Below are 71,886 nucleotides of genomic sequence, written 5' to 3'. Positions count from 1 at the left end.
AGTACATCAACTCTAGTACCTTTCTCAACCAAAGGTTTAATCTCATGCAAAAAAAGAGAAGTTTTTATGGCAGGCGCTCTTTTCCATAAGCCCATGCTGGTTGGCGCTCGTTGTATCACCTTCCTAACTGCCTCTAGATCAGCTGCTCCAGTCTTCTTTTCTGCTTTGTGATCCCAATCCCGCAGTAGCCGCTAAGGCCGTCAGTCCATCCTAACTGTTTTCTTATGAGCAAGACTCACCCTAGAAGAGGGAGCAGCCAAGTGGCAACTGCACTCGTGTGAAACGAGAGACCTGTGTTCAAATTCCTGCCTGGCCTGATGCGGAGTGTGGGCCTAAGCTTGGGCCTCCCCCTCCTGGGGTGGAATGCTCTCCCTCTGCAGGTGGCCCACCTGGTGTGAACAATGAACTCTCCATTGAATTTGTGGCTCCCATGCCCCAGGGACCCCCCCCCCCCCGGATGTCCCTGCTACCAGACTCTAAGGGGAATCTCTGCCGAAGACTCACCCTTGTGAGCTTGGGAAAGTCACAGACTCTCTTTGTGCCTCGATTCCCCATCAGTAAATTAGTGCTAACACCACTGCCCCCACCACATGGCGTTGTCTCGCCTCCCGGTGCCAGGTGCAAGCTCCGTGGGTGTGGAATCCGTGAGTCCGTACAGCCCCACCTGAGGGAACGCACCTGACTTTGTAGGAGCTTTCAGACGTGCCTGCAATACGAATACGCTCTAAAAACTGAAGCGCGCTAGCCCCCCGGGCGCTGTGTTACTGGACTTTTGGCTGGTTTTAGAATACCTCTTCCGTAAACTACCACTTGTTTTGATATCTGGTTCTGCATGAGTCTGACAGCTCTGGGAAATGACTTACTCCAACAACGATCAAGATTGATATATTACTCAACCTCGAACCACCTCACACCAAACAGAGAACGTTGATGTTAATTCACTGATAGGCTCTCAACTTGGAGTTCTTCAGCATATATAATTAAACATGTTCCTTCGTGAAATGTATACATATGGTATCAAGTTGCTAGCAGAGAGTCTTAAATTCTATTAACATTCATTCCATCTCTTTGGGGTCTCTTTAAACAAGCAGTTAACGTTATAATCATCACTCAAAGATATTAATAAAATGCAATGCTAATAGAATATGTGGAACAGGTATTAAACTGGAGGTGGGTGGAAAGAAGAAGAACAGTATGTCAGTGTAGTTAGTGGATTATTTAGAGGCTACGTACCTGAAATAAGTCAGTGTCTTCCCTTTCAACATGATTTAAAATGTCCCATCTTAAATATTTCTATCTTAAAACACCCTGTGAGTTTTAAAAGAATTTACTTCTGTTACCCACACATTTCTGATCCACTTGCTGGGACTTGTCTCTTGAGGAAACAAATGTCATTTACTCTTCTTACAGCCCCGCTTCCAAAGAGCCCCAGCCTGTCTGAGGTTCTAAGGCAGGGCTACTCAACTCATGGCCCCTGCGCTCAGGAATGGGCTAATGCAAGCGTCTGGCACGGCTAGGTATGCGCCACACAAGCGGAGAGTTCGCCGCCATCTCGAGAGCGGGACTTGTACTGTGAAGCTAATTCATTCGGTTACAAAGACACCTTTGAAGAATGGTCGGGCAAATAACCGCTCTGCAAACGCTCCTTGGGAGCTGGGCTCTGTGATGTGGCGGGTGCCTGTTAGGCCGGGCCCTCGGCTGGTGCAAAGCAGCGGTGATGGGCTGAGGAAACCCGCTGCAGGCAAGGGAAGGTTAGGGAGCCGCTGCGGGCTCAGCCCGGCCTGCCCCGCCCATCTGGGACAGACGGGGGAGTCGTGAAGGGGAGCACAGCCCCTGGCGGTGGGCTGAGCGGGGCAGGGACAGCTTGTCCCCCCCCCGGGGCCTGGCCCAGAGCCCAGTGGAGTGGCAGAGAGCCGACTCCTCCTCAAGCCGGCCTTGTCTGCGTGTCCAGGGTCTGAGCCCCGACTCCCCAGCCCACTGGCCGCCCCAGACGCCTTGTCGCTGAGCCGGGGGAAATACGAATTGCTCCCTCGGGCCCAGCTTGCCAGGCGACCCGGGATACAGTGTCACTGCCCCGCCCCCGTCCTCCCCATTATTCACGACTCCCCCCCACATCTCCGTGCTGCCTGCAGGCCCTGTCGGCGAGGCGGGCAGCCTCCTGCGACCGGGGCGGCGGCAAGGCCGGCGGATTAGAGCTAAAGTATTTGGAATTAGAGCAGGAGGCTAATACGTATTAACCAGCATCTACGAAACATGGGAGCAAGACGCAGCACGATGATCCCGCAGGGTTTGTTCCCTGGAGTCCGGGACGTGATTGTTTGGCCGTCAGTGTGCAAGGCCTTGGTCTTGGCTGCCATGACAACCACTGGGTTTCCCCCTGCTTAACCGAGTGACCCCCTCTCTCCTTAGAGCCCTGTGCTCTGAGTCCCTAGGCGAGGGCCCAGCCGGAGAGGGCTAAATCTCCATCAGCGGAAGGTCCCCTTTATGGAGGGTGTCGCAGTTCAGGGTAACGGTGCCGGTTTCTCCCCTGCTGGCCTCCAGCAGCACTCGGTCCCGCTTTCAGCCATCGCCTCTCGTCTCTCTCCCTCCTGACGGGGGTACTTCCAGCCTGCACAAGCCGGGCCAGGCTGGGTCAGGCCAATGGTTCTGACAGCGCCCTTTGCTGCAGAGGGAATGAGGAGAACAGGCCAATTAGCACGTGCTCCAGCTCCTCGAATCCAGCCCCAGCTTCTGGCATGCAGAGGTTTAGGGCCACATGGAGCGTGGATTGCACCCCTTCCCATCTTAGCCAATAGCCAGTGGTGGATGTATCCCCCATGAGCTTACCTTGCTCTTGTAACCCAGTTATGCTTTCGGAATTCACAGCATCCCCTGGCAAGGAGTTCCATAGATCATGTGGTGAGGGCAGAAATCCTTCCTCGTGTTTTGTCTTTAACGCGTGTGGCCTGCTAATTCCATCGAGTGGCCCCTCAGGCTTGTGTCCCGAGAGGAGTAAACATGACATGTGCATTGACTTGCTTCTCACCAGCGGTGGTTTCACAGACCACTCCCCGCTCCCCTCAGCTAGCTCTTTCCCAAGCAGAACTGGCCCCGCATGAGGAAGCCGTTCCTCCCTCCTCACTGCTTTTGTTTCCCTTCCCTTCTCTTTTTCCAGCCTGCCATTGACTCAGTCCCCTCTGGAGCCTTTTTGCTAAGGGGGTTACATCAGCTCTCCTCGGGGGAGGGGCGACAGACTTGGCACCAGGGTGGGGTGGCACGAAGGGGCTGTCTTGACCCTACCCCTTGTACCCGAGGCTTCGCCCCTTCGGGGAGCACAGAGCCACCCCCCAGACTTTGCCCAGGGGCCCGGCAAATCACTCGGCTTGCCTGGCTAATCAGCCAGTACCTCTCCTGCCATGCACGTTCTGATATTCTTAGCCTTGCCTGGCTCCAGCCCACGCTTCCCCCCGGCCCAAGAAACAGTCACTCCGTCAGCACCGCGTCCCCGAGGCGCTTCTGTTCCCTTTTCCCTGCTGTGTCTTGTTCCCCAGAAGGACTGTCCCAGCTGCAGCGTCCTCCGAAATCCATCTGACACAGTTAAGCTCAGACTCAGACTGAGGTCGGCACTCCCTTTTCCTATGGCTTCCCCGGGCAGGCCATGTATCAAATGCTGCCAGCGCAGATGGAACTGATGAGCTTTGCTATTATTTCGCATCTGCCCTTTTTCATGAATTGCATTTTTATAGGACTCCTCTCCATTCAGCGCAGAGCATTTCCCCTCCTTGTCACTGAGCTGGAGAAATGATCCAGGATCCCGGTCGTGCCGTAGCAAAGGAATAAAGATGCTTCATCTCCATTTTCCCAGGGTGTTTCCAAATTGATGTGAACTCCGTTCTCTGAGCATCTGCGAATGCCGAGAAAAACCTGATTTTTTGCTTGTCTCTGCTGGAAATTTCCCTTTGGCCTCTGTGTGTCTCGTCTTTGGGGCTTGGTTTGGAGACTCCCGGAGCCAGTGAGAGCGGAGACGGGAGATGGAATCCATGTGGCTGCCACTTTCCTAACAGCCTTTCATGTCAGACAAGGTGCGTCTCTACGTCAGCCTGTCCTGATAGCGGGGGAAGGAGACAGCAGGCAGACCTGTCCCGGCCCTTCTTTCTGAACTCAGGAGGTGCCACTCTCTCTCGCTCAAAGGCCCCCAGGCCTGCGCTGCTCCGAGATCTAAAGTCCCCCTGCCGTGACAGCAGGAAGGGGTTCCGTTCCCTCTACTGCGAGCAGTGGTACAGCTGCGCTGCTGTTTCTTTCGGGAGGAGCAGGATGCCCATAGGTGTCCCTGGCGCAAAGTGGGACCCGCCGAGTGTGGTGCGCTCCCTCGGCTGATGGGCCACGTAGATTTACCTCACGCGTCTGAGGAGAATCGTTTACTGAGGAGCCCACGAGCCGGAATTGCAGCTGAGCTGTTCGGAGCGTTTTCTTTCACTCACGCGCTGCCATCTCAGCTCAGAGGGGAGCCGTGTTCAGCTGCAGCTTCCTGGGGCACCTCAGAGACCAGCAAAGCTGTAGGATGCTGACAGCAGCATAGCCAGAGGGGGTGGGGGGACAGTTGCCCCCGGGCACCTCGCTAGGGGGGCGGCAATTTAGTCCCCTTCTGCTCCCCCGTCATCCCTCGGCTCACCTGTTCCTCCTCCATCCACCGCTGCCACCTCTCCGCCCCCAGCCCGACCCTCCTCCATCTCCGCCGGCGGGTCAGCGTGTGTGGGGGTGCCACAGGACTGCTCGTTGTTTTGGGGAGCTAACAGACACAAAAATCCAAGTGATGCCCCCAGCCTGAGGACCGATGCGTGAGCGTGTACGGAGCTGAAGGTGGCACTATGCCAGATTGCTGCCAATAGGCATAAACTGCAGCCATTGGTGTCCATAACGTTAGAACATGAGACCGGCCGGACGGGGTCAGACCAAAGGTCCGTCCAGCCCAGTGTCCTGTCTGCCGACTGTGGCCAGCGCCAGGTGCCCAGTGGGAGGGATCACAACAGGGAATCCTCACATGACCCCTCCCCTGTCGCCCATTCCCAGACAAGCGGAGGTGGGGACACCATCCCTCCCCACCCTGGCTAACAGCCGTAAATGGACCTAACCCCGATAGCCAGAGAACGACGCATTGAAATTTGCATAAGGTTTACCTTCCAGGCGGTGTCAGCCCCTCCCTTAGGGCAATGCCTAGGAGATAAAGACACTCGGGTAGTGAGCCAGGCACTCCACGGAACAGAGGAATAGCTGAAATCAGTCGGGGCCAGCCTGGTGAAACGAACCTGGCGCGTTAGCCTAGTGCTCAGGGCCGTGTGCTGCCTGAGCACGGCTGGGCCCAAAGGAGCAGGTGGCACAGGGGGAGCTGCCAGGAGGAGAAAAGCATTGAACCAGCGGGAGCCAGTGCAGGGAGTCGCCTGTGCAAGGCGCTGTACGAACCCACACAAGGGCCCACCCCAAGCGTGTTACCAAGGTGGGAGGACACTGGGGCAGCCACGATGGTGCACTTACACGCTAGCGCTGCTGATGCTGGTCCGATTGTGAGATGCTCTTTTCAGTTGCTTGTAACTAGCCCAGAATGTTTTCAAACAACTTTAGTTTTAGTTCGCTGGGACATCGTATTTCAGGTTCTCCCGGGTGGGCAGGCTGAGCCGTAACAGGCCCTGCCCCACGTGGCTAAAGTTCAGTTTTGCTGAGACGACATATTTGAGTTTATCCAGGGTGGGCGGTGTCGGACCCTGCCCCATGTGACTAGAAAGCCCTGGGGGTCGCAGAGAGAACCTGCCCCCCCACTAGCCCCACACCAGCAGCTGTGGTCCCACAGGGCTGGGCCCAGCCTCCCGCCACATCCCAGGCCAAATCTGAGCAGTGCTGTGACCCGGTGCTGGGGCCCAGCCCCGTGGGAAATGCAGCTGCTGCAGGGGAGGTTGCGTTTGTTTTTGCCCGTCCCCTTGGGCAGAACACGGGGGGCTCTGCTTACATCTTCCACCCCTGAGCAGGACGCCTCAGGCTGCCTGGCCTGGGGACATTTCAGAGAAGGGGGAGGAGAAGAGCTGAGGGCGGCAGAGCCTGTGACAAGAAGACGGGAGGCTGTGAGCTCCGAGGAGGAGGCTGGGGCAGGACTCTCTGGGAGCCAGGGCTCGGGGCCGTGTGAGACCCCAGTGGGGCGGCTGGGGCAGGGCAAGGGTCTGGGTAGGGCTGGGGGGAGGGACGAGGACCGGCGCTGCTCTCTAGCCCCCGTGCTTGTCCCTCTCCGGGAAGCAGACGGGACCCACTTCCCGCGTCTCTGCATCCTCCGCTGTCTGCAAACGTCTCTAACTCCCCCTGCCAGCGTGTCTCCTCCGCCCCGGGGAGGTGCTGAGACCTGGCAGTTCAGAGTGCAGGCTGGAGCTCCCTAGGACGGCGCCCAGGGCACTGGAGCGCGCCCGATCCAGGCGATTTGCCAGGCAGGGGGAGGTCCCTCCACACGTGGTCTGTGCTGAGCTCCTGCCTCCTGCTAGCGCTCCAGCCCAGCCCTGCTGCCGCCTGCCCGGCCAAGGCTTCCTGGCTGCTGCCGACCCCTGCCACCTCCCGGGCACAGGGGAGGGCTCTCCGCAGTGCCCTGCCCCTCCGCATCCCCCACCGCATGAGTCGCTGGCCCCACCCACACGCTCCGGCCCCACGGCCCGACCTCCCTATCTAGTGCAGGAGCATCCCTGGCCCTGCTGGAGGGAGGTACAACCTGGACTGCCTGTGATCCAGCATGTGGTGTGTCCCAAGCGTGCACACACATGCACAAACGCACACACACGCGCACACATGCACACACGCACAGAGCCAGGAGGGCGCCCAGGGGCAGACATGACATGATGTGACATGCGTGACCGCAGGGGCGTGGGCTCCGAGCCGTGCCAGCACAGCACAGCACAGCACAGGCACTGCCCAGGTTCCGGAGTCTACGTCCCCGCTTCAGGCACCTCTGTGATCCACAAAGCACGTTGCCAGCTGCCACCGTGCCTGGAGCCGCCACCGTGCTGGGTGCTGAGGGGTTTCCCGGCTGGACACGTTCCGTGCTGCCTTCACCTTCCACCCCAGGGCCTCGCTCCCACCTGACCGCCGGCTCAAACCTCCAACCCAGGCGTGGGGCGCCCCTCTTGCCAGCCGAGCCGGGTGTCTGCACACAGTGCTCAAACCACTGAGCTATCCCTTCCCCTCCCCCCGCTTGAGGCTCCCCTCCATGATTCCGGGGACTGAGGTGAGGCTGACTGGTCTGTAGTTCCCTGGATCGTCCTTCTTCCTTTTCTTAAAGATGGGCACTGCATTTGCCTTTGTCCAATCTTCAGGGATTTCTCCCGAGCTCCACGAGTTTTCAAAGATAATGGCCAAAGGCACCTCAATGACATTTGCCAAATCCCTCAGCACCCTCCGATACATTCAATCCCGTCCCATGGATTCGTGTACATTTAGCTTTATTAAATAGTTCCTAACCTGTTCTTTACCCACCAAGTACTGTCCACGTCCTTCCCATACTGTATTGCCTAGGGCATTTATCTGGGAGCCGACCTTGTCCGTGAATACAGAGGCAAAGGAAGCCTTGAGTACTTCAGCTTTCCCCACATCATCCCTCACTAGGTTACCTCCCTCATCCAGGAAGGGCCCCACACCCTCTCTGGTTAACCTCTTACTGCTAACATGCCTGTAGAAACCTTTCTTCTTGCCTTTCACATCCCTTGCCAGCTGCAATTCCAATTGCGCTTACACCTTCCTGATAAACCCGGCAATTCTCAAGCAATATATTTATACTCCTCCCTGGTCATCTGTCCAAGTTTCCACTTCTTGTCAGCTTCCTTTTTGTGTTTAAACTCACCAAGGATGTCCCTGGTAAGCCAATCTGGTCGCCTGCCATATTTGTTTTTCTTGCTGCGCATCAGGATGGTTTATTCCTGTGCCTTCAATAAGGCTTCTTTAAAATACTGCCAGCTCTCCTGGACTCCTTTCCCCTTCATGTTACATCCCAGGGGATCCTGCCCATCACTTCTCTGAGGGAGTCAAAGTCTGCTCTTCTGAAGTCCAAGGTGTGTATTTTGCTACTCTCCTTTCTTCCTTTGGTCAGGATCCTGAAATCTACCATCTCATGATCACTGCTTCCCAGGTTGTCACCCACCTCCACTTCCCCTATTAGCTCCTCCCTGTTTGTGAGCAGTAGGTCAAGATGCACACGGCCCCTGGTCGGTTCCTGCAGCACTCGTACCAGGACTTTGTCCCCAACATTCTCCAAAAACTTCCTGGATTGTCTGTGTACTGCTGTATTGGTCTCCCAAAAGATGTCAGGGTGATTAAAGCCCCCCATGAGAACCAGGGCCTGCGATCTGGAAGCTTCTCTCAGTTGTCTGAAGAAAGCCTCGTCTACATCATCCACCTGATCCGGTCTATAGCAGACACCAACCACAACATCACCTCTGGTGCTTCCACCTCTAAACTTAACCCATAGACTCTCAACAGGCTTTTCTCCCTCTGTAGACTGGAGCGCTGAGCAATCCTACTGCTCTTACATACAGCGCAACTCCTCCTCCTTTTCTTCCCGCCTGTCCTTCCTGAGCAGTCTATACCCTTCCATGCCAGCGCTCCAGTCATGCGAGTCATCCCACCAAGTCTCCGTTATCCCAATCAAATCATAGACCTTTGACTGGACCAGGGCTTCTAACTCTTCCTGTTTGTTGTCCAGGCTTCTCGCATTGTGTACAAACACCTCACACAGCCAGTTCTTTGCCCGACCTTCTTGGTAGTCTCTCTTCATGTTCAAATCCCTCCTCTCCGTCAGGCAGAGCTGGACAGGGGGCCTGGCTCTTGCCCATACCCAGTGAGCCCTCTATCCACTGGGCTGGCCTCCCGCCCACGTGACTCGCAATGTCTTGGGTGCCTGCTCTTGAGAGGGCTCTCGCCTTTGGATTCCTCCTCCCAGGGGGCAGTTTCGGACCCTCATCACCGTGGGACTCTGGCTGGCGTTGGGTTCTGGGATTCGCTAGGTGCTACCGCACGACGGCTCCTTCAGGGCGGGGCTGTGTGGGGGAGGCAGGCCTAGAATCCGGCCCCCGGGGCAGCATTTCAGCTCCATGAAACCCTCCTCCCTCGGCCAACAGTCCTCTGCCTCCTCCATTACCCCTCCCAGCTTCTGCCACAAAGGAGCAGGAGTCCAGGCAGACTCCATGTGGGCCACGTGCACTCCATATGGGCTACGCCAGTGGAAAGGCGGCTGCTGGCACCCAGTGGCTGACAGGGGCTCCGCAGGGCTGTTCTGTGGTGAGCGCCGGGCCTGTGATCAGAACAAGTCGCACACCGGAGCCTTCGCGACGATGGCACCACCTCCACGTCAGCACCCCCGTGCCAGCCCCTGTGCTCCCAGGGCCCTAGCGCCCACCCATGGAGCCGTTCCACTGCCCGTCTGTGGGCACGGGCCAGCCGCAGGGGTGAACTGCGGTGTAGGCAGCCGCCGTGGGGCAGGAGACCGCAGGAAATCGTGGCCAACAGCAGCACTGCAATGCGCATGGGAGCTGCGTTAGGGCTGCGTTCGGATGCCCGGCACAGAAATCCAGGGTGTCAACTGCCTGGCCGCAGCGGTAGGCTCCCCTCCCAGCTGTGCACCAGCCCAAATCATGTGACACTTGTGTTAACCGCTCTGCACCAATTGCCCGTCTGTGAGATGCGAAAACACCGGGGGGCTGTGACGATAAACTCCTGAGTGTTTCTGGTGCGCTAGCCCCGAGAGCCACAGCAGAGCCAAGAGGAGTATCACAGCAGGCCTGGATGTGAGCCGAAACGTGGAGTGGGGCTACACTCTGAAGAGGGAGGAACTGGAACTGCCCGTCCTGTGCACTGACGGATACAATAAAAATGATTCTGTGATCACGGAGTTCCAGATTGCACCATAATGCATATGCACAAGAGGACAAATAAAATTACTCCTGGCATTGCCTCACTTTTAAACAATTGGCTTTGCTACCTTAATGATTTATAATGAGTGTGTATGTGTGTGAGAGAACTACACATCCCAGAGACATTGGCTTTCTTTCTTCACTCTGCACACAGTCAACCTGTGGAACTCCTTGCCAGAGGATATTGTGAAGGCCAGGACTTTAACAGGGCTCAAAAAAGAACTAGATAAATTCGTGGACAAGTCCATTAGTAGCTATGAGCAAGAATGGGCAGGGAGGGTGTCCCTAGCCTCTGTTTGCCAGAGACTGGGAATGGGGGACGGGGGAGGTATCTCATGATGATTTCCTGTTCTGTTCACTCCCCCTGGGGCACTTGGAATTGGCCACTGTCAGCGGAAAGGACCCTGGGGTGGGTGGACCTTTGGTTTGACCCAGTCTGGCCGTTCTCATGTTCTAATGGCTTATTTAATATTAAACAAATTATGTGTTCTTTTAAATAGAGAGTTTATAGACTAGTACTGGTCAGGAATTTGCCACCAAAATATTTGGATGGAAGTTATATTTTTATCCAAAGTCAATTTGTGTGAGTAAAATACCGATGTCTGCCTGCATTCTTCGATTTCCCATCGGGAGAATGGCGACACTGGGTTTAGTTGGGGTTGGTGTGACACAAATCAGAACATTTTGATTTGCTGAACTGCAATAAAACATTTCCTTGGGAGTCAGTCTGGCGTTAAAACGCACCTGTTTGCCGTGCCATGGGGCCTCCAGAGACCTGCCAGGTATGTGCCCCCTGCTCTCCCGCGGACTGGGGATGTGGGTCAGATGAAATCTCCCTTTGTGCAGTGCAAAGTCCCATTTGACTGAGCCACCTGCTGCATGATGGGAGATATGAACCAGCCTCCCTGGATGGACTGTCAGGACATGAAACACCTGAATTATAATTTGCACTGTCGGCAGATGCCCTTGAATATCAGACTGACTCCAAAGAAGCTGATTTAGTTCAACACATTTCACTTAGTTTCACACGGAAACTTTTTGGAAATTTTCATTCCACCTTTGTGCTCTGATGTTTTATCCTGATTTGGGATAAAAACTTCTTTTGAGAGGTCAAAACAACCAGCAGCTTAACATTTCCAATGTTTTGCACAGCTCTACTAGAGATTCAGATTAATGAGAGCAGCACAGTTAGCAGGCTGGCCGTGATAAAGCAATGCTGGCCTTTCCCTGCATGTTTCATGATAAAAATATTCAACCTTCCACATCCCCATTTTGCAACTGGTACTCCGTGCAATGGGAATATTTTTATTCTGGCCTACCTGTTGTTTTTTGCATTCAAAGACCAGCAGAGTTCATGCTTTTTGGAAAACATCTGCTTGTTTAAGCATGCAAATTCAGCTCACAATGTCCATCATGGAATTTCAGTACAAGGTCTAGGGACCCACCTACTTTTCGAGCAGACAAAATGGGATTTTTTTTATGGCTCTCTTTTCTGAGAAAATTGTACAGCAGGATGGTAATTGCTCAGCGCTGTGTCTGTTCTCTGTGCAGTGGACAGAAATTGGCCATTGTATGCATAATTTACACTATGCTGCAAAAGTCAATATATCATTAAGATGAGGAAAAGATGAAGGAAATTTCTATATTATGAAAATTGAGCACATTAGACTATGCAGCATGAAACTCATTACACTGCACCTCGTGAACTGTACAGGGAACAAACTTGCTGACATCGATGTGTAGGTTTTATGTGCAAAAATATCGATAACACTGGTTTTAATTGCAACTTGAAATGTAAAGATGCATTTCCAGCAAGGGGAGCACAAGCAATTATCTGGTGGTCGTTGTTGCTAATGAACGTGGTAGCTAAAGACACCGGAGCGCTGCTTTCACTTCACCATCCGCACTGACGGCAGCAGCATCCAGCCTAGGGAAACGGACCGGCCCCCAGCTCGGCACACAGCCACTCCTGGAAGGGCCCCGCAGGGCTCTCTCTGGGCTGCCCCAGTGTGGACGTGAGCAGTTCCAGTCCCAGACAACCCGTCTCGACTCTTCAGCGCCCACTGCAGCAGCTCATGCGTCTAGCTCTGGAAATGTCCAGGCACCGGCGCGGTCTCTCCCTCCAGCCTGTCTGGGATGCGCTGCCTGTGGCAAGGCAGAGCGCAGGAGCCTCAGGATGATCTTTGGAAGAGCAGGCGTTGGGCTCAGCCAGGGCCAGGTTTGAGCCCAGGACCTCCCTGTATCCTGGCAGTGAGGGGGTGGGAGCGTTGGCCAGCCTGGGGTTGCTAAACAGACAGACGGACTGAGCGCCAGGCTCTGCAGAAGGCAAGCTGGCGCTTGATGCCCAGTGCCGTGCATGTGCAGGGCTAGGGGGATGCCGGGCGTCAGCCAGGCGAGGGGCAGGCATGTCATTGTTACTTCAAACCACTTCTCCTTGCTCTTGCTCCACGTGGACAAAACCAGTCCTATTCCGCTGGGGCCAGACAGTCTTGCTGCAGCAAATCTCTCTGGCTGCTCTCTTGCTTTTATCTGACGTTTCAAGCACCCAATGGTTAAAATAATCTGCAAATTATGCGACATCCATTTCAACCATGTTTACATGGTTGGCATCAAATTGTAAAATAAACGATGCTACATGGAGCAAATGTACCAATCCAAATGAAATAGTGTAATTCATATTTAATTCATGAAATGTGTTTAACCTAGAAAAAATTACCACATTGTAAATCTTTAAACCACTGAAAAATGACAGTGCTAATCAAGATTCAATGTTAAATCCAAGCTAATAAATGTTAAGTTTAGTGTTAAGGGACTCAGTCAATCATATTGCAACAAAGATAGGGTGATAATTCACAATGATCTGGACAGACTGCCGAAACGGTCTGAGGTAAATAAGATGCAGTTTAATAAGGACCAATGCAAAGTGCTCCACTTAGGAAGGAACAATCCGTCTCACACACACACAATGGGAAGCGACTGTCGAGGAAGGAGTCCTGCAGAAAGAGATCTAGGGGTCAGAGTGGTCCACAAGCTAAATATGAGCTAGCAGTGCAACGCAATTGCAGAGAAAGCAAACATGATTGTGATTAAATTTTTCCAACTGATCTGGATCATATTTTATTTCAGCTTTATGCATTTGACCCTATTAAGGTGCAAAGTATATGATATAATGGTCTGGACTTTATTCCACTTGCTCATGATAATTGTGACCAATCCAGAGAATGAGAGGACAATAGGGCTATGTTTAGATTGGTATGATTTTCCGGAAATGCTTTTAACGGAACAGAGCATCTAGATTGGCACAGACGCTTTTCCGCAAAAGCACTTTTTGAGGAAAAGCGTCCGTGGCCAATCTAGACGCGTTTTTCTGCAAAAAAGCCCCGATCACCATTTTCGCCATCGGGGCTTTTTTGCTCAGAACAAATCTGAGCTGTCTACACTGGCCCTTTTGTGCAAAAGTTTTGCACAAAAGGGACTTATGCCCGAACGGGAGCAGCATAGTATTTCCGCAAAAAGCACTGATTTCTTACAGTAGGAAGTCAGTGCTTTTGCGGAAATTCAAGCAGCCAGTGTAGACAGCTGGCAAGTTTTTCCGGAAAAGCGGCTGATTTTCCGGAAAAACTGGCCAGTCTAGACACAGCCTAGAAGATTAGGGTTGGAACAAACCTCAGGAGGTCATCTAGTCCAAGGGATCATTTGTACCTAAGCAACCATTCATTTTTTAGCTCTGGATCAGGTCTTCTTCACCTGTTATGACAAGGCCTAGTCAAGAATTCCTCCGTGTTGTGTACTGCACTTTTTGAGTTAGGGGCTTGTCAGGTATTACATTCAGAAATTCCAAAGCTGTTTCAGTGCCGGCAACATGAAATCTCCAGCATATGTCACTCATAGAGATGTCCCCCATATATCACAGTTTTTCCCCTACATATGATAGGGTGTATCTAAACTCCATGGTTCCATCAATGGAGCCATGTAGATTAGGCTGATCGGCAAAGGGAAATGAAGCCGCGATTTAAATAATCATGGCTTCATTTACATTTAAATGGCTGCTGTGCTGAGCCGACAAACTCCCACACAGACCTGCAAGCCCTTTATCGACTGCCCCGTTATGCCTCGTAGGGTGAGGTTTACTGGGGAGGTCGATAAAGGGCTTTCATGTCGGCAGGGTAGTGTCCAGACTGCCCCAATCTGCCGACAAACAGCTGATCGGCAGAGCAGGGCAGCCATTTAAATGTAAATGAAGCTGCAATTATTTAAATCACGGCTTCCTTTTCCCTTTGCTGAACAAACAAATCTACATGGCTCCGTCGACGGAATCATGTAGTCTAGACGTACCCATAGATAGATAGATAGATAGATAGATAGATAGATAGATAGATAGATAGATAGATAGATAGATAGATAGATAGATAGATAGATAGATAGATAGATAGATAGATAGGAGTTATGTTCTACACTTGAGGAAAAACATGATAACGTCTTCTCATCTGGTTGTAACACTCCTTCCATTCTACCAGTCTCTGTAGGGAATGAATGCAGATGGTGCCCGAGTCGGGCACTGTTAAATCCTCAGGACCAAAGATCGTCCATCTCGGAGGTGTCAAGGAGCTGGCTTCGGCGCACGCTGGGCTGTCAGTGTTAACTTCCGATAAGTCTTGGAGCACTGGCAAAGCTTCGACGACTGTGAGAAATCTCGTGTTGTGCCAGTTTTAAAAAAGGATAAATGAGGTGACCTGAGTTATGGCAGGCCTGTCTGCCTGACAGTGATCCCAGGCGAGTGATGGAGTGCCTGATTGGTACTTGATTAACAAAGAATTAAAGGAGTGTGATGTAATTTAATGCAATTCAAAATGGGCTTTTGGAAATAGACTCTGTCCAACTAAATGGAAATCTTTTAAGTGGGACTTCAAGTTTATTTGATAAAGAAAATAATTTATCTAACAGGTGACGTCCGTAAGGCATATGACTTGGTACGTCACAAAATTGTAATGAAAAAGCATGCATGTCGACGGAGCGGCTCCATTTATAGCCGCAGAGAATTTGGCCATACACTTAATACAGGTTAGAGATTTAATTGGGGATCTTTCAGTCTCAAATCCACCTGATACTTACTGAGCCATATTTCCCCAGATCACCTGGCGTCGTATTGAATGGGAAGCAGCCGAGTGAGGCTTTCTAGTCAGCAAAGAGTCTCCGATTTTAAGTCCAGCAGTAACTGCTGGGATCATCCAATCTGGCCAGAGACTCTCCCCCCCCTCCACCCCAGTAGTTTCTTCTTTGAACCCAGCAGCGTCTGGGTAAGCTGCAGCTTACCCTTGGAAATCAATCAGTCTTGAGAGAAAGACTTGAAGAGCCCCCGGGTGTGAGTGGTGCACTTGTGCGGCCGCTCAGGAGGGATTCCAATGCCGCCCAGCTGATGAGCAGAGTGTCCCCAGCCAGGGGTTCTTGATCCTGCTGCTGGTGGTGCCCATTCCCATGAGCATTGGTGCACAGCCACATTTATTCTGCACATGGATAGAAAGAAATCAGCCGGTGGATGGAGAAGACTAGAGGGCCATTGACCCCACCACCCGCACAGGTCCGGCGTGTGCTGTGTAATGTGCCACAGCAGACACAGGCTGATCCACCATGGAGGCGCTTGTGTCACGTTATTGGATTTTAAGGGGCGCAGCCAGATCTCTGCTGCGCCCACGGTGGGGGTGGGGGGTTGCCCCAAAGTCTGTACAAAGGGGTCGTGTGAGGTGTCAAATGAAAGGTCATGTTCTACTGATTCTACGTGTGCTACTCGTGCTGGTGTGATGTGTGGGGGCGGTTATGGACGTGGGCTCTGGGCCGGTGCTGGGAATGTTCTCTGCCTGAGACAGAGCAATGCGCCTGGGCTGCCTGTTGTAAAGAAGGATTGTTCAGTCAATGACTGTGCTAATTAGCAGGGCTCCAAGGACAATGGCTCTCAAGGTGGCCAATACACACCTGAGGAATGTTCTGGAACCCTGCAACCAGCCAGGCATAATGGCTGCCGGCATGTGGAACACAAACAGGTCACTTGACCTTGTGACCCGCTCCAGCCTGGGAGACCCCAGGAATGGACATAAAGTGCCATGAGGCGGACTCCATCGTCTCTCCAATCTTGCTACTGATCCCAGATGCAGCCTTGAGAGGGACAGAACCAGGGAGGACTGCCGACCCATCCTGACATCGGATGCACACCAGAGACTTCTAAGCTGGCAGTTTGTAACATCTCTGCTAAGAGCCTGCATCCAGAACTTGGTGATCAGTGCACGTGACGTATTCTCCTGAACAACCTTACACTCAACCTTTTCTTTCTTTTGTTAATAAACCTTTAGGTTGCGTCTAGACTGGCATCATTTTGTGCAAATACTTTTAACGGAAAAGTTTTTCCGTTAAAAGTATTTGCACAAGAGAGCATCTATACTGGCATGTGCCTTTGAGCAAAAGATTTGCTTTTGTGCAAAAGCACCTGTACCAGTGTAGACACTCTCTTGTGCAGGGAAACTCCGATGGCCATTTTAGCCATTGGGCTTTCTTGCGCAAGAAATTAATGTTGCTGTCTACACTGGCCTCTTGCACAAGAATACTTGCACAAGAAGGCTTATCCCTGAGCAGGCGCGTCAGAGTATTTGCGCAAGAACCACTGATTTTGTACATTACAAAGTCAGTGTTCTTGCACAAATACTTGCGGCCAGTGTAGACAGGTGGCAAGATTTTGCACACAAGCGGCCGCTTTTGCACACAATCATACCAGTCTAGACGCAGCCTTAGATTTTAGATTCTAAAGGATTGGCCCAGCGTGATCCTGTGGGTAAGGTCCAGAGTGTAAATTGACCGGAGATCTGCGGCTGGTTTCTTGGGACTGGAAGAACCCGTTCGGGGAGGTGAGATCGGGTTTATAACCCCTCACCTGTGTTAGGCCCGGGGCTGATTGTGGCACAGGGAGAGCTGGGCTGTCTGAGGGGTTTTGCTCGTGAGGCTTCCTGCTGGCCATTTGGCAGCTGAAGTGCTTGGTGTGACTGGTTTGTGGCCTATTTGGAAAAGGTCTCCAGTAAGGGGCTGAAGGAGCATTTCGCCTTAAGTGAACACCCTTAGCAGTGCTCAGACCTGGCCCGGTCTGTCCAACCTCCGCTCCCCTAACCTCCTGCTCCCCCTTACACAGGGGAGAGGTTATAACTCATACCCCACCTCCCCTCAGAGACCCCAGTGTTCCCTGTGCCCCCCCAGCCCCACCTTACACAGGGGAGAGGTTACAACCCATCCCCACCTCCCCTCAGACACCCCAGTGCTCCCTGTGCCCCCCCAGCCCCCCCCTTACACAGGGGAGAGGTTACAACCCATCCCCCACCTCCCCTCAGACACCCCAGTGCTCCCTTTGCCCCCCCAGCCCCCCCCTTACACAGGGGAGAGGTTATAACCCATCCCCCACCTCCCCTCAGATACCCTAGCGCTCCCTGTGCCCCCAGCCTCCCCTTACACAGGGGAGAGGTTATAACCCATCCCCCCACCTCCCCTCAGACACCCCAGTGCTCCCTGTGCCCCCCAGCCTCCCCTTACACAGGGGAGAGGTTACAACCCATCCCCCACCTCCCCTCAGACACCCCAGTGCTCCCTGTGCCCCCCAGCCTCCCCTTACACAGGGGAGAGGTTATAACCCATCCCCCACCTCCCCTCAGACACCCCAGTGCTCCCTGTGCCCCCCCAGCCCCCCCCTTACACAGGGGAGAGGTTATAGCCCATCCCCCACCTCCCCTCAGATACCCTAGCGCTCCCTGTGCCCCCCAGCCTCCCCTTACACAGGGGAGAGGTTATAACCCGTCCCCCACCTCCCCTCACACAACCCAGTGCTCCCTGTGCCCCCCCAGCCCTCCTCACACAGGGGAGAGGTTATAACCCATCCCCCACCTCCCCTCAGACACCCCAGTGCTCCCTGTGCCCCCCAGCCCTCCTCACACAGGGGAGAGGTTATAACCCATCCCCCACCTCCCCTCAGATACCCTAGCGCTCCCTGTGCCCCCCAGCCCCCCCTCACACAGGGGAGAGGTTAGAACCCATCCCCCACCTCCCCTCAGACACCCCAGTGCTCCCTGTGCCCCCCCAGCTCCCCTCACACAGGGGAGAGGTTATAACCCATTTCCCACCTCCCCTCAGACATCCCAGTGCTCCCTGTGCCCCCCAGCCCTCCCTTACACAGGGGAGAGGTTATAACCCATCCCCCACCTCCCCTCAGATACCCTAGCGCTCCCTGTGCCCCCCAGCCCCCCCTCACACAGGGGAGAGGTTAGAACCCATCCCCCACCTCCCCTCAGACACCCCAGTGCTCCCTGTGCCCCCCCAGCTCCCCTCACACAGGGGAGAGGTTATAACCCATTTCCCACCTCCCCTCAGACATCCCAGTGCTCCCTGTGCCCCCCAGCCCTCCCTTACACAGGGGAGAGGTTATAACCCATCCCCCACCTCCCCTCACACACCCCAGTGCTCCCTGTGCCCCCCAAGCCCCCCTCACACAGGGGAGAGGTTATAACCCATCCCCCCACCTCCCCTCACACACCCCAGTGCTCCCTGTGCCCCCCAAGCCCCCCTCACACAGGGGAGAGGTTATAACCCATCCCCCACCTCCCCTCACACACCCCAGCGTTCCCTGTGCCCCCCCAGCCCCCTCCACACAGGGGAGAGGTTATAACCCATCCCCCCACCTCATAAGAACATAAGAACGGCCGTACTGGGTCAGACCAAAGGTCCATCTAGCCCAGTATCCTGTCTGCCAACAGTGTCCAGCATCAGGTGCCCCAGAGAGGGTGGACCGAAGACAGTGATCAAGCAATTTGTCTCCTGCCATCCTTCTCCAACCTCTGACAAACAGAGGCCAAGGACACTATTTTATCCCCTGGCTAATAGCCTTTTATGGACCTAACCTCCATGAAATTATCTAGCTTCTCTTTAAACTCTATTAGGGTATGTCTACACTACAATGTTAGTTGGAACTAACGGACGTTAGTTCGAACTAACATTCATAGCTGCTACACTAGCGCTCCGCTAGTTCGAATTTGAATCGAACTAGCAGAGCGCTTAGTTCGAACTAGGAAAACCTCATTCCACGAGGATTAAGCCTAGTTCGAACTTACTAGTTCGAATTAAGGGGTGTGTAGCCCCTTAATTCGAACTAGTGGGAGGCTAGCCCTCCCCAGCTTTCCCTGGTGGCCACTCTGGCCAACACCAGGGAAACTCGTCTGCCCCCCTCCCGGCCCCGGACCCCTTAAAGGGGCACGGGCTGGCTACGGTGCCCGTGCCAGGTGCAAGCCTGCCAGCACCCAGCCAGCAGACCCTGCACCTGGCACGGCTTGAGCCACCCACCCGATGTCCCCCAGCCCTCCCCTTCTTCCCGGGACCAGGCTGGCGGCTCCCGGGAGCTTGCCCTGGACCGCAAGAGGCGGGCACCTTCCTGGGCTAGTGCGGACATCGTGGACCTTGTCCACGATCTCCGCACTAGGCACAGGAAAGTGGCCGTCTAGGGCAGGAGAGCTGCCAGCCTGGCCACCCAGGAGCAGGTGTGCATGAAAATCAAGGGGGTCCACTGAGACCCCCGACCCTGAGCCCTGAGCTTACAATGGCCGTCCTGGGTCAGACCAAAGGTCCATCTAGCCCAGTAGCCTATCTGCCGACAGCGGCCAACCCTAAGGACCCTGGAGGGGATGGACCGAAGACAGTGACCAAGCCATTTGTCTCGTGCCATCCCTCTCCAGCCTTCCACAAACTTTGGGCAGGGACACCACTCCTACCCCCTGGCTAAGACTACTCCATGGACCCAACCTCCATGACTTGATCTCACTTCCCTTTAAACTCTGTTCTAGTTCTAGCCTTCACAGCCTCCTGCAGCAAGGAGTTCCACAGGTTGACTCTTTGCTTTGTGAAGAACAACTTTCTCTTACTAGTTTGAAGCCTGCTACCCATTCCTTTCCTTTGGTGTCCCCTAGTCCTTCTTTATGGGAACTCAGGAAGAACTTTTCTGAATGCACCCTCTCCACCCAACCCCTGCTTTTAGAGACCTCTATCCTGTCCCCCCTCCATCTCCTCTTTTCTAAGCTGAACAGTCCCAGTCTCTGTAGCCTCTCTTCATCTGGGACCTGTTCCCAACCCCTGATCATGTTAGTTGCCCTTCCCTCTCCCAGCCTTTCTCTTCCCCTCTCCCACCTCCTTTTCCCAGTCTCCCCCAGTTTTGTTCAATAAAGACAGAGTCAATGTTAGAAGAAACGTTATCTTTATTTTGTACATCAATAAGAAGGGGGGCTAGGGAAGGGTAAGTGGAAGGAGGTGAGGGAGGAATGGGGTATGAGCCCCCGATGGGGAGGACTGGGCTGGCTCTGCAGGCTTCTGGGGGTGGAAGCTCTCCTGCAGCCCCCCGATTGCCCCCTCTCCCCAGATGGCAGCCTGCGGCAAGTGCAGCCGGGCTGATGGCCGAGTGCTGTGATGTGCCCAGTGTGGGTACTCCGGGCAATCCAAGCCAGGACTGCTTTGCAAGCGGGGCACCCCTGAGAACTGTCTGTCTGGGGTGGGGGTCGGGACCCTTTAAGCACAGCCCTCGGCTAGCCTGAGACAGCAGCTCCACGCTCTAAGTCCTCCTCTGATGCCCTGCCGGCACTGCTTCCGGCCATCCTTAAGTCCGGTTCAGGGTCCACTCAATGTGGACTTGCTAGTTCGAATTAGCAAAACGCTAATTCGAACTAGTTTTTAGTTCTAGACGTGTTAGTTCGAATTAGCTTAGTTCGAATTAGCGCTGTAGTGTAGACGTACCCTTATAGTCCTAGCCTCCCCTCACAAACCCCAGTGCTCTCTGTGCCACACCCAGGGAAACTCTTTGCAGGGTGAGTCCCAAACCCATCCTTCTGAAATGGGACCCTCTGAGCACTGTGTGGGCAGCTGGCAACCGTGGAGGGCCCAAGAGCAGTGGGAGGAGCAGGGAGAAGATCCACACGCAGCTGTTGCTCCCTGATGGACAGAAATGCTCCCTGCTGTGACTCAGAGCTGACCCAGGGACCAGGGAGCAAAGCAGACAGCTCTTGCCTGGGGGCGGGGGGAGAGACAGGCCAGAGCAAGCCAAAGAATCTTTCCAGCGTGGGAGGCCAGGCGGGCCCAGGGAGAGCCAGCCCATTGCCCCAGGGCGCACTGCGGGGCTGGGGAAATCACTGAGGTCCGGGCTGCACTCCGGGCCATGCTGCTGGGGCTGGTGGTGAACGGCAGGAGGGGACGACGCCCTCCCCGCGCCCCCGGGTAAAAGCAGAATGTGTGATGGGAGAGAACCCAGCCTCTAGGCTGCTCTGCTCCCCACCGCTGGGCCCGGGCGAGAGACCAGGCGAGCCTCCCTCCTGCGGGTCTCCCCTGGGGTCTGACCCTGCAGCGCTCAGGGCTGGCCCGCTCCCATGTCGTTAGTTCCTCGTGGTTCACGTTTGCTGAAGTACCTCTGCGGCTGCGACTCGTGCGCTAGTGAAGGTGCCCCGAGGGCCTCTGACCCAGATGGGTAACCCGGGCCGGGTTGACCCCGTGCAGCCGGCGTGGAGCAGGGAGGCAGGAATCAGAGCTGGCCTCCGCGTCATTGGCGAGCGGCCCGCAGAAGAGGCTGGCCGGAGCACTCCGGCAGGTGCCCTTGCCCAGAGCAGAGGGGAGAAGGCAGACGGGCCCAGGGAAACACCGGGCTCTGCTGAAGTCAATCCCTGCCATCCCCACCATCTTTAAATGCTCTGACCTGCTGGTCAGCCTCCGGCGTGGTGTGGCGGGCATGGCCAGGGTCTCCTCGCACTGGCCCGCAGCCCTGCCTCTCTCCAGTTCAGAGCAGACGTCTCGGTCCCGAACACGCCTGCGTTTGCTGCGTCACATGACCATTTTACCCTCCTTCTCTACGAGCGGCTCTCCACCCTTGCCAGACTGTCATGTGTTCCTGACACATGTAAAGAATTGTCTGATTGTCCTCAACCGTGCTGGACTGGGCACCGATTTCCCATTGGTTCCCTTAGCTCCCCTCAGCCTGCAGCTCCTAACTGCAGATTTTATTCCTTGCCGCCAGCTGCTCGGCCTCTCCCATTGTTGGATATTGATCATCCATTGTGTTTATTGCTACCTTTAGCTTAACTTAGCAAGAGGGCTCCCCTGCAGCTGGTCAGCTCAATTCTTTTCCTCCTTACAACTCTTGAAATCAAAGGTAATTGCGGGTATAAATCATGGGAGTGTTGTGTGCTCTAGAGCTGGTAGGATGATGAATGGCTAACGGCGGGAGAGAGCCAGACAAAGTCTCACGTCGGACTCCCCAAGCTGGTGGAAGTTCGAAGTGCCCTGTAGACAGGGCCAAACCAATTTGAAACATACTGAAAGGCCCGTCCCTGGGCCTGTGTCTGTGTCCTTGTCCCTCCACGGACCAGGGCGGGGCGATGCCCCTAGACTGGGGGGGGGTCTCATTCTGGATCAGCATATGACGTGCAACGCTGAGCCCTCTCGTCCCAACACATTTCTGGAATGCTAAACCGAACCGAGGACTTCCCCTTGCGCCCCAGAGAGTCTGACCCCCTGCAAACTGCAGGCAGAGCGTGGCCCCAAACGGAGCTTTCCCAGCAGCCCGGGTACCTCGCCACAAAGACGACACGGCGCAAGCCCTGCTCTTTGAGACCTTTCCCCTCGGCGGATTTCACAGCCTACGCGGGAACATCCCTGCTACTCTTTTATCCAAGCCTGAGCCTCAGCACTGTGGCTCTTGTTGCTCGGACACATACTCTGAATGGCCCAGCTTTTCCCTTCCTTCGTGATCTGCCCAGGGACCACACTTGCACATGGAGAAAGGATTCAGCTGTCAAATCGGTTACTGTGGGTAACGCAGAGAGTGCAATGACTGTCTTCCTAAAGGACACGGAGTGTTGGGTTTGGTAGTCTTGAGGACGTCCTTACAGTTGTAGGCCAACAATTCTGTGTGCCCCCTGAAATACTGCTAACTGGGTATTTCAAAGGCCTGGTAAACTGAGTCAGGCTTTGCTAGCCAGTTAGAGTTAGTTTATCTATAATAAAATCACAATGGAGTCGTAAAGTCAGTGTCACTCTCTGCCAGGATTCGGGGTCGTCCCGATGGGATCCCGACAGGCCCTCTACTTGGTCAATGATGATACATTTTTGGCTAAGTGTGTGTGTGTGTGTGTGTGTGTGTGTGTGTGTGTGCGCGTGCTCCCCTCTCTAATGCATTGACCCTGTGCCCTTGAGTTAACATGACAGACTCCTATGAGAGCCCCAAAGACCATAATCAGATATGGATCAAAATCACCCGGGCAGGTTTCTTGCCAAATGACGTACATGAACAGTTGTCAGCAGACAGGCTCACTGCTGAACCACTGCACATTCTGTAAGCCGTGGCAATGTACCAACACCTACCTAGCGCACATCGCACCCCCCAAGGTCGGTCAGCACTCACCCTTTGCGGTGCCCTTTTATAGACAGGTACAAACACGTTACAACACTGCTGAGATACCAGGTGGCCACCCTCTGTTACCTAGTTACCACCCCTCACCTCGCAGAAGGGGGGCGACTTACTGTCCTTCGTGCTGTCAACTTTGACCCGATCCTGAACCTCGGTCGGTATGGGCATTTATTCTTGGGGAGTTGCTTGGTACCAAGACGTTTCTTATTGAGATGTTCTGCTACTCCCCTCTGGCTCAGCCTGGACTTATTCCTTGTACCCGGTGCCTCCCTATGTTCTTCCAGGCTCGACCTACCTTACACAATCATACCATTGTCAATAGGGCCTCCTCCCTGGCTGCCGTGTCACTGACCCAAAGTCTTGCTCACTAGATTCCGGGCCTGCTGCTCTTTTCATGTTACAGGCCTTTATTCAGGCCAGCTGGCTCCATGTTACTGACCCTCAACTCACTACAAATGGTTTCAGAGTAGCTAGAACTTTAATCTGTACTGAAAGAAAACAGAAAGTGGGGAGACTCCAGAGGCTTTAGCTGATCTAAAGCCTCCACCCTGAAACGCCCTAGAGCGTGTGCGTATTGCGTTTGGGCACGTGCTCAGGGCAATTCATTCACCAGTAGCAGAGCTGGGTGAAACTTGGTAATGGAAACTTTTTAGGGGGCAAATGCAGATGGGACGAGCCCATTTAGCAAATTGAAACTAATTTTGCTGAATTGTTTCCACCAATCCCCTCTCTCCCTGGCTCTGGTCAGAGCAGCCTGGGGCTTGAGCGGCTGCCGTGTGCTAGCACAAAGGGGGTTGCCTTTCTGGAGCAGAGGGATCAAAATGCCACCTGGGGCCATGCCAGCGCGTGAGGCCTGGTGCCTGGCAGTCTGCAAAAGAAGGCACAAGTGCAGGAGGCCAGCAGGTGCCCAGCTGCCAGGCCATGCTGCATTCCTTGCTCTGAGGTCCTGTTGTCGTGTCTGACACCTCCCCAGAGAAATAAACGAAACTGAGTGAGGGCCACTAACTCGGCGTGACAGCGTCCACCCAAGGACTGACCCTGGTTTAACTTGTGCTCTTCAAACTCACATCTTTAGAGCATCTGAGTGTGTTTTCCTGGATGCTCTTATGTAGAAAAGCTCCAGATAAACCGGTGCAACTGTGACGGACCGGGCCGTGTCTGGGCACAGCTTAGGGCGTCCGCTCAGGGCGAATTGCTCAAATCCGGGGCTCTTTACAGTCCCCCTGACTGGCGACCTCTCCAAACAGGCCACAAACCAGTCTCACAGAGCGCTTCAGCAGCCTGCCTGAAGCCTCCCGAGCAAAACCCCTCCGACACCCCAGCAATATCCGTGCCCCAGATGGCCCCGGGCCTATACACAGGTGGGGGGTCCTAGCGCCCAATCCCACCTACCCCGAACAAGTCCTGTCCGGTTCCAAGAAACCAGCCACAGATCCCTGGTCAATTTACCCTCTGGATCTTACCCACAAATCACACTGGGCCAATCCTTTAGAATCTAAAACTAAAGGTTTATTAACACAAGAAAGAAAAGCCTGAGAGTAAGGTTATTAAAGTACAGTACGTTACATGCACCGAATCTCCCAGTCCTCGATGCAGGCTCTAGCAGAGATGTTGCAGCTGCTGGTTAAAAGTCCTTATTGCACATCCTAAGATCAGGATGGGTTCACAGGTCTTCCGGGCTCTTCAATCCCTGCAGTGCTGCCTCTGGGATGAAGTGCTGAGCTGAGAACAAAATGGCATCGACCACATGGCCCCTTTTATTCCCTTCCTGGCCTATTCTTGTATGCAGCAAGTCACCTGGTCAGAGGCCAAACTCTATGTTTCCTGCTGGCTGCCCTCAGGTGACAAATCCCATTCTTTGGGTGTGTCCATAGCCCATTGAGAGTCATTGTTCCACAGGGCTTTGCTACTCAGCCTGTCCATAGCCATGCTTAACCACATTCCCAGAAATATTCAGCTTCCACACAGATTACAGATTCCTACCTACACACACAGACATTATATACTCACATAAATAGTGTACATAAGATTAACAAACAATAATCTCCCATTCAATACCCCACATGGCTCCCCCCATACCAATTTCTGGGGCCAACACCCCCACCTAGGGGTGCAGCAGCGATCTGGCTGCTTCCCTCCAATTCGGTAACGTGACAGCAACCCCCAGACAGCCTGACTCAATCCCTTCGCTCTGTCTGCTCGCTGAAACCCGGGGAGACGGCTGCATACGTCTGTGCTCTCCTGTTCAGAAGGGGGAGCAGCAGCAGAGAAGCCCTGTGGGATCTGAACTGCCCGGGCAGTTCAAGAACACACTGAAGAATGTAGAGTAGCTGCCTCGTGGCTCAGCTGGTTGCTCTCAGAAAACCCGTGGCTTCCTGCCGACGGGTTTGGTCGTGGCCACAAGAAGGCCCATTGGAACCAAATGAGGCATTTTGAGGCATCCAAGAGCAAAGACTCTGTTGCTTGCCTCCCCCCCCCCCGAAGAAGAGACACAGGTGGACTGGTCCTGTCGCTTGAACTCTGGGAGGAGGGAATAAAAAGCCCTGGAAGAAGGAACCGTGTCTCCAGGCTGCTTGAGCTCGGAGGGGCCAAGATTGCCAAGTGTAACCCCAAGCGGTTTGACCTGCCCTGCCCGAGAAGACGTCTGCAACTTGATCTTATGGCAGCTCCCTTTGGAGCCGAGGACTGTGACTCATTTGGGCATGTGTGAGTCGTTCTGTGTCACCTTGTGATTTCACCATATCTCTTCCCCCATTAATTCCGGTCTGGTAACTGCGGGACAGGCTGCAAGCGCTGTCTGGGGTGAGCGCCAGGGTCCGTAGGCCGAGGCCCGTCTGTGGCGCGTGTCATGAGGAGCTCACATTTGAGACTTGTGGAGCACGTGGCCAGTGTGGGTCTGTGCCCTGGCTGAGAGCAGTGGGCCACGGAGTCAGCACGTGGTTGGGAGCTACCCTAGGCAGCCCGGCAATCGGAAGCGACGCCCGGCTCAGAACGGGCTCCCCAGGTCTGGCCACACAGGCTCCAGCAGGTCAAATCACGTGGCTGCGGAATGGGCGTCGATGCAGACGAAGGGCCACCTTGAGTCAGAGCAAAGGACATCGGCCCGTGGCACCGTGGAAACGGGCCGCCGTGGCGAACGGCTCCTGAGCATTGCTCCTTTGGGCCTGCCAGGCCTACGAGCCAAGAACTGGCGAGTACTGTCACGTGAACACACACAACCGCACTCACCTCGCCCAGTGAGGCCACCCACGTCCTCCTGCCTTTGGGGGAGCGTGTGGGGAAGGGGAGGGGAACGCCGCCGGCAGGGCGACAGAGGAGGGCAAGTGGACTTCTCTGTGGGGAGCTAATGGACCGGACAGGGGGGACCAAGCCCCCCCAGACTTTAACACCAGGCAGGACCCTCTCGTGCAAGCTTTGTGTCTGAGCTCCCGCGGGCCGCTGCTCAGAGGTCCCTGGCTCGGGCGCCTGTCTTGTGGCTGAGCTAGAGGGAGTCTCTTGGAAGACCAGTCTCTGTATTGGGCACGATGGGGGCCCAAGTCTCTGTCTGCCAGAGGCACCACCCCTCCCCTAGCGGGGGCAAGGCGGCAGGGGAGGGATCGCTTGAGGATTCCCTGTTGTGTTCACTCCTTCTGGGCACCTGGCCGTGACCAGTCTGGCCGCTCTTCTGCTTCAAAGGGCCTGTCTCCCAGCCACATCTCTGTTGCTCTACCAGACGCCAGGGGGACGTGGGTTCTTCCTAACTAGAATTTCCCCGCTGTGGGCGGCTCCCCCCAGCGTGACGCTCACAGGGCTGGATCCTGCGCGAAGCCTCCATCTCCTGCCCAGCCTACGTCTCGGCGGGGAAAGATGGAGAATCTCTCCACCAGTTCTCACCTGGCACCAGCTTGTGGCCACGTCTGCGGTAACAAGCACCGAGCGGCCCATGGACACCGAGCCACAACCGGGCCTCACGCCAGCCAGTCTGTGCCCCGCCCCCGCTGCTCCCCGGGCAGGTCCGGTAGGCAGAAGAGAATCCACATTCCAGCAACGAAGACTTCACCGTGTGCTTTGATACATTCATTGACCGCCCTGGTAGCCATCTGTTAACCCAGCCGCTCAGGCCTAGAACCGCCAACGCTGCCCTCCCTGCGCCGGTCACACTGGAACCGCTCCCTCTGCTCACGCCAGTAAACGCTCTCACCTACAACTTGCTTTCCTTTATCACACGCTGTCAGCGAGACTGACTGCCTTTCCCGGCACTGAATACAGCTTTGTAGCAATTTGGCAAGTGGATGAATCCAACACAGATGCAAAGTTATTTACCATGTTATCTCCAGATAGCACAGTCGAATTACTACCAGCTACTCTGGAATGCTCTTTGTTTTTAATACAATGGAGTTGTCAGGTATTTTACAACACACTTATTGGAACCCAGCACAGTGTGTTTCACAGGGCACAGAAATATCGCACAGCAGCACCCAGACGTTCTTTATGGCAAATTGCTGACTTCTCTTAATATCTCTATTCTGTCATTTCCCCTTAGTTCCTGCTCCAGTATTTCTGAAAGGAGCGTGGCGAAGACCAGAGTCCTGAAATGACTTTCCCTCCTTGCGTCTAACACTTTGCAGCTACAAGCCAAAGGTGCAGAAACAAGATTCTCACTCAGATGGGCAAAGACAATCAGGTCTGTGTAGCGTCAGGCACTCCAAGCAGTCGCCTTATAACTCTTCTTCTCTCCCTCGGCTCAAATTGCCTTTCAGCACAGGCCTGTTATCAGCTCTGCTCCACAGTCCGGGTGCTGCTGTAACACAGGAGAATTGAGTCTAAGTGGCAGAGCCGCGGCACTGAGACGCGCTGGCAGGCACCAGCCATGCAGCTGAGGGAACGCAGGGAGGCGGGTACCTGCTCTCTGAGGCTGCGTCTACACTGCCCAGTTAGTCTGGAACAGTTACTCCGAAATAGCTTATTTCAAAATAGCACGACTGCGTGGCAGGGAAGCCTCACGATGAGTCTGAGGCAGCTCCCCGAATGTGGATGGGCGAGCTCGATTGAGAGCCACGGGAGGAATAACTTGGAACGACTCTGGGGAGGGGCTATTTTCAAATAGCAGAACAGCTGTGTGCATGCTCACATAGATATTTCATAAGAACATAAGAACGGCCGTGCTGGGTCAGACCAAAGGTCCTTCTAGCCCAGTATCCTGTCTGCCAACAGTGGCCAGCACCAGGTGCCCCAGAGAGGGTCGACCGAAGACAACGATCAAGTGATTTGTCTCCTGCCATCCTTCTCCAGCCTCTGACAAACAGAGACCAGGGACACCATTCCTACCCCCTGGCTAATAGCCTTTTATGGACCTAACCTCCATGAAATTATCTAGCTTCTCTTTAAACTCTGTTATAGTCCTAGCCTTCACAGCCTCCTCTGGCAAGGAGTTCCACAGGTTGACTACACACTGTGTGAAGAACTTTCGCTTATTAGTTTTAAACCTGCTACCCATTTATTCCCCATTATTCCGAAATAACTTTGCTGTGTAGACACACCCTAAGGGTACATCTACACTGCAACACTATTTCAAAACAACTAGCGCTATTCACGGCAGGCAGTTATTTCAAAATACCGTCAAGCTAGAGGACTTACTCCGACTCCTGTAATGCTCATTGTACGAGGAATAAGGGAAGATGGAGGAAGAGCGCTCTATTTGGAAATAAGTTCTGTGCAGACGCTTCCTATTTTGAAATAAGCTAGGCAATTGACGTAGCTCAGTGTGAGTAGCTTCTTTCGAGTTAAGCCCTGCAGTGCAGACAGACCTCACCGCTCAGTCCCCGGCTGAATGGGTCTCGAGTCACAGGGGAGGGCCTGGCCCTCTGGAAGTCAAAGGGAGCTTTCCCCGGGGGTCCTGGAGCTCCTGGGTTTCACCCAGGGATTTTAAGGCCACAAGGGATCACTGTGGTCACCAAGCCTGACATCCAGCCAGAGAAGCCTGTGCAGAAGTTCTGAACCAAGCCCAGAACATCCGGCCAAGCAAGAGCCGGGCTGTAAGCCAGATGCTACCAGAGCACTCCTAGCCCCTCGCAAGGGTGCGGGGCATGTCGGGTGTGCGCTCACATCACCGTCAAGCAACACCCACGTTCACAGAAAGATCACCCCAGCCCCGAGCCCCCGTGAAAGGCTGTTTGTGCTTACACGGCTCCTCACGGCCCCGAGCCCCCGTGAAAGGCTGTTTGTGCTTACACGGCTCCTCACGGCCCCAGCCCCGTGAAAGGCTGTTTGTGCTTACACGGCTCCTCACGGCCCCAGCCCCCGTGAAAGGCTGTTTGTGCTTACACGGCTCCTCACGGCCCCAGTCCCCGTGAAAGGCTGTTTGTGCTTACACGGCTCCTCACGGCCCCAGCCCCCGTGAAAGGCTGTTTGTGCTTACACGGCTCCTCACGGCCCCAGCCCCCGTGAAAGGCTGTTTGTGCTTACACGGCTCCTCACGGCCCCAGCCCCCGTGAAAGGCTGTTTGTGCTTACACGGCTCCTCACGGCCCCAGTCCCCGTGAAAGGCTGTTTGTGCTTACACGGCTCCTCACGGCCCCAGCCCCCGTGAAAGGCTATTTGTGCTTACACGGCTCCTCACGGCCCCAGCCCCCGTGAAGGGCTGTTTGTGCTTACACGGCTCCTCACGGCCCCAGCCCCCGTGAAAGGCTGTTTGTGCTTACACGGCTCCTCACGGCCCCGAGCCCCCGTGAAAGGCTGTTTGTGCTTACACGGCTCCTCACGGCCCCAGCCCCCGTGAAAGGCTGTTTGTGCTTATACGGCTCCTCACGGCCCCAGCCCCCGTGAAAGGCTGTTTGTGCTTACACGGCTCCTCACGGCCCCAGCCCCGTGAAAGGCTGTTTGTGCTTATACGGCTCCTCACGGCCCCAGCCCCCGTGAAAGGCTGTTTGTGCTTACACGGCTCCTCACGGCCCCAGCCCCCGTGAAAGGCTGTTTGTGCTTATACGGCTCCTCACGGCCCCAGCCCCCGTGAAAGGCTGTTTGTGCTTACACGGCTCCTCACGGCCCCAGCCCCGTGAAAGGCTGTTTGTGCTTACACGGCTCCTCATGGCCCCAGCCCCCGTGAAAGGCTGTTTGTGCTTACACGGCTCCTCACGGCCCCAGCCCCCGTGAAAGGCTGTTTGTGCTTACACGGCTCCTCACGGCCCCAGCCCCCGTGAAAGGCTGTTTGTGCTTACACGGCTCCTCACGGCCCCAGCCCCCGCGAAAGGCTGTTTGTGCTTACACGGCTCCTCACGGCCCCAGCCCCCGTGAAAGGCTGTTTGTGCTTACACGGCTCCTCACGGCCCCAGCCCCCGTGAAAGGCTGTTTGTGCTTACACGGCTCCTCACGGCCCCAGCCCCCGTGAAAGGCTGTTTGTGCTTACACGGCTCCTCACGGCCCCAGCCCCCGTGAAAGGCTGTTTGTGCTTACACGGCTCCTCATGGCCCCAGCCCCGTGAAAGGCTGTTTGTGCTTACACGGCTCCTCACGGCCCCAGCCCCGTGAAAGGCTGTTTGTGCTTACACGGCTCCTCACGGCCCCAGCCCCCGTGAAAGGCTGTTTGTGCTTACACGGCTCCTCACGGCCCCAGCCCCCGTGAAAGGCTGTTTGTGCTTACACGGCTCCTCACGGCCCCAGCCCCCGTGAAAGGCTGTTTGTGCTTACACGGCTCCTCACGGCCCCAGCCCCGTGAAAGGCTGTTTGTGCTTACACGGCTCCTCACGGCCCCAGCCCCCGTGAAAGGCTGTTTGTGCTTACACGGCTCCTCACGGCCCCAGCCCCCGTGAAAGGCTGTTTGTGCTTACACGGCTCCTCACGGCCCCAGCCCCCGTGAAAGGCTGTTTGTACTTACACGGCTCCTCACGGCCCCAGCCCCCGTGAAAGGCTGTTTGTGCTTACACGGCTCCTCACGGCCCCAGCCCCCGTGAAAGGCTGTTTGTGCTTACACGGCTCCCCACGGCCCCAGCCCCGTGAAAGGCTGTTTGTGCTTACACGGCTCCTCACGGCCCCAGCCCCCGTGAAAGGCTGTTTGTGCTTACACGGCTCCCCACGGCCCCAGCCCCCGTGAAAGGCTGTTTGTGCTTATACGGCTCCTCACGGCCCCAGCCCCCGTGAAAGGCTGTTTGTGCTTACACGGCTCCTCACGGCCCCAGCCCCCGTGAAAGGCTGTTTGTGCTTACACGGCTCCTCACGGCCCCAGCCCCCGTGAAAGGCTGTTTGTGCTTACACGGCTCCCCACGGCCCCAGCCCCGTGAAAGGCTGTTTGTGCTTACACGGCTCCCCACGGCCCCAGCCCCCGTGAAAGGCTGTTTGTGCTTACACGGCTCCTCACGGCCCCAGCCCCCGTGAAAGGCTGTTTGTGCTTACACGGCTCCTCACGGCCCCAGCCCCCGTGAAAGGCTGTTTGTGCTTACACGGCTCCTCACGGCCCCAGCCCCAGCCCCGTGAAAGGCTGTTTGTGCTTACACGGCTCCTCACGGCCCCAGCCTCCGTGAAAGGCTGTTTGTGCTTACACGGCTCCTCACGGCCCCAGCCCCGTGAAAGGCTGTTTGTGCTTACACGGCTCCTCACGGCCCCAGCCCCGTGAAAGGCTGTTTGTGCTTACACGGCTCCTCACGGCCCCAGCCCCCGTGAAAGGCTGTTTGTGCTTACACGGCTCCTCACGGCCCCAGCCCCCGTGAAAGGCTGTTTGTACTTACACGGCTCCTCACGGCCCCGAGCCCCCATGAAAGGCTGTTTGTGCTTACACGGCTCCTCACGGCCCCAGCCCCGTGAAAGGCTGTTTGTGCTTACACGGCTCCTCACGGCCCCAGCCCCGTGAAAGGCTGTTTGTGCTTACACGGCTCCTCACGGCCCCAGCCCCCGTGAAAGGCTGTTTGTGCTTACACGGCTCCTCACGGCCCCAGCCCCGTGAAAGGCTGTTTGTGCTTACGCGGCTCCTCACGGCCCCAGCCCCCGTGAAAGGCTGTTTGTGCTTACGCGGCTCCTCACGACCCCAGCCCCCGTGAAAGGCTGTTTGTGCTTACACGGCTCCTCACGGCCCCAGCCCCGTGAAAGGCTGTTTGTGCTTACACGGCTCCTCACGGCCAGCTGCTAACATGCAGCATGTTTGTGATTGAAATGCTCCCGCCTTTGCCTCTGGCTGACTGGGCCCCTGCCCCTAGGGATGGGACACACACGGGCTGGCAGAGCCGCCCTGCAGGGGCAAACACTGAGTGGGCCTGCGCACTTGCGGCCTGCCCAGCCTCACTCCGGTGCTTTGTCCAATCCCCTCACTGTGGCCTCAGACCTCCCTGATCCCCAGTCTCACCCCGTCTCCTTCCTCATCCTGGGCTCCCGGCACTCAGGCTCCTCCCAGTCCCGCTGCTCCTCCACCGGCCCACGGGGTGCAGGGCGCAGAGAGAGTCGATCGAGCCCTGAGGGTGTGGAGCCAGGGGAAAGGGCGATGTGAAGACAATGAGCAGCAGAGAGACTAACAGACGGACAGGGAATCGTGAACGTGGTGGGCACAGCCCATGCCCCCGATGAAGTGGGGAGCAGGGTCACTGACCCTTCCTCACAGTGAAATGACTGGGCTGCAGGCAGGGAGCAAACAGCAGGACATGCCTCTTCCCACCACGCCCTGCGGAACTCACTGCCAGGGGATGCGGCGATGGCCAATGCACAGCTGGGGTGCAATAAGAACTAGGGGCGTGCATAGGGCACAGGTCCAGGACACTGAGGGACGCTGCCCATGTCCAGGGTCACGCTCAGCCTCTGCCTGCCTGAGCGCCTGGCTCAAGCTTACCCGCAGGGCTCTGCCTCACCTGCTGCCTGGGCCTGGGCGCTAGCGCGCCGCTGCCGGTGACAGCACGTGTCGGGTGTGGCCTGCTCCGCAGAATCAGGGACCCCTCCCCCCTTGGCCTGGTGACGGAGTGACCAGCCTGTGGCGCGTCTTTCATGTGCGTCCCTTGGAATATGCCCCCTTCGCGGCTCTGGGGGCCCGCTGGCCTGCGCCACAGGGCCTGTGACCCTCAGCAGCGTGAGACTCGGAGACACCTCTCGCACAGCTGATGGGGAAGAGGAGAAAAAGGGGGGGAATAGTGACGTGGCCGAGCTCGGCGGGAAGCGCAGCCGCTGGCCCCTGTGCGACCCGTGTCCTTCTAAAGGCGTTTCCATTCGGGCCTCAGGGCGGACAGGCTGGGCCCAACGACTGGGCGGAGCTTTGCCTGGGTGAGGTGTGTGGGCTCTGGCACCGAGTCCCAGGGGCCCGGGGCTGCGGGAGCCCCAGGCCCTTTGAATCTCGGAGCCTCTGGGCAATTGCACTTTTTGCCCCCCTCCCCACCCCCGTCAGCAGGCCTGGACACAGGCAGTGTCTGGATCTGGGCCCTGCGCTCCAGGCCCAGCACCGGCCCCTGGCCCCTGGCTGCCTTCCACGAGTACTGGGGTTTTATCCGCACGTATCCCGGTTACGTTGCTAATGCGCTAGCTGTGTGTTCTAGTCTCCCGGGAGACTCCCTTCGGCTTGGCTGGGAGGCTTCGTTTATTGGTACGTAAACGAATCTCCAGCACAAGCTCGCCTCTCGTTCACGTGTGAATCCCTCCCCGGCGAACAGTACAGCTCCCGCCCGCCACCTGGCCTTGAAGACGCCCTTTCTGCTCTCCCAGGGACATTCGATTGGATTATAGCTCGCACTAGTGCATCCTTCGTCCCCGCCTTCCTAGCTACACCGCGGCCTCTTTAACTCTGGGACTTTGGTCTAACGGCTTCTGCAGGCGAGCAATGTGTACTAACAGCTAAGTACTGAGGAATGATACGTAGGCCAAAATCAAATAACTCAGTGCATGCTCTCTATCTATCTATCTATCTATCTATCTATCTATCTATCTATCTATCTATCTATCTATCTATCTATCTATCTATCTATCTATCTATCTATCTATCTATCTATCTATCTATCTGTATGTCTACACTACAAAGTTAATTCAGACTAACAGACGTTAGTTCAAATTAACTTTGATAGGCGCTACACAGGCAAACCGCTAGTTCAAACTTAATTTGAACTAGCGGAGCGCTTAATTCGAACTAGGTAAACCTCATTCCACAAGGACTAACGCCTAGTTCGAATTAAGTAGTTTGAATTAAGGGCTGTGTAGCCACTTAATTCGAACTAGTGGGAGGCTAGCCCTCCCCAGCTTTCCCTGGTGGCCACTCTGGTCAACACCAGGGAAACTCGTCTGCCCCCCTCCCGGCCCCGGACCCCTTAAAGGGGCACGGGCTGGCTACGGTGCCCGTGACAGGTGCAAGCCTGCCAGCACCCAGCCAGCAGACCCTGCACCTTTCTTTCACATCCTCGTGTAAACATGAGAGCGCTTCCCCCCAGTGTGCCTGATGCTCCTTATGGGACTACAAAGGGGAGGCCAACACATGCTGCAAATTGCATCACAAAGCAGATCAGCCCTAAACCAGGCATCTGATTCAGGCTCCTAGCCAGGCAGCTTCCTGCCCCATAACCAGCCCCCCACTGCCGAGTGAGGGCACCACACGCTGCTCCTGTGAGCATGTGAAGAGGCCAAGCAGTGTATACTCTAAGGAAGCTTTTGCTCATAAATTGCTAGAGCCGTGTTTGTTGTCAGGAAGGCATTCGTTCTGAAATGAAGCGAAGTCCTTGGAGAAGAATAAACCAGGTGCTCACTGTTTCTAATGAGTGTGCTGGTCTCATTAGGTGTTCCGGCAAAGTGTGTCACAAAGAGAGCAGTACTGGCAAACAGCAGGGTGTCCCCGATTCCCTTCATGCGCTCACACTGCACAGAAATTAATGGCAAAGTCCCTCCCTTCCCCCGGGCCTCCTCATTGAAATATCTAGGAATTGTGCAAATTCATTCCTTACAGCCACACACATAAACGTGCATGTTTATGTCAGTAAGCGTTGAGTGTTGCACCAGCACAAATCTGAATGCAAACAAAAAAACATTCCCATGCGCAAATTAGGTAATTACCCATGAAAACAGGGAACTCAGGAATGATTATCACATTTGTAAACATGAGCACTCATCTGTGCGTGGAAAATCAGTATGCCTAGGGAATCCATCCAACTTTGGCTCCTCCTTTTACAAAGTTGGCTCTAAATTTGCAGCACAAAAAATGAAGTTAATATTGTTCTCACTAGTCGTAAAAATTCATGAGGAACCTTACTAATCTGTTCCTGAAGAGAGGCAGAAAAACGCAGCTTTCAGATAAATGAGAATTAACACAATATTTCTTGAAGTGGCACCAAAGACAATGAATTCATTCTGTATTCATGGGGCTGGCGGATGTACCTCCGTAGGTGTTCATTTGTAATCTGCATCTCTTAATGGAAATTCACCATTTTATAATCAGTAAGAGCATTTTATTGTAAGTGTGCTGACATTATGAATTCATTTGGTATTCATTGTAATAGCACTGATCATAATGAACCTATCTGGTATTCATTTGATGTCATACGCATGTTCCGTATTTCCACAAGAGTGCGACTGTAATTCAGCATTAGTTATCCATGGTTAATATAGAAATAATAGAATGCCACGTAGGCCTTTCCTTCAACTTAATAATAACTTACCCTAAATTTAGAACGACCCGAACACAGCATTGCAATGTTTTTATGAGGCTCCACTGTGCAATATAGAGCAGAGATATTCACTCGCTCACTCATGAATGAATAAATGAATTCATGAAAAGTATATGGAAAAATCCCAAACCACTTCAGTCCGATAGGAACTGTGGCTCTTGGAGATGCTTTGCCTGCTTGGGGGGAAGCATCTTCAGAGCCTCCTGTGAGAGCGTGTAGTTCTTTGAGCTTTGTTTCGGAGCAGACCCCCTCATGGTGAGTCGACAAGCCTTCCCCAGGCCTGCAGGAGGTGAGTAGGAGGAGCCTCGGCTAGGGAGGGACGTGGGACACGGGACAGCCCTCCCACCCTGATGAGCAATGCTGCGGAGTGGAGAGCTGCAGCCAGTCATGCGGCTGTTCTCTCGTGCTCCGGGACTCTACGGAACGGGGAGTGTTGGGCCAAGCAGCACGGGGATGGAGCTGGGCCGTGCTACTGGAAATCGCTCTGTGCTCGCATGGCGCACGGCGCAGGCCTTGGGTCGAGATGCAGCTAGGACTTGTGCGTGGAGTTTTTGCGGCGCCCACGTCATGAAGAGTCTGCCATTGCTGCGCCTGGGGCAGGGGAAAGCAGCCCCCGAGGAACGGCTGCCTCTCCATGCGGAGCGCCGCCTGCAGCCGCTCATTTACAGGAATTAGGCGATTAGGCATCCTCGCCCCCGCTACGACAGGCTGCACAGTCAGGGCAGTGCCAGGGGCCTGCTATCCCGCCTCAGCTCAGAGAGACACCTCCAGGGAGCATGCACAACTCCAGAGGGATCGGCAGCCTGCAGCAAAACTGCCCGGACCAGCTTGTCAGCCACATGGGAGCATGTCCCCCACAGCCCTTCATTCGCCAGGAGGCTACAGGGTAACACCTCTGAATTAAGTCCAAGGCTACACTGGCCAGCTGCTGGGACACCTGCCTGGTACGTGGGTGACCTTCCAGTGGACACAGCGAGGGACCTGAATGGCGTGGCCAGCACTCCTGTGGAACCAGAACCTTGTGTAGGACACGGAGCTGACATCTCTCTCCATGCTGTTGTCACCAAACACACAAACAGCTGAAATGCCAGCCTGCTCTCAAGAGCATGTTGCCAGAGCCCACGCTGTGGCGGGTCAGGGCCTGGGTTCCTCTCTTGTGGCCAGACGCAGGCGGAAGATTCCATGGCCGGGCAGTCCCACGGGGACAGTCTGGGGAATGCGTCTGTGCCCACAGAGGAATTCCCTGTTTGTGTGATGCAGGCCATTTCCGGCTGTAGCGTCCGTGGTGCGGATTAGAACCTCCTCTGAGTGATGAGGGCAGGCTGCCTCTGGGAACCACTCAACAGCTCAGCCCTGCTGGAGCAATGGGGCTGCTACTGACAGAGCCACAGGGCCTGATGAAATGCACCTAGAATACTCAAGGAGTTGACAGAGGAGGTATCTGAGCCTTTGGCTATCATCTTTGGAAAGTCATGGAAGACGGGAGAGATTCCAGAAGACTGGAAAAGGACAAATCTAGTGCCCGTCTAAAAAAGGGAAATGAGAACAACCCAGGAAACGACAGACCAGCCAGTTTAACTTCTGTACCAGAGAAGATAATGGAGCAGGGAATTAAGGAATCCATCTGCAAATATCTGGAAGAAAATTAGGTGATAGGTGTCATGGCTCCTTCCCCACTCTGGCATGATAAATGCAGAAGTGGGGTCCGGCAAGTGTACCCCAAAGCCTTATCTACCAGCCTTTAGTATAAAACTTCCCCCAAAATCTTAAAAACCTAGATTTTGGGAATAAAACTTCCGCTGCCACCACCCAAATATTAATAACAAGATTAGGGGAAAGATCATTTGGGAAATCTCACCCCTACTATAAAAATCAGGACACACAAGTAGCCAATGCCAGGTTAATAAAAAGAAAAGAGAAAACTTTTATTATTACAACAATATTCCTGTTGCAAGCATAAGGATCAGATGGAAAGGTAACAAAATATACATATGGAGGAATTACACCATGGGCTAGAACTTAGTTAAAAAGAAAAGCCAAACATCTCTTAAGCAGTGCCAGATCTCAGATCCCATACCCAACCCTTAAAACAATAAAGCCTAACGAAACTATCTAAACGTTACCCTACTTCCAGAAAATGAAGAATGGTGTCTTGGAGAGAGAGAGACATGCTTGTCCCTCTCTGTAGCTGCAGAGAACACACCCAGAGAGACAAAAGGGAGAAAGGAAAAAACCCAAATTCCTTTGTCCCAGTTTGAAAGTCCCACCTACATTCCTACTGGTCACACCACCTGGATAGGTGTAGTTAACCCCTTAATCCCCAGGCTGCTGGCTAACCCTCATAATCATGACAATAGGTAACAGCCAGCATGGATTTGTAAAGAACAAATCATGTCAGACCAATCTGATAGCTTTCTTTGATAGGATAACGAGTCTTGTGGATAAGGAAGAAGCGGTGGACGTGGTAGAGCTATACTTTAGTAAAGAATTTGGTACAGTCTCGCTTGACCTTTTTATCAATAAACTAGGCAAATACAACTTAAATGGGGCTACTATAAGGTGGGTGCATAACTGGCTGGATAACCATTCTCAGAGAGTAGTTATTAACGGTTCACAATCCTGCTGGAAAGGTATAACCAGTGGGGTTCTGCAGGGGTCTCTTTTGGGACCTGTTCTGTTCAATATCTTCATCAACGATTTAGATATTGGCATAGAGAGGATGCTTATTAAGTTTGCAGATGTTACCAAGCTGGTTGCAACTGCTTTGGAGAATAGGGCCATAATTCAAAATGATCTGGACAAATTGGAGAAATGGTCTAAGGTCAATAGGATGAAGTTTACTAAAGACAAATGCAAAGTGCTCCACTTAGGAAGGAACAATCAGTCTCACACACACAGAATGGGAAGCGACTGTCTAGGAAGGAGTCCGACAGAAAGGGATCTAGGGGTTATAGTGGCCCACAAGCTAAATATGAGTCAACAGTGTGATGCTGTTGCAAAAAAAGCAAACATGATTCTAGGATGCATTAACAGGAGTCGTGTGTGCAAGACACGAGAAGTCATTCTTCCGCTCTACTCTGCGTTGATTAGGACTCAATTGGAGTATTGTGTCCAGTTCTGGGCACCACATTTGAAGAAAGATGTGGAGAAATTGGGGAGGGTCCAGAGAAGAGCAACAAGAATGAGAAAAGGTCTAGAGAACATGAGCTATGAGGGAAGGCTGAAAGAATTTGGCTTGTTTAGTTTGGACAGGAGAAGAGTGAAAGGGGACATGATAGCAGTTTTCAGGTATCTAAAAGGGTGTCACAAGGAGGAGGGAGGAAAATGGTTCTCCTTGCCCTCTGAGAATAGGACAAGAAGCAATGGGCTTAAACTGCAGCCAGGGAGGTTTAGGTTGGCCATTAGGGAAACCTTCCTGCCTGTCAGGGGGGTTAAACACTGGAATAAATTGCCAGGGAGGTTGTGGAATCCCCATCTCTGGAGATGTTTAAGAGCAGGTTGGACAGACCTGTCAGGGATGGTAGATGGAGCTGGGTCCTGCCGTGAGGCCGGGGTCTGGACTCGATGACTCTCGAGGTCCCCTCCAGTTCTAGAGTTCTATGATTCTATGATTTTCAGCCTCAGCTCCCACAGGCCCCAGGGGGCTGGAGCATGGCCAATTGCAGCAGAAGGACGGACAGTAAATGGAAGTTGCCACAGCCTGCGTTTCGAGGTGACATGCTCTGCAATCACAGAGCCCTCTCATGGGCAGAGACAGAAGACCCGGCTGGGGGAGAAGGGGCAGGCGGGCCCCCAAGGACACTGAGAAAGCCCAGAGGCCGGGAAAGCCCTTGTCCGTTACTTTACCTATCAGGGACCCAGAAGAGGGAAGCCCTCCAGCAGAGTGCCCGGGAGTGCCAAGTGTATGGTGTGCGCAGCAACTCCTGAGGAAGCTTTGCACAGGCAGCATGGCACTCAGAGCACTTGGGCTTCTGAGCCCTACTTCCCCAGGAGTGGGGACAGGCAGGGGGACTGCAGGCAGGAATGGGTCTTGCAGGCCAGAACCAGCCTGCCTTTGTTATAGTCACTGCTCTGCAGGAAATCTTACTTTATTCTACTCGGCAGCAGTGCAAGGAACCTATAGAGCTGTATCCTGTAAGACACGGGCTTTTGCAATTAACATGGAGCTTAAGACACGTAAACTTTGGCCTAGCTAAACTTAAGTAACTGTTAAATTAGGAGGAACTGGCAGTAGGATGCAAGGGGCAGACCTGGGCATACAACATCAACTGACCACAGAGCAGGAGCTGACACCAGCCTCTGGAAGGGTTTGGTGGAATGTCCGACCACAATGAGCCTGGCAATGAACCCGTGGAACGAGGTGTAACAGTGAACTCGAACTAAGGATTCAGTTCGAGTTAACGTTTGACGGCCGCGTGTAGCCGCGGGCAGTTAGTTTGGACAAGGGGGATTTAAAAATGGCGCCCGGATGGGAAGATGCAAATAAAACCCAGGATATTTCAATCCCGAACTTCATTTGCAACTTCGAATGCCTCCATCAGCCTCCCTAGTTCGAACTGGGGGCTAGTTGTGACGGACCGGACCGTGTCCGGGGACAGCTGAGGGCTGTCAGGGCGAATTGCTCAAATTTGGGGCTCCTTTCAGCCCCCAGACTGGTGACCTCTCCAAACAGGCCACAAACCAGTCCCACAGAGCACTTCAGCTGCCTGCCTGAAGCCTCGCAAGAAGAACCCCTCCAACACCTCAGCATTATCCATGCCCCAGAGGGCCCCGGGCCTCATCCACCGGTGGGGGGTCCTAGCACCCAATCCCACCTACCCCGAACAAGTTCTGTCCGGTTCCAAGAAACCAGCCACAGATCCCTGGTCAATTTACCCTCTGGACCTTACCCACAAATCACGCTGGGCCAATCCTTTAGAATCTAACATCTAAAGGTTTCTTCTTACAAGAAAGAAAAGCATGAGATTAAGGTTGTTAAAGAATAGTACGTTACATGCACCGAATCTCCCAGTTCTCGATGCAGGCTCTAGCAGAGATGTTACAGCTGCTGGTTTAAAAGTCCTTGTTGCACATCCTAGGATCAGGATGGGTTCACAGGTCTTCCGGGCTCTTCGATCCCTGCAGTGCTGCCTCTGGGATGAAGGGCTGAGCTGAGAACCAAGATGGAGACCACCACATGGCCTATTTATCCCTCCTTCCTGGTCTCTTCTTGACTATCGCAGGTCACCTGGTCCACCTTATTCCTGTGTTCCCTGCTGGTAGCCCTTAGGTATGAGTCACCCTCATTCTTTAGATGTGTCCTTGGCCCATTGAGTGCCATTGTCCCACAGGGCCTTGCTGATTAGCATGTCCATAGGCCTGGCCCTGCCCAATGCTCAACCACATGCCGGGAAATATTCAGTGTCCATACAAGTACATGCTTATAATTGCACACACAGACATTATACAAACACATGACTAGCGTACACAGGATTAGCAGACAGTGAGCTTCTATTCAACACCCTACATGGCCTCCTTTATACCATTTTCTGGGGCCAACACCCTCACCTATGGGTGCATCAGTGATCTGGCTGCTCCCCTCAAAATCCAGTAACGTGACACTAGTGTAGACAGACCCTTATTGACTGTAGCTATCAAAGAGTCCTACAGTGCGGGTGTTGCACCTGGGCACACAAGGGCTCCCAACTATAAAGTAGTCAAAACAATCATTTCACAGGGCCCGATCTTGGGATAAGGGCTCAGGAGCCCTCAGAGCAATTTGTGGGACTCGGCGGATCAGGCTGCAGTGTCTGGACTGCCCAGCTCCGGGTGTGTTGGACGCCTTTAGAAACCCAGGCAGGAGCCTGGTGACCATCCGCTCGGGGCCTTGGGGCTGTAACAGACACTGCCCAAGAAGGGAGCTGGCTAGTTCAGGGAAAGCCTTCCAGGCCTGTGGATATGTGCTCTCTTGCGTGTGAGCCCGTGGGGGCCACGGCCTAGTGGAGCTGCCAGCAGCTAGAGAGCAATGAAGTGAAGAGGACGCATTCTGGGTTGGCGAGATGGACCCTTTGTGGGTTTTAAACCGAAAGCTGGAAAACAAGGAGCCTGAGCTCGTAAGTCGATGGGCAGTTGCTGCCTGTCACGGCCATGCCAGTCGATTTCGACAGGCTGACACCGGAGTTCCGTGGCTTGCACCTCGTGGGGTTTAAGCAGTTTGGTGGCTGCGGGAGGTGGGGGGAGCGAGGAGGAGCGCAGCGCGCGGTGCAAGTAGGAAGCCGCCGTGTGTACGCCTTACACGCTGCACTGTCCCGTGCAGAAATGCGAGGGCCACCGGCAGGAGGAGAACATAGAGCCTCCGTGTAGGCCTGGGTGGACAAGCAGGAGGGTCCATGGAGCCACGTGACACAGGCTGGGCTTCGTCCTCCCGTGGCCTCACTGAAATGACATGGGGAAAGCCCTCCTTGCGAATGCGCAGGGATTGCTGTGCTGCTCCTTCCAAGCCGGAACGTGTGAGTAGCCGGGCAGGAGAAAGTGAGCCAGAGAACTGACCTGAAAATCACGTCTGCTGGAGGCAGAGCCAGGCTTTTCCCACCCATACAGCTGTCTGGAGGGGCAGCAATATGCAGCATGATGCAGCTACAGGGCTCCAGTCGAAACACCGGTCCTCTCTGGAGCCGGGGCTGGACCTGCCAGGAGCCTCAGCCTGGACCAACGACCGTGTCGGGGACGTGGGCAGGATCTGGCTCCGGCTCCTCACGTCACTTCTCTGTGGCTTCTTCCAAAGGGCTTTTGCCCAGAGTTCCGCGAGGCTGAAAGGGGGTGGCTCCCAGGACAGGGCGTGGCTGCATCCCTGTGGCTGCGTGTTAGAACGCGGGCATGGGCTGCTTCCAGCAGGCTGTTTCACACCGCCTGCTGCCTGCAAGCCCTGCGGCCTGGTGCAGATATTCATGAGCCCCACATTATCATTCGGAGATGTTAGCTGCTGTCTCTGCGGACGCTGCGGCGCTCGCTATTGGCTCAGCCTCCCTGCCCACACAGCTATACTTAGACTCTCTCGCGCACAGCTAATTGCCTGCTCAACCTAGATAGCTCACTGTCCAATTCAGCAGGGCCACAAGCAGCCCTCTCCCTAGAGAGCCAGACGAGCACAGAATCTGCATCTCCTGGCTGACTCAGTCGCCGCTGTCTCCACTGCCTGCAGAGAGATGGGCCAGCCTGGCGTTCAGCCCATGGACCCTGCACAGCCAACGAGACGTGCGGCCTGCCCACCCGCGCCCTGGCAGGCGTCTCTGCCCCTCCCCCGAACGGACTGTCTGAACAAGCGCTCACTACCTTGGGCACCTGCGCACCATGGCAGCAGTGACCGAAGCAGCCCAGATCCCCTAGCGTGTGCAAAACATGGCCGGCTGCTTTCTCATCGGCTGGCCAGTAAGAGCCCCTCGCCCGTGTTCAGCACATCTGCCACGGTTCCCCCGTTGGCTCTTAGTGCACGACAAGGGCCTGCTGCAGCATACCAAGTCAGCCCCCGGATATACACGGCATTACCTCTCCATCCAAACACCCCAGGCCATCCGTTGCTCCAGAGCTAAGCATCCAGTAAAGGCCAGAGCAAGGGAGAGCTAGAGAGCAAACTTCTGTGCGCACCACACAGTCTGCAGTGTCAGAAAGACATTAACTTCCATTACCTGAGCAAATGCAACATAAAATAGCACTTTGGCTTTATTTTCCTTTGGAGAGGAGTCAGGACGTGAGAGAATTTGTGTCGGGAACCTGACTCTTTTCATGCACTGAGATTTTTTTTCAACAAGCTAAAATGAGGAGAATTCATTTGTTCCACACATTCTTATTTTTACTTTATTTTTATAGTGGGAAAAGAGCTATTTCCTGGCAGAAGAACGAGCTGCGGGCTTTTTCCCAGGGCAGCTCTTACGCTGGTACTACGGCTGAACTGAATGTTTTATTTTCAAAACTGGCAGGATGATTTCTCGGGCGTGTGACTTTGAGTAACAAGATTGTGCGGGGAAGCCAACGTAATCCCGAAGAGAGGAGAACATTCTTCAAAGGAAAGAGTGGAAAATCACAACTGCTGTCACCTGTGTTGAAACGTTATAGTCCCCACTGTCTGCAGTAAACGATACCAGCATTCCCACAGTGGAAGTGCATTCGGCATGACATATGAAAGCACTGTCCATTCGAATATACCTCTTGCTCTATTAACACGTGTTAGTGTTCAGTCTCACACCCAACAAATATGTTGGAAGCAAGAAGACGGCCAAGGACAGGGTAGGCCCATTGCTCAGTGAAGAGGGAGAAACAATAACAGGAAACTTGGGAATGGCAGAGGTGCTTAATGACTTCTTTGTTTTAGTCTTCACCAGAAGTCTGACGATGAAGGAATGCCTAGCACAGTGAATGCTAGTGGGAAGGGGGGAGGTTTAGAAGTTAAAATAAAAAAAAAGAACAAGTTAAAAATTACTTAGAAAAGTTAGATGCTGCAAGTCACCAGGGCCTGATGAAAAGCATCCTAGAATACTCAAGGAGTCTAGATCAAGACTACTCAACTTTGGAAGCCCCAGGGGCACAGTGATACCCACAGCACATGCTGAGGGCCACAACTCAAGTGTGGTTGCATATATATGCAAATGCTTATGCAAATGTATGCAAATAACTTATTTCACACTGACAGGCATGAATACAAAGATTAAGGCAAGAAAACATAACACGCAGGCCCCCTTTAAGTCACTTCTGCTGATATTAATAAAATGCAATATTTGCTCGATTTCCACCCGTGTGACAGCACTTTTAGGGTACGTCTAGACGACAGGCTTTTGTCGACAGAAGTTTTGCTGACGGATACTGTCGACAAAGCGCATCTAGATGACAGCCAGTTCTGTCGACAAAGCAAGCCGCTTTGTGGACATGACAGTGTAGATGCAATAACATCTTCTGTCGACAGAACTCTGTCAACAAAGGGCATTCTGCCTCACACAATGAGGCTTACAGACGTCGACAAACTGCTGAGTTCTGTTGCCGTTATGAGACAGAACTCAGCGGCAGGTTTAGTTTTGTGGACAAAAGTTCACTTTTGTCGGCAAAACCCTGTTGTTTAGACACACCCTTAATGAGCAATGGCACTTCAGGAATTTAACTACTAAAACACATACCGACAGAAGACCAGTATATTGACACGTTTTTGTTTTGGCTTCACAATTTTAACGAATCAAACAAAAACTGCCAATACACTCTTTACTGAAATGTCAGTACTAGCAATATGGAGTTAAAGGCACCGAGGGGCGAAGCGGCAGGGCTAGAAAAGGAACCCAGGAATCCTGCTTCCCAGAATCCCTTCCTTTCCCCCTGCCCGCCCCACAAAGCACCAGCTCCTGCCGTCCTCACAGAGCAGAGACTGGAACCCCCAGTCTAACCCACAGACCCACTGCCCACCCATAGGAAAGGAAAAAAGCCAGAAGTTCTCACACCCAGTTCCCTGCTCTAACCCAATGCACCCACCCCTCCCCCAGAGCCAGGTTCCCTCCAGCCCCCCTGCTCTAACCCAATGCACCCACCCCTCCCCCAGAGCCAGGTTCCCTCCAGCCCCCCTGCTCTAACCCAATGCACCCACCCCTCCCCCAGAGCCAGGTTCCCTCCAGCCCCCCTGCTCTAACCCAATGCACCCACCCCTCCCCCAGAGCCAGGTTCCCTCCAGCCCCCCTGCTCTAACCCAATGCACCCACCCCTCCCCCAGAGCCAGGTTCCCTCCAGCCCCCCTGCTCTAACCCAATGCACCCACCCCTCCCCCAGAGCCAGGTTCCCTCCAGCCCCCCTGCTCTAACCCAATGCACCACCCCTCCCCCAGAGCCAGGTTCCCTCCAGCCCCCCTGCTCTAACCCAATGCACCCACCTCTCCCCCAGAGCCAGGTTCCCTCCAGCCCCCCTGCTCTAACCCAATGCACCCACCCCTCCCCCAGAGCCAGGTTCCCTCCAGCCCCCCTGCTCTAACCCAATGCACCCACCCCTCCCCCAGAGCCAGGTTCCCTCCAGCCCCCCTGCTCTAACCCAATGCACCCACCCCTCCCCCAGAGCCAGGTTCCCTCCAGCCCCCCTGCTCTAACCCAATGCACCCACCCCTCCCCCAGAGCCAGGTTCCCTCCAGCCCCCCTGCTCTAACCCAATGCGCCCACCCCTCCCCCAGAGCCAGGTTCCCTCCAGCCCCCCTGCTCTAACCCAATGCACCCACCCCTCCCCCAGAGCCAGGTTCCCTCCAGCCCCCCTGCTCTAACCCAATGCACCCACCTTTATCTTATCCCCCTTAGTCTCCTTTTATCTAAGGTGAAAAATCCCAATCTTTTCAATCTCTCTTCATCTGGCAATCACGCGCCAATCTGTCTTCACTGGATCATTTCCAACCTTCCTGTGCTAAACTGAGGAGCCCATCGTTAGATACTTGTTCACTATCTCGGTACTTCTAGCGCATGATCAAGTACCCCCTTCATCTGCTCTTTGTTAAGCTCTATTGAGCTCTGTGCGTCTATTACTAAGGCAGGTGTCTGGATCCTCGAATCATTCTTGTGGCTCTTCTCTGAACCCTCTCCAGGTTATGAACAGCTTCAGAGGGAGCCGAGTTAGTCTTTAAAGTGCTACCAGACCATTTGTTGTTTTTTAAGTTTAGCCTGTACAGACTAACAAAACATGTCGACGGGATCATGAGCTTTCGTGGGCGCAGCATCCGTCTTGAATGGATGTTGGGTTCCCCTCTATTATTTTCTCTGGTTTGGGGAATTCGATATCATGCAACCTCTGGAGCCAGCTGCAGGTGAGACACCATAAGCTACACTATCTCCTCCTCCTGAAAGACGGCGTTTCCAGGCCAGGCTCATGGGCCATGGCGGGGCAGTGCGTGAGGAAGTGGGTGCTCTCCCTGCCTGGGTGTGTTCTGTCATCTCCCTGCAATACATGTGAACCCCTGCAAGACAGAAATCCTCTCCTCTGATGTGTGAAAGGAGGAAAGACAAGGGAAAGGACTAGGAAACTGCCTTTCAGAGACTTGCTTTAAATTGGCAGGTGACCCAAAGCAGACATAATAATTTGCAGACTCACTACAAACCCATTATCTTCATAGAACATTATCCGATCCAACAGGGGCATTGCACGTAGTTACTTCTCACCACAGGATAGAATTAAGGCAAGTAAATTTTCCAGAGAATTACAGACACAAATCTGATTATTAATGCTTTTAATTACATGCTTGCAGGCTGGCTCGTCAGCTGGGATCAACCAGGGGAGTCACTTGATAGCTATACAAAGAAGAGCCTACGGTTCACTTGAGCTTTCTTCGTTCAGTGTCACACTGGGAATTTGTGTTCAGTTTGTGTAACGATTAGGGCTGACCACAATTCTGCCAGTGAAAAGCTTTTTAAGAAAAATTTGGGGTTTTGACAAGTACAACACAGGGAATAATTTCAAAATATATTTAAAAAAACCCTTAAATTTATTTGAAGTTTTCAAAAATGTATTATTTCCCATTTTTATTTTTTCCTCTGTTTTATCTAGATTTTTCTAGGAGGAAAGAAAAAGGAATTTTTTTCACGTGTTTTGCCTTTTGTACTTTAATGGAAAGGAGAGATGGGAAGGTAAAAACATTTTTTTTTAAGAAAACAAGAAAGCAAACAATAAAATTATTCAAATGAAATTAAAAATTTATTTGGGAGGGAAATTGTTCATGCATACTCCCAATTTTTTTGACCAGCTAGAATAATAATAATAATCACCATAACTCTAATATATTTTCTATATACAGCAAGTAACTTCAGTATACTAAATTTAAAAAAAAAATTAAATTTTTTTAGGCTAGTATTCAGAGGTGTATATTTTCCATTACAAAATAAAATGTGAAAATATAGTGCTACCAATAAATTTCTCCAGAAATGTATGACTTTCCTGAAGGGAAAACTAAAACACTACAGTGGTGGTGTAAAGCATGACATTACAGTATTGGTACTATGGCTGAGAATAGTTTATCAGGGTTATATGAATGTTTGCTTTCTCAGGAAAGAAATGAAGGAATGAGCAGAAAACACTTCCCTTCGGGAAACGCATTCCTCGTGCTTCCAGAAGAAGCTGCGTTTCCCCACCAGTAAAAGCAATGTCACTTATAGCGCCCAGATGGGATGTTGCAGGCTGAATTTATCGGATACTCTACTAGACTGATGTGTTGTTCTGCTTTTATAGTTGTTGTTCCAGGGCACGCATAGTAAAGAAAATACATCATGTGCATTGTCTGGGGTGGTTCCTCCACTCTGGAAACAGCCGCGTCACAGTCCAGCACACACTGCTGCTGCTCCTTGGGCTGCTGCGGAGACGGGGCGAGCATTGTTCTGAAATATGGACGGTGACGTGCTGCGGACGAGGAGGACGTGCTGCAGACTCCCCATGCCGATGCTGGCCGTAGTTTGTTCTATGGCAGGGCTCTCCAGCCTTTTGAAGCACAAGATCACTTTTTGAATGTAAGTGCAATCCAGGATCTACCTCAAACCCCAGCACCCTGGCCCCGCCTTCTTCCCACCCCTTCTCCGAGGCCCCACCCCTGTTCACATCATCACCCCTCCCGATCCTCATTCACTTCTATCAGGCAGTGGGCAGAGGGCTGGAGTGCGGGGGAGGGGGCCCAGGCTAAGGGATTTGGGGTGTGGGAGGGGCTCTGAGCTGAGGTGCAGGACGCGGTTCAGGGTGCAGGCTCTGGGAGGAGTCTGGGTGCAGGGGACTCAGGGTTTGGGGTGCAGGAGAGGTTCAGGACCCCCAGTACCTACAGTTTTCAGACACACCAATTTTTTTTCTACAATTGTAACACATTTGTTTAAACAACTTAATCGTAGCCGGGCGGGCGATGACGTTTTTGGGTGTAAAACGTACAACAAAAATTCAGTTTGCTCCAAATTTCAGTTGTGTTGACGTCCCCCCAGACTTCTCGTGAGTGCCCCTAAGGGGACTCGTAGCTCTGGTTGAGAACCACTGGAATCAACTACTTCCCCTTGTCACGTTACCAAATTTGAGGGGAGCAGCCAGATCGCAGCTGCACCCATAGGTGGGGGTGTTGGCCCCAGAAATGGTATAGAAGGGGGCCATGTGGGATATTGAATGGGAGCTTGTTGTTTGCTGATCCTGTGTACGCTATTTATGTGAGTGTATAATGTCTGTGTGTGTAGGTAGGAATCTGTAATCTGTGTGAAAGCTGAATATTTCTCTGAATGTGGTTGAGCATGGCTATGGACAGGCTGAGTAGCGAGGCCCTGTGGGACAATGGCACTCGATGGGCCAAGGACACACCTAAAGCAGGAGGGCGGAGACCTAAGAGCTGCCAGCAGAGAGAGGCTGAGGGCCAGGTGACTGGCTGCATACAAGGAGAGGCCAGGAAGGAGTATAAAGGGGCCATGTGGTCGATGCCATTTTGTTCTCAGCTCAGCACTTCATCCCAGAGGCAGCTCTGCAGGGATTGAAGAGCCTGGAAGACCTGTGAACCCATCCTGATCGTAGGATGTGCAACAAGAACTTTTAAACCAGCAGCTGTAACATCTCTGCTAGAGCCTGCATCGAGGACTGGGAGATTCGGTGCATGTAACGTACTATTCTTTAACAATCTTATTCTCATGCTTTTCTTTCTTGTGATAATAAACCTTTAGATATAGATTCTAAAGGATTGGCCCAGCGTGATTTGTGGGTAAGGTCCAGAGGGTAAATTGACCAGGGATCTGTGGCTGGTTTCTTGGAACCGTACAGAACTTGTTCGGGGTAGGTGGGATTAGGTGCTAGGACCCCCCACCTGTGTATGAGGCCCGGGGCCATCTGGGGCACGGATATTGCTGGGGTGTCGGAGGGGTTTTGCTCGGGAGGCTTCAGGCAGGCAGCTGAAGCGCTCTGTGGGACTGGTTTGTGGCCTGTTTGGAGAGGTCACCAGTCAGGGGGCTGTAAGGAGCCCCGGATTTGAGCAATTCACACTGAGCGGACGCCCTCAGCTGTGCCCAGACACGGCCCGGTTCGTCACAGTAGCATAGTCGACAGGATCCACAGATCTTGGTCAATTGAGCTTTGGGATCAGGACCCATGATCTCCCCATGTGAGATAGATCAGGACCCCGCGCTGTCTAAATTTGATTTGTGGTACTGAGAGTGCGGTTGGTTAAAGGGCAGCTGAAATGAGTCAGCACCAGTATGGGTATGTCTACACTACCCTCCTAATTCGAACTAGGAGGGTAATGTAGGCATACCGCACTTGCAAATGAAGCCCGGGATTTGAATTTCCCGGGCTTCATTTGCATGAAGCCGGCCGGCGCCTTTTTTAAATGCCGGCAGTTCGAACCCCGTGCCACGTGGCTACACACGGCACGGAGTATCTAGTTCAGATTAGGCTTCCTAATCCGAACTAGCTGTACTCCTCGTGGAATGAGGAGTACAGCTAGTTCGGATTAGGAAGCCTAATCCAAACTAGCTACTCCATGCCGCGTGTAGCCACGCGGCACGGGGTTCGAACTGCCGGCATTTAAAAATGGCGCCGGCCGGCTTCATGCAAATGAAGCCCGGGAAATTCAAATCCCGGGCTTCAATTGCAAGTGCGGTATGCCTACATTACCCTCCTAGTTCGAATTAGGAGGGTAGTGTAAACATACCCTATGAGAGCCTAAGGGTACGTCTAGACTACCGCATTTTGTCGACGGAAGTTTTGTCGACAGATACTGTCGACAAAACTTCCGTCGACAATTTGCGTCCAGACACATGGAGTTCTGTCAACAAAGCAAGCCGCTTTGTCAACAGAACTCTGTAGTCTGGACGCAGTGTTACAGGCAATAACACCTTCTGTCGACAGAAAGTGTTATGCCTCGTAAAATGAGGTATACCAGCGTCGACAAAACCGCGGAGTTCTGTCGACGTTATGTCGACAGAACTCCGCGGTAGTGTAGACGCTGGTATTGTTTTGTCGACAAAAGTCCACTTTTGTCGACAAAACTAGGTAGTCTAGACACACCCTAAGTAGAGTGGCTCTGAAGGATTTGTGCTTGGGGAGAGGCGTTGCCTTTAGGAAAAGGGCCTCTAAACTAGATCTGGTAGTGTTGTTACTAACCAGAGATGTGGATGAAAAGGAGCAGAAGCGAGCCAAGGAAGCTGCTGAAAGAAGGCAGAAAGCAGATGAAGAAATTGCTAAGAGAAAGCAGGAGATGGATCGGGAACTTGAGAAGGAAAAGGCAAAATATGCTGAGAGACAGTGGAGGGAAGAGGTAGAGCATGCAAAGAAGATGGCCCTAGCCAAGGAGGAAAATGCTAGACTTGACCTCCAGCTTAAGAGACTAAAAGAACAAGAGAGACTGTATTCTCCTGAAGGTTCAATGTATAACCCTGTGGGTATGCGGTGTGCTTATGATATGGCAGACGTATTTTGCCCAGCTGATGTGATGACCCAACCCCAAAGCATGTGTGAATGCAAACCTTTTGTGCTTTTCCGGAAATTCAAGGGGCCAGTGTAGACAGTTGGCAAGTTATTCCGGAAAAGTGGCTGATTTTCCAGAATAAGTGGCCAGTGTAGACACAGCCCAGGGCTACGTCTGGACTGGCATGATTTTCCGGAAATGCTTTTAACGGAAAAGTTTTTAACTGAAAACATGCTTGAGGTGTGGACACTCTGCGGGTTTTTGTAGCCATAGCCCTTGGCTGTGTCTAGTCTGCATCCCTTTTCCATAAAAGGGAGGGATAGCTCAGTGGTTTGAGCATTGACCTGCTAAACCCAGCGTTGTAAAGTTCAATCCTTGTGGAGGCCATTAGGGATTTGGGCAAAATTTGTCAGGGATGGTACTTGGTCCTGCTGTGAAGGCAGGGGACTGGACTCAATGACCTTTCAAGGTCCCTTCCAGTTCTAGGAGATAGGCATCTCCTTTAATTTAATTTAACATCGCAATTGCAAATGAAGCGGGGATTTAAATCCCCCCCGCTTCATTTGCATAAACATGGCTGCCGCTTTTTTCCGGCTTGGAGCTTTGCCAGAAAAAAGCGCCAGTCTAGATGGGGATCTTTTGGAAAATAAAGCCTTTTTCAAGGGATCTTTCGGAAAAGGCTTTATTTTCCGAAAGATCCCCGTGTAGACTGGCGCTTTTTTCCAGCAAATCTCCAAGCCGGAAAAAAGCGGCAGCCATGTTTATGCAAATGAAGTGGTGGGGCTTTAAATCCCCGCTTCATTTGCAAGTGCGATGTGTCTAATTTGCATCCCTTTTATGGAAAAGGGATGCTGTCTAGACACAGCCCTAGTGTGTGTCACTGACCCATGCAGTGGCACTTAGACCACTTGCCGTGAGAGATAAGAGCAAGGGAGCTCTACAGCCTAAGCTGAGTGTCAGGTGGCTTTATCAGGCTGTAGAGACTCCTACACTAAGCTCCAGCAGTCCCAGGGTCAAACCTTCCCGGTGGTGGATACACGGGGATTTTGTGAATGCCAATAGCACCCAAAGGTGGAGTTAGGCACCTACATCCCCTTTATGAGCCCACCCTAGGTTCCTACATTCAGACACCATAATCCAAAAGCCTGGCTGTAGGGCTGCTGCTCTCATCTCCTACTGGGTTCTTCCCAGGACTGGTGATGGAACATGGGAAAGTGCCTGACAAAGTTCCCAGGCTCATTCCTCACCCGCAGTGAAGAGGAGGAAAAAGCAGGGGGGCTCTAGTGACTCCGTGGGGTCCTGGGCCATCCATTAGCTAGTATTTGCACCTCACCAGACATATAAGGAGCCATGCATTGTTTTTATTCTCACTACCAACAGGTGTGAAAGGAACAGGCCTGCCATCAGGTTCCAGCTCTGTTTGGAGATGTGTGTGTTTCCCGCAAAGGAGGAAATAAGAATGTTGAGGTCAGGTCGGGTCACTCACATGCTGTGACGGCGCGTTGGGGGTTCCCCGTCTCCTGCACCCCGAAATGGCACAAACAGACTGCACCAGCCAGTGGAATTGAGGGTGGTTTATTGCTCCTCCAGCACAGCGCAGCACAGATGTAATCTGGTTACAGGAACTGGGCTAGGATGCCTCAGGCCCCCTTGAGATGGGGGAGACTGGGCCCCTAAACTCCAGCCCCTTCCCCTAGGCTCTCCTCCATGCTCTTCCACAGTCTAACTAAATTCCCCTCCAGCCCTGCCCCCCAGCCAGGGCAGCATTCCACCTTCCTTTGTTCCTCTCCATGGGGGGTGTCTGGCCACTGGTTCAACCAGTTTGGCCTTATCTCTGCCTAGCCAGGTTTTCCCTGCTGGGTCTTGCTCCAGACAGCAGGGGTCACCACAGCCCAGCAATTACCCCCACTACGTCACACATGCCAAGGGCATTCCGCGTGGGGTAGCTGTCTCGGCACTGAGGCCGTCAGCATTTCAGCGTTTTGTGCCAGGAAACCTTCCTATGCAGCAAGAATCAACAAGACAATTAGCCCCTTTCCGGACATGTTCCTCTCTAGTGCCTTGTCAGGCACAAACCCACTGGGGCAATAAAAGCCAACTGCTTGGCAAGACAGTCACGCAACAGTGCCCCAGGACACAGATGACCAAGGGAATGGATTCCAGGCAGGCTGAATCCAGGAAAAATGAGCACTAATGATTACAAAATTAATTCCTTCAATTAAAAATGGATACACTGCTGGAAATATTTGAAAAGGCAAATCCTGGATAAAAATTACTTTGCAATCCAATTAAATCTCAACAAGATTTGTGAAGGCTGCGATGGCATTTATTAAATTATCTCTGAACCTCTTATGCAAATCAGAGTTAGATCTGAATGCAATATGCTAATTCTCAGCTGTAGCTACATGAAACAGTTGTAAGACTGTTAGTAAAAAATGTACAGAACTTTCTTTAAGGTCACTGCTTGACAGAAACACTACAAAACAGAGCAATGCATTGAGGAGGTTGCTATTCAATCTTCTTTTGTAGATGGAGAAGTGATTACATGTAAAAGCTCTCACGTATTTTAGGCATTTCCCATGTCCCTTGATTTTAAACATTAACTTACATTCTACTTTAGAAATCCTTTAACTTCATATTAAGACACAACGTTCTTTTCTAAAAGCACTCAGCTACCATGCCTAGCTCTAAAGGGTATTTTTATTTGGTTTGGTTTGTTTTACAATTCCTTAATTTAATTTATATTCCTATAAAATATATCTTGGCATCTTTCTAAATGATCAATTCTTATGCAAAATTATCACCATGATTTTTGCACAGGGTTTTTTTTTTCATTAAATGACTAATTTAGTGAACAAACGTAACTGTGGATGTAATAGCCTCATGTAAGGCATAGTACTATCAGGAATTCTGATTTAAAAAACACTGCACAACATCAACATATCGTGTAGTAAATGGATTAAAATTGGTTAATTGATGGACCTCAATAGTGATTGTAAAATTTCCATCTAATGGAGGTGCTTGCAGTACTGTCCTGCAACAGTATTCTCTGTCTTAATGCTATTCCATATCTTTATCCATAATCAAGAAGAAAAATTAAAATAATTGCTGGCAACTTTTGTAGAGGACACAAAAATATGGGCTCATTTGAGCACCATGATTTTTAATATAGCGAACTGCAAGATCACAGCCAGACGAACCAAACATGTACTTCAAACTGGGGGTGGGGCAATGGTTTGGAAAGCCATGACTCAGAAAAGCACTTCATGCCCAGCACATGAGCTGTCAGTGCCGTGCGGTGCTAAGACAGGGCACATCACCCGTGTGCGCGAGCAGCGTACTGCCTGTCTGCAGAGTGGTGCTACCGCCAGAGGCTGCAGCAGGGCTGGGATCTTAGTGGCATGGCATTAGCATCCCCACAGTCTTGGGGAACTTCGCCAGGGTTCCAAAACTTGCTGAAAATCAATAAGGGGCTTTCCAGTGAGACCCTCAGCCTGTAATTACTGGACCAAGCCCTGCGCGGGTGGTTGAATTAAAGCATCTTTTGCACAGGGAAATTTGGTCTTGACTGAGGGCACGTCTACACAGCAGGGCGAAAGTCGAATGAAGCTACACAACTTCAGCCATGTCAATTGCACAGCTTAACTCGAAACAGCGTCTTTTGGCTTTTGGCGCTGTCTGCACAGCAGGAAGTGGAAGGAAGGACACGCTTCCTCCGACTTCCCTTACTCCTGGGGAAATGAGGGTTACAGGAGTCGGAGTAAGAAGTCCTCCGACTCACCAATATTTCAAAATAAAGTCTTGCAGTGTAGACACGCACTATGTTATTTCGGAACGTCAGTTATTCCGAAGTAACTGCTGCGTAGCCGTACTCTGAAAGACTCCAGCTGATGAAGAACACACCACAGGGTTGGTAAGTTGGTCCAATGCTTAGAAACCATCACTGTTCAAATAGTTTGAATTGGTCTAGCTGCAGGCTCCAGCCATTGGATTGTTTTATTCCTTGGTGACTGTAGGCTCTCCCCACTAAGTATCCATAGCGCATGGCCAAGCCATGTCTCAAGTCTACCACTCTTCTACCACTCTTCTGCAGTAGCACCTATGGGTCCTGATAAAGGATGAGAGCCTCACCCCCCGGGGCAGAGCAGAGACACGGAGCTGCCTGCCCCAAATAGCTCGTAATAACGCACCTTGCCTGAGTTCAGGGAAAAGCAAAGCGTTCTCCCCTCCAAATATCCTCTAAGCTCAAATGTCATGTTGGTCAGAGGCTGGGAACGGGCGACAGGGCAGGGATCACTGGATGATTCCCGGTTCTGTTCACTCCCCCGGGGATCCAGCCATTGTGGGCAGACACTGGGCCAGATGGACCTTTGCTCTGACCCCATGCGGCTGTTCAGAACACCTCGCAAAATATCAGGGCAATGCCCAGCTCCAGCTGTGGCTCCTTTCTGTTGTGAGAGTGGTGGAAAGGGGGCGATGATCCCCCCCCCAGTGCTTTATGAACTGGGCGTATGGACATAAACGCACAGAACTCACAGGTGCTTTGAGCAAATGACGTCATGTCACCCATCGATCTTCACGTCATGGCCCGCTGGCTCTGGGTATCCTTCTTGGGGGTGTATCACCCTGGTGTATCAAAGGAGACCTGCAAAGTAGGGAAGGGGATGTGAATGAACAGCATTAGGGGTGTTACCCTCCATGTCTTGATGACCGACAGTTAAACCATCTCTTTTGTCCACTAAGTCGTAGCAGTGGTTGGTCTGAGGAAGTCACATGACCTCCCCAACTAGCCAGGTGATGGCCCTGGCACACAGGGAATCTTTAAAAACAATAGCATAGTAGGAGTCTGGGTCTTAGGCTGCCCGGACATACCTGAGGTGGGTGACAAGAGACCCCAGGCGAGGGACAGCCCTGGTTTTGGAAGGCAGCTGGAACAGAAACAGTTCTCGGGTGAGTTTATACGAAGTTTGTGCTGAGGATTTTAGTGTTAAAATGCTTGGCAAATTCTATGTTACTTTTGATTTGTAATCTGCTTTGCTGCGCCTGTTCTCACTTATTACCACATCAATCCTACTGCTTGTACTTAATACAATCATTTCTACTTACTGTCAAACCCAGTGTACATAATTGTTACCTGGGAGGGGGGGGGTCAACCAGTGTGCACCTTCCCCCTTCCATTGCTAATGGGGGCTTACCCAAGTAATTCTGTGGGGGGGCTGATCCCCTTTGAGGAGGGGTATCCTAGGAAGCTGGGCCCAAAACTGCCCTCTCCTTGCACCCGAAGAGATTCGGTGTCTGTACTGCTGCTCGGTGGGGACAGGGACCTCAGCTCGGGGCCTTGGCTGGGGGAGAGCAGGGAGCTGGCCCAGCAGAACTGGGTGGTGAGGAGCCCCAGAGAGCGGGAAGGTGAGTGGCTGTGGCAGCACACAGGGAGACCCCCCCAAGAGGTCCTCTGTGACCTCACCCTGTCACGGGGCACACTCTGGAGAACTCCCTGAAAGAAGGGAATTTTCAGCTGCAGTCAGTAGGGCTGGACGAGGCTTCCACTGCGCAGTTCTTGGCTGGCCTCTGATTTGTGAGAGACCGTAGCTAGTTCTCGTACACTAGAGCAGTCCCTGGGTTGCTCTAACTCATCCCTTAAGGCAGGGCCAGGGCATTTTGAGAATCTGAGAGCCAAAACTGGTGGGGCCTGCCTCCTATCCTGAGCAGACTGGGGCACTCAGGGTCTTGTCCATTGTGTGTATTACAGACTACCGGGGACAGGTCTCTGCTCTTTCAGAAGAGCTGGGTTGTTTGTGAGTTATTGGTGCAAATAAAGACCGACGTGTGCAAGGTAGTGATTTACACAAACTATCTGGGCTTCTTCGTGGGTGTTTTCTTAACTTGTCTGCAAGGACACAGCGATGCAGTGATTGGCTAGCTGCACAGTCATGAGCTAGCTGCAAGCCTACGTGGCTCTCCAGGGCTACAAAGTCATTGGAGAGGGCGCATTCATTAGTCTGGTGGGGAGCCAAATGATCTCAGAACCAACAGGATCCCATCTTCAGGCCAGGTCTAGTCTATGGAGAAGTTTGACACTGTAGTAGTCAATCTTCTGGCATTCGATTTAGCAGGTCTAGTAAAGACTCACTAAATTGAGCGCTGAGAGTGCCCCCTTCGATGCCGGGACTCCTAATCCTTGCAAGAAGTAAGGGAAGCCGATGCGAGCGTTTCTCCCCGTGACCTCCTGCTCTGAGGAGAGCACTGATGCTTGATTTAAGGTGTGTCAGTTCCAGCGATGTTGTTTTCGTAGCTGGAATTGCTACCTTAAACCAGCCTTCAGCTGTAACGCAGACCTGGCCCCAGTTTACTTTGAAAGTGCCTCCTTTGCCCAGGGAAGCAGACTTCAATGGATTGGAGAGTCAGGGCACAGCGTTTTGCTTCTGTACCCCGGTTGTAGATTTACCCACGACTGAGCCTGTACTTTGCACTACGAACTGATCTCTCTTGGTACCAGAAACTCCAGCACTAGATACCTACATCAGCTTTTTGACCAACAAGAAAACAGCATCCCCAGAAGCCTATTTCTTTTACACAGCCTGGGACTGGAGCTAACTGCTGTCAGACAACCTGCTGCTGCTAAATGAAGGGTAGTCATGAATATTGCTTGGATTAAGCATTACAGGTTACGAGCATATGTATTTCTAGCTGATGTTTTATCTGTGTTCAGAAAGCACATTAGGATCCCTGAATCTCAACCAAATTTTTATAATTCAGCCAAAACCAAAATAAATAACCTTAATACTCAACATCTTCCTTATGCCTCTAGTGACAAGCAACACTGAGTTACACTTTATATCGACTGCAAGGTGACTCTTAACCCTTAGTGGTGCATGATGGACTCTGCAGAGCCAATACTATTTCTTAGCAGGTTTTACAATGTACCGAGCAACCTCAGCAGGATGCAGCATTGAACCTAGAATGAACATATTGGGCAGCAACAACAAAAAACATTAATTAGCCTTCCAAGGATGGAAAGCGCTCACTCAGTGATCTGATCAAACATCTCTCAGTACACAGACAGGAACATCTCCAGTCCTTCCAAGGCAGGCATCTCCACAGTCCTCCTTCCGAGGCAGGCGTTTCCCAGTTTGTGTGTGTGCAACTGACTCTTCTTTCCTAAGTGGTCATTTGTCCTCACTGAACTTCATCCTATTTACCTCAGATCATTTCTCTAGTTTGTCCAAGCACTTGCAACCTCTCCCAGGTCGGTATCATCTGCAAACTGTAGAAGTGTGCTCGCTCTGCCACCATCTACATCGTTGATGAAACTATTGAACAGACCTTGACCCAGAACTGATCCCTGTGGGACCTAAGTTGATAGATCCTTTCAGCTTGGGTGTGAACAACTGATAACTACTCTGTGCCAATGGTTTTCCAATTAGTTATGGACCCACATTATAATAGCTCCACCTAAGCTATTTTTCCCCAGTTCATGTTTGAGATGGTTATGAGAGACGGTATCAAAAATCATCCTAAAATCAAGAAATACCACACCTACCACTTCCCCCCACCCACAAGGCAAGACACCTTCAAAGAAAGCTAACAGGTTGGTTTGACACGATTCTCGACAAATCCATGTTGACTCAAATTGATTGGTTGATGATTTGCTCCATTATCTTTCTGGATACTGAAGTTAATCTGACTGGGCGATAATTTCCTGGGTTGCTCTTATTCCCCTTTTTATAAACTGGCACTGTAGTTCTCCTCTCCAAGTCATCTGTCTCCCATGAGTTTTAAGGACATTTACTAATAGTTGAGACATCTTAGTCAGCTCCTTGAATATTAGAGAATGTATTTCATCAAGCCCTGCCACCCTGAAGCTAGCTAACTTGTCTAAGGAATTTCAGCTTGTTCTTTCCCTATTTTAGCCTCACAACCTACCTCATTATTACTGCTGTTAGATGTCTGATCACTACTAACCTTTCTGGTGAAAACAGACACACACTAAGTCTGGCATTTAGCACTTCAGAGGGAATCTTGATAAATTGGAGAACGTGGCTACAGAAAACAAAATGCAATTCATCAAAGATGAATGTGAGGTGCGACATGTGGGAAAGAAAAAAAAAAAGAACAGCCACAGAATGGGAGTTAACTCTATTGGCAGCAGCATTGCTGAGAAGGACCTGAGAGTTGTGATGGATCCCAACCTCAGCAAGTTAGCACAAAACCAAACCATAAACACAGTGTTAACTTACATTAAAAGAGGCATATCATGAAGGGCATGGGAGGTGATAGTACTGCTCTACTCAATGCTGGGTAGGCCTCATCTGGAGCACTGTGTCTAATTTTGGTCAGCAGTGCATAGAAAGGATGTAGTGAAACTGGAAAGGCCCCAGAGATGAATGACTAAGATTGCCGCAAGGATGGAAGGCAAGCCATACGAGCTCGGAAGGTAGTGGGTATATTTAATTTGGAAAAGTGGATATTAAGGGAGGACACAATAATGGCCTTCAGATACTTGAAAGGTTGCAGGATCGGGCACAAATGCAGCTGAACTGTGAGGATTTTCATTACAGCTGGGTAAAGAACAGCAAAATCATTTATTGAAAAATATAAAAACTGTTCTTGATTGTTTTTCTTATACATGTCAATAACTAAAAACATGTCATCCATTGGTCTCTTTTGCACACTTGGGCTTGGTTCATTGATTGAGAAGACACTTTTCTGTTACAGGTGGAGTTTTCTTCCTCTCCACTGTTGAGGGTCATCAGAATACACAGACGAGGAGGTGTGATATTTTATACCTGGGGGGGGGGGTACCCTGTTACCCCCATATTCCTCATCTGTATACAGTGATATTGCATTGCAAGCATGTCATGTGAGGTGTGTGGGGAAAGGTTCTGATGGACTGAAAGTCACTGTTCTAGCTACATATGTTGATCTTTAGTGCATATGAAGATATGACTGTGTTTTGTGGGTGTCACTAAAACACGCTGTAGATTGGGGAATCGGCCAGAGATCAGCTCTCTAGAGATAAGAACAAGGAAGGTATCCAGCGCCCATCTGTGTGTCAAATGACCATCAGCAGCCATTGTGCAGCAAGGAAGATGCAATTCACTGACTCATCTGCATGAGGCCTCACCAGAGGAATTGCTCAAACTTGCCTGGGGACTCAGCAATGCCCCCTACACATGCCTGGATTTGTGTTCTCCAAGCGAACATGGGGGCATCACGTTTCTCCTGTCCCACCCATGCTGCAGGCAGCCAGGATACTCAGGAGATGAAGACTATAGGTAGCAGTTTTAAAACAAACAAAAGGAAGTTTTTCTTCCCACAGCACACAGTCAACCTGTGGAACTCCCTGCCAGAGGATGCTGTGAAGACCAGGACTTTAACTGGGTTCAAAAAGGAGCTAGATAAATTCAGGGAGGATCGGTCCATCAATGGCTATTAGCCAGGATGGGTAGGAATGGTGCCCCAGCATGCATCAGAGGCTGGGAATGGGTGACGGGAGAGGGATTGCCTGAAGATTCCCTGTTCTGTTCCCTAGCTCTGGGGCACCTGGCATTGGCGACTGTTGGCAGACAGGACATGGGGTTAGATGGACCTTTGGTCTGAGCCAGGCTGGCCACTCTTATGTTCTTAAGACTCCAACACAGGAAACTGGCCCAGATTTTAAGGATGAAACCTGTGTCCTGTGAACTGCAATACCCAGTTGGGGATGGGGGGGGGGGGAGATGGCTTCATCTAGTTATTGCCCAGTGAAGAGTGTACAGTGCATGTTGAGGTTATCTCTTTTGGCAACCAACTGTGGCTTTTTGTCTGTGACCTATAGTCACTTATCATGGCTCATCTGCAGTCAATATGCTTACTTTACAGATTCCCTTTCCCTGTGAGTTTGTCTGAAGTGCCTGGTAAATCATTCAGACTGGGGTATGTCCAAAGGCTGGGGCATAGTCACTGTCCATTGATGAACCAATTAATCAATCTGCCCCGTTGGTTTTGGAGTTGGGGGGATTTGGCTGGTGCCTTTCTCTGCATGATTCATGAGGGGGTCTGGGAGAGCCGTGCGATCTAGCTGGGGAGGGGCTCTCCAGGGGGTTGTGCTGAGTGATGACAGGGCCTAGAGGGGTTGCTGTGGCCACTAGCAAGACCTGGAGCGAGAAGGCTGGGTAGTTACGGGGGCACAGTGGCTCCACAATCCCAGGCTACTCCCCAAGGACCCCCTTCGAGGTGGCTTTCTGAGTTCTTGGTACACTTGCTCTCAGTGTTGCCTCTTCTCATTTTTCTGTCTTTCTGATCTTGTTGGAATCAGTCGTGTTCTTAGTCCCTTCCAAATATCCTGCGTCTTTGAATTGATAGCTAAAAATAAACCCCAATCAATTTCTGTCTAATTTTAAATAATTAATTAAGCCTTCCCTGTCACATTATTGGATTTTAAGGGAAGCAGCCAGATCATTGCTGCACCCATAGGGGGGTGTTTGCCCCAAAAGTTGGTACAAAGGGGGCCATGTGAGGTGTCAAACGAAAGCTTCTGTTCTAGTGATTCTGTGTGTGCTCTTCATGTAATTGTATATCATCTGCATGTGGAGTTATAAACATGGACTCCGTAGGGATGCTGGAAAATTCTCTGTCTGTGGCTGAGCATTGGGCAAGGAATGCTAATTAGCTATGATAATTAGCAAGGCTCCAGGGACAATAGCTCTCTAAGTGCCAGAGACACACCTGAGGAATGCCTGGATATCTGCAAGCCAGCCAGAATAATGGTTACTGACTTGGGACACAAGGATAGGTTGGTGGACCATGTGACCTTCAATGGCCAGAAGGATGCCAGGATGGATATAAAATGCCATCTGGCAGACTCCATTTCAGTCTTCAGCTCAGCTCTTGATCCCAGAGGCAGCCTGGAAGGGAACCACGAGCTGGAAAGAACTGTGGACCCATCCTGACACAGGATGTACACCAGAGACTTTTAAGCCAGCAGTTATAACATCTCTGCTAAGAGCCTGCATCAAGAACTGGGAGATTCGATGCATGTAATGTATTATCCTTTAACAACCTCACTCTCAGGCTTTTCTTTCTTTTTGTAATAAACCTTTAGGCTGCGTCTAGACTGGTATGATTTTGCGCAAATACTGTTAACAGAAAAGTTTTTCCGTTAAAAGTATTTGCGCACGAGAGCGTCTATACTCGCATGTGCCTTTGCGCAAAATATTTACTTTTGCGCAAAAGCATCCGTGCCAGTGTAGATGCTCTCTTGTGCAAGAAAGCTCCGATACCCACTTTAGCCTTTGGGCTTTCTTGCGCAAGAAATTGACGTTGCCTGTCTACACTGGCCTCTTGCGCAAGAACACTTGCGCAAGAGGACTGATCCCTAAGCAGGAGCGTCAGAGTATTTGTGCAAGAAGCCCTGATTTCATACAGTAGAACATCAGTGTTCTTGCGCAAATACTCACGGCCAGTGTAGACAGCTGGCAAGATTTTGCGCAAAAGCAGCTGCTTTTGTGCAAAATCTTGCCGGTGTAGATGCAGCCTTAGATTATAGATTCTAAAGGATCGGCTCAGCGTGGTTTGTGGGTGAGATCCAGAGTGTAAATTGATCGGGGATCTGTGGCTGGTTTCTTGGGACCAGAAGAACCCAAGATTAGGTGAGATTGGGTTCTATAACCCCTCACCTATGTGCTAGGCCCGAGACTGATTGGGACACAGGAAGAACTGGGGTGCCAGAGGGGTTTTGCTCGTGAGGCTTCTGGCTGGCCAGGCAGGCAGCTGAAGTGCTCTGTGGGACTGGTTTGTGGCCTATTTGGGAAGGTCTCCAGTCTGGGGCTGTAATGGGCCACAAACTGTGCCCTCAGCTGTGCCCAGCCCTGGCCCGGTCCGTCACACCCCCATACACCTAACAGAGAAATATTTCTTTAGAAGTTCCCTAAGATGGCTCCTGTACCCTTCTCCTTAACTAGCCTGGGGCACTCACACTTGCCCTGTAGCAACCCTGAATGCTGCAGACAGATTCAGCCTGTGAAAATGTAGCTAAGGGGAGCCCACGGCCCTTCCAGCCCCATGTCTGCAGTACCCCAGAGTGACAGCCCAGCGCCACTTGGGAAAAGGGCCAACGCGCTCTGAGGCACGAGATGCGTTTTGCCTCCAGTGCGAAACAGCTCGACGGGGCTGGCAGAAAGTGACATTTGTTCCCTTACGCCACGCTCAGAAAAGAGGTATCAACCACTTTTGTTGCACTGCATGGGAAAGACATTATGTCCAGTTACAGAAGATGTAGCATGAAATCCTGAATCACAATATTGTTTGAATACATGCCCGCTCCTTACAAAGCATCAATGGAATTAGATGTGCTGTTATCCGAGCTCCACAAGAAAACAAGCATAAAAAACAGGTTTTTTGGAAGCTCCAGGAGGGAGCCAAGTTAGTCTGTACAGGAAAACGTAAAAAACAACAAATGGTCTGGTTGCACTTTATAGACTAACAAAACATGGATTAAGAAAACATTAGGTAGCAGCAGGACTCTAATCTTTTTCGAGTTTAGCAAAAATGTCCAGAGACTATCCCCATGAGCCTTTTAACTTTAATTTACACAGGATTGTAACCAGTCACATCTTTCAAGTCCATGCTACACTATACCCGTGTTGGCAGTCTCAGTGGTTTAATAGCCATGTTGCCCTACACAGTATAAAAGGGGCTATTCCCCCTGGCACTTAGACATCTCGCTGCCATTTGTACATCTGAAAATCTCCCACTCAACTCCATACAACGTTTGGAATAAAACTGTTTATTTATCAATGTAACTTTTCTTATTAAATCTAAATTAACTGCATGATTAACCATGTTAACGGCAATTAATTAAAATATTAAATATTGTGGATGCTTGTTTATTTTCAATGTGGACTTTCTAATGTGTTTTCTGTGTGTTTTTTTTTTTTTAAGTTTTCCTGTTTGTGGTGTTTTTATTTAAAAAAATCCACCCAGGAAAAGTCAGTTTATTTTGTTAATCATGCTTTAGTGTAGTGCTTAGGGAAACACTACAAAGATATTGCACACCTAATGCCTCTGCCTGCGCCTAATACATATAAGCATTGCAAGTATTCGTGATTGCCCATGGACAGGTGTTGATGCCATTTCTGCAGGTAGTTATTCACACGACAGTTGTGTTTGAATATGGAAGTTACGTAAGCTCCCCTCTTTACTAATCAGGCCCTGTATGTACATCAATTGCTAAGAAATATTCAAGCAGGACATTTCTATTTTCTCAGAGATTCTGTAGCCTTCTATACACCCTATTATCTCCTTCAGTCTCATCCTCCTTACTGGGGTTGCTGGAGAGGCCTGGGATCATCTGAATCCCACCTCCAACTCAGCAGGATGTAACATCCTGATTTCACAGAATCCTAGAACAGAAAGGGACCTCAAGAGTCATCAAGTCCAGTCCCCTGCCCTCAAGGCAGGACCAAGCACTGTCTAGACCATCCCTGACAGATGTTGGTCCAACCTGGTTTTAAATATCTCCAGAGATGGAGATTCCACAACCCCCCTAGGCAATTTATACCAGTGTTTGACCACCCTGACAGTTAGGAAGTTTTTCTTAATGTCCAACGTAAACCTCCCTTGCTGCAGTTTAAGCCCATTGCTTCTTGTCCTATCCTCACAGGCCAAGGAGAACAATTTTTCATCCTCCTCCCCCTTGTAACAGCCTTTTAGACACTTGAAAACTGCTATTATGCCCCCTTTGTCTTCTTATTTTCTAAACTAAGCCTAATTCTTTCAATCTTCCCTAATATGTCATGTTTTCTAGACCATGAATAATTTTTGTTGCTCTTCTCTGGACCGTCTCCAATTTCTCCACATCTTTCTTGAAATGTGGCACCCAGAACTGGACTCAATACTCCAACTGTGGCCTAATCAGACTTCTCGTGTCTTGCTCACAACACTCCTGTTAACGTATCTGAGAATCATGCTACTTTTTTTACAACAGGGTCACATTGTTGACTCTTGTTTAGCTTGTGGACCACTATGACCTGTAGATCCCTTTCTGCCATACTTCTTCCTAGCCAGTCGCTGCCCATTCTGTATGGCTGTGTCTAGACTGGTCAGTATTTCCAGAAAATCAGCCGCTTTTCTGGAAAAACTTGCCAGCTGTCTACACTGGCCACTTGAATTTCCACAAAAGCACTGACTTCCTACTGTAAGAAATCAGAGCTTCTTGCGGAAATACTATGCTGCTCCCGTTCAGGCAAAAATCCTTTTGCGCAAAACTTTTATGCAAAAGGGCCAGTGTAGACAGCTCAGATTTGTTTTCTGCAAAACCACAAAGAAAACACATTAGAAAGTCCACACTGAAAAGTGCTTTTGCGGAAAAGCGTCTGTGCCAATCTAGACGCTCTTTTCCGAAAAAGCTTTTAACGGAAAACTTTTCTGTTAAAAGCATTTCTGGAAAATCATGCCAGTCTAGATGTAGCCTATGTGTGTAATGGATTGTTCCTTCGTAAGTGGAGCACTTTGCATTTGGCTCCAGTGTGTCTATGTCATGCTTGAAAAGGGGACCTATGCTTCTAAGTCAGGTGCTTTTCAAACCATTGCCCTCAGAGTTTGTCTCAGAGAGACATTCTAGCTTGACTTGAGATGACTGGAGTTGATACAGATCTGTCTGTGTGACTATCTATGGCCTCCATTATGCTTAGTGTGGAATTAATCCTATGAAACGCCAAAGTCACCTACATGTTGCTGGCTCTGCCAGCACAGCTGGAATCTATCTGCCTGTTCTCCCAGAAATTCTACATACGTATCCCCCCTGCTAAGTCACGTTGTTGCCTTCCAGGTCTTAACCCCTGTAGTAAATTCAGGGTCGGTAACATGGGGTCAGCCGGCCCGAATAAAGGCCTGTAACATGAAAACAGCAACAGACCCGGAATCTAGTGAGCAAGACTTTGGGTCAGTGACACGGCAGCCAGGGAGGAGGCCCTATTGACAATGGTATGATTGTGTAAGGTAGGTAGAGCCTGGAAGAACGTAGGGAGGCACCGGGTACAAGGATTAAGTCCAGGCTGAGCCAGAGGGGAGTAGCAGAACATCTCAATAAGAAACATCTCGGTGCCAAGCAACTCCCCAAGATCTAATGCCCATACCGACCGAGGTTCAGGACTGGGTTGAAGTTGACAGCATGAAGGACAGTAAGTAGCCCCCCTTCTGCGAGGTGAGGGGTGGTAATTAGGTAACAGAGGGTGGCCACCTGGTACAAAAGAAGTGATGTAACTTGTTTGTACCTGTCTATAAAAGGGCACCGCAAAGGGTGGGCGCTGACTGACCTTGGGGGGTGCGATAGGCAGCTGTCTAGGTAGGTGTCATTGGCGAGACTTACAGAATGCACAGTGACTTAGCGTTGAGATTGTCTGCTAACAACTGTTAATGTACAGCATTTGGCAACAGGCCTGCTAAGTGTCGGTACATTGCCAACGCTTGCAGAAAGCACAGTGGCTTGGCGTCGAGACTTTCTGCTGACAACTGTTACTGCAGAGCATTTGGAAATAAAGCTGCTCGATTGGTTTCATGCTTGTCATTTCTGGGGCCTCTCAGGGTATGTCTTCACTAGCCCCCTAGTTCGAACTAGGGAGGCTAATGTAGGCATTCGAAGTTGCAAATGAAGCCCGGGATTTAAATATCATTTGCAACGTTGAATGCCTTCGTTAGCCTCCCTAGTTCAAATTAGGGGGCTAGTATAGACATACCCTCAGAGATCTACTATGTTGGCCCAACTGCACGGGGTTTAATGCTTTCGACAGAGGGAGCACACACACGCACACAGCCAAAAGTTTATTGTCTCCGACGGAGTAGAGGACATGTCAGGAATGCACTGGGACAACCCCGAAACCCTGAAGATGACAACCACCTCAAACACATCAAACTTACCCCCGTCTAGTAACTTTTAGCTGCTTTATCTATTTCAGTCACCTTGTCTCTTCCACTCGTGGGATTCAGTGGAGGGTTCTCTGGCTTCTAATGGTGGTGTATTTATTGTGTTTGGAGATGTGCATGATGCAGAATTTCCTTAGCATCTGTATTGAACACAGCTTTAAAAACCAAGTGTTTAATGAATAGTCGGCAAAATGAACAGACCCTCCCAGGCAACCCCAAAACTTAAGTGTAATTCCAATGGAATCTCAAGTATGAATAATTAACAACATCATTAGAAAACTCAGCATTTCTGCTTCCAGCCCACCCAGAGATGTGAATTTCAGAGAATCTTGTGAGAGCCTATTCTGGAGAATTTCCTGCCCAATTTTGCTGATTTACTGCAGGAAAGGTACACTCAGTAAAGGTACACTCAGTAATAGTAAAAGGCTATTAGCCAGGGGATAGAAATGGTGTAACCCAAACTAGACCTCTCTGCCCTCCCAATTTCTTGTTCCCAAGACTTCTGACCTGAGGTTTGCAGAGGGATTTCAGTATGGTAAAGGACTTGCCTAGAAGAAGAGGAGTTCCCAGTGGAGGGGACGTCTCAGGAGAAAATGGTAAAAGATCACCCATAAAAACTAGGACATTTCTCAAAGAAACCAGAAGACGAGGACTGATAACCCCAAAAGGCATAATAAATACTTGCATCAGTAGAAACAATCACGGAACAGTATATTAAGGCAGGTTCCTCCTGCATAGGCTGGAGTGATTCATTTCTTTAACAAACCCTCCATACATTTTTGTTTCTCGGTCTATTGAGATATGGAGCAGTCTTCAGGAAACTTTCCTCCAGCCCTGGTGAGAATTCTTACCAAAGGTGGGCATTTCTCTGGCGCAGCGTAGCCAAGCTCTGGAGGTGTGGTAGTGCTAGTGAGGAGCGATGGCTCTGGAGTGTGTGTGCATTCCAACGCTTCTCTTAGCACTGCTTCGTTGGCAGGGAAGGAAAGCCAGATGTAAGTGTGTGCCTTCTAATCTGCTCATAGGTGGGGAGTTACCGCTCCTATTTAATCAACATTTCACAGCCGTGCTCTTGCTGGGAGCAGGCACCCTTGGAAACAAATACAAAAGAAATTAATAGAGGCATATTTCAGAAAGTCAGTACAGTAAATCTGTAGAGCTGCAGGTATTGTGGCATTGGCTGGCTGGTTTTCATTGTCGATGAGGTACTAACTGTAAACACTATAAATTACTTTAAGGGGTCCACACTGGCCCAATCAATCAACATGTTTCTATGTCGCTTGTCAACAGCATAGGTGGAAACCTGGACCGACTGTCTATATCCTCCATTGTGCGTCACAGAGAAACCCAAATGAGCTATCGCTGTAGGTAAAGGATTGGCGCCCTCAATCATGCCATAAGCAGAGGATGCTGCTTTCTATCTTCTCAGGGTTTAATCTTTGTAAAGTCCTGCCATGAGGGCAGGGGACAATGGCCTTTCGCAGTCCCTTCCAGTCCTGCCACTCTGTGATCTGATTTAATAATATTTTTAACTGGTGAGCTAGGAGGGAGGGGAAATCCTTGTATATGGGTAAGACAGTCCGTGACACAACGTACTCCACTGGCTCCCTGGCACCCCATAGCATCTTTCATAAATGCCTGAGACATTTCGCAGGCAGCATGCCATGGACGAGTGACATGCAAAGGGCTCTCGCTCAGGAGGGTGCTCCAGGACGTTAGTCAGCAGGGACCTGCTTTTAGGTACAAGGATACAAAATAGGGAAGAGTGGTGGCCTGCCGGTGCCTTTCCCCTCCCACATCTATGCTGGAAGCAACAAGAACCCAGCAGCCACGTCTTCACTCCACAGAAGATCAATGCTGCTGTGATTGATCTTCTGGGGTTCGATTGAGTGGGTCTAGATAAGACTCACTAAAACAAACTCAGATGGTGCCTCTGCTGGCATCCAGTACTCCCGCTTTTAGAAGGAGTAAGGGAAGATGATGTGAGTGTTTGCTTCCATCAGCCTCCTTCTGTGGGGACTCTGCCAAGCTCAGATTAAAGCGAGATGACACCAGCTATGAGTTCTATGTAGCTGGAGTAATGTACCTTAAGCCAAACTGTCGGTCTAGAGTCGACCTGGCCTGAGAAGACAAAGACGTCAAGTGAGGAGACTGCTCCAGGTTTTAGAGGGAAATCTGTGAAGTATGAACTGTAACATCCAGTGGGTCTGAAAACTACTGATCGAAGTTCTGCCTAGTACGGTGAAGACAGGCCTAGCACAGTCACGTCAAACCCATCTCTCCACAGTTCTTAACTCTGGTTTACATTTGACCTAAAATGATGAATTTTGGTTGAAGCGCTTTGGAACCCTTGGCTCAGTGTGAAACAGCTGACGCATGCATTCACCATACTGAGGGTGGGTGGACTGGGTAATTCATTCACACCCGTCAGGTTTCTGAGCAGGGCAGTACAGCTCTGGGGTGCAGGCTGGAGAGCTGGGCTGAGGGGTGTTGGCTGGTGCCTCTCTGGTTGATTCCTGAGTGGTACAGGAGCCTTCATTCAAGGTAGCGGGGCAAGGCTCCCCATACTGGAAGGGTCTGCTGCTTGTCACTAACAGAGCATTGTGGGAGACAGGCCAGGCTGGAGCGTTAAGGGGAGACAGAGATATCCCCTTTCCAGCTTGCTCCCTGAAGATCCCCTATATGCACATGTAATATGGGCGCTGGAGATACTGAAGAGCAGGTTAGACAGACATCTTTCAAGGACGGTCTAGACCAGTGGTCCCCAACCTTTTGGGGCTGCCGAGCACCCGGGGCTAGGGCCACTCACGTTCTGGGCACCTGAGGGTGAGGCTGCACACACGCCCGGGTGCAGGGCCACCCTTATGCCCGGGGCTGGGGCCACCCATACACTGCATGCCCAGGGGCTGGTACCACCCATGCACCACGTGCCCGGGGGCGAGGCTGGCCCCGATCACTCGGCGGGTGCACAGAAATGGCCCAATGGGTGCCATGGCACCCATGGGCACTGTGTCGGGGACCACTGGTCCAGACAGTGTTTGGTCCTGCTGTGGGGGCAGGAGACTGGACTTGATGCCCTCTCGAGGTCCCTTCCAGTCCTAGTGTTCTAGGATTCCATGTACTGTGTGGTTATAGGACCCTATGCCCCAGGGCAGCAAAGAACTGCCAGGTGTGAGCAATCTGCATGGGGAAGCACGTACAGATGGCGGGGGGGGGGGATGAGTGTCATTTGGGAGAGACAGGAGTCAGCAGTGAGAACATGCTGGAAGATCGGTGCCCATCTGTCGTGTCCTCTGCAGACTCAGAACGAACGAGAAGCCAGCAGCTCTCCTGGGAGCCAAAGCACCAGGGCTGCGCTGGGTCTGAGTCCCCGGACCTGATCCCGGAGCGAGTTGTGTGGTGCAGTTCGGGCCACCGGGCTTCATTTGAGATTCCATAGGCATCCCAGGACCAAGGTAAGAGAACAGATGACTAGGGGGCGTGAAGGCCCTGGTAACTCCTCCTCCCCAAGCCAGACTAACTCAGAAGGAACAGCACAAGTCCCATTTTGCAGTATTTCCTGCTGCCAACATGCTTGTTCCGTCCTGCACCCGCAATCCAGGTAGGAGTCACTGGGGCTACAAGACACGTCGCTAGTGCCACAAGCATGATCACATGGCACAGCTCCTCGAGTTCTCTCTGCCAGGATAACGGCCTGCAGCTGGGCCCTGCCTCCTTTTGTGCCCTGGACTGCAGAGCACTGTTACCGTGGGACGTGAAGGAGGAGTAGGAGAGGAAAGCATTCCTTGCTGTGGGACTAGAAGAAATTGTGTGGGTGGATTGCTACAAGTAGACATATCGGAATGCACTCCCTCCCTCCCTCTCTCTCTCTCTCTCTCACACACCCTCTTTTACTCGATCTTTCAAATAACTGTTCCCTTTCACAGCCTCTTGAAGATCTTACCATCTAGCTCTTTTCAAAACAATTATTATCCTGCACAATATTATACCTTTCCAAGGAGGCCTTTTCACTCAGATCTTTTAAACAAGTGCAGTGATTCCAGTGGAGAACGTGCCGTGTTGTGTCTGATACAAGTGCGTTCTGTAGGCAGCACCATAACAAATTGCTCCCGTTGGCAGCTAGGGCAGAGCTGGCTTCTGGAGACAGTACTATTTCCGCATTCGCTTGACACGGTTAGTGAGCAAAAGGCTATTGCAGGGCTAGGGAAGACAGGGAGCCAAAGTGGGATTTTAGGATGCCACCAAAGCAGGTACCAATATTCCATACTCACCTGACTTCATTGTTTCCTGCCAGTGAGTCTGTGCAACTCCCGATTCGCAGAGCTTCCTCCCTCACTCGACCTGTCTGGGGGGTCCAGCGCCGGAGGGACACTCTGCTCCTTTCCAGAGATGGGTGGAGACAACAGAGGCTGCATCCTCCGCTGCCTCTGGCCTCTGGGAGGGGCTGGGATCATCCGTTCTCCCCTGCCTCCCTACGCCACTCAGGACTCTCCCTTCCTGCGGATACCTTGTGGGTCTGCATCGCTTCAGTGCCATTTGTACGTGGCACATTACTATGGCGCCTACTGGCATCATATTCTTCCCACCCGCTTGTTTCCTACCTCCCTGTGGAAACTTCTCCTGCCAGGATGCCC

Source organism: Pelodiscus sinensis, chromosome 5, assembly GCF_052426305.1.
Source record: "Pelodiscus sinensis isolate ZL-2025 chromosome 5, ASM5242630v1, whole genome shotgun sequence".
In the NCBI taxonomy this organism is placed as follows: domain Eukaryota; kingdom Metazoa; phylum Chordata; order Testudines; family Trionychidae; genus Pelodiscus; species Pelodiscus sinensis.
Note: the sequence above shows the minus strand (reverse complement) of the source record.